Raw genomic sequence first — 72089 nt, 5'->3', positions numbered from 1 at the left:
CCCCATTTGGTGAATGGTACTGGGCTATGGATAGCCGTCAGGTCAGTGGCCGGACGATGGATGAGCTTGCCAAACCTTTGACACTTGTCACATTTTTTAACCATCTCCATGGCGTCTGCATCTAGGGTATGCCAGAAGTAGCCTTGCCGCCTGGCTCTCTTTGCTAGTGTTCTGCCGCCTATATGGGAGGCACAGAACCCTGAATGCAAATCTTCGAGGACCTCTTGGCCCTTCACTGGGGTAACACACTTCAACAGAGGTTGTAGATAACCTTTCTTGAAAAGTTCCCTTTTGTGAATCTCAAAGTTAGACGCACGCTTTTTCATTACAATCATCTCTGGGTAAGTATCCGGTAGGGTACCGTCTGTTAAGTATGCCCGGATGCCATCCATCCAGGTTGAGCTTCGATCAAGGACTCCAATCGGTTCCTCCTTAATGCTCCTTTTTTCCATCACTTCCCTGAAAACAGATCTTGGTGTGTCACAACAGGCGGATGATGCAAATTTGGAGAGGGCATCCGCTTGGTTATTCTCGGACCTGGGCACTTGACTTAGGTGGAATTCCTCAAGTGTCCTGGCCTCTTCTTTAACCGCCTGTAGATACTTGATCATAGCCGGATGTGTGGCCTCATAGTCACCATGATATTGGCTAACAATCAGTTGTGAATCAGAACAGGCGTCCACTTTCTTTGCCCCGACCGCCTTGCACATACGGATGCCGGCTAGTAGGGCTTCATATTCTGCCTCATTGTTTGAGGCTTCGAACTTGAAACGTAGTGCATACTCATATTTTTCTCCTTCAGGAGACTGGCATATGACGCCTGCACCACATCCATTCATTGTGGCGCTCCCGTCCACATATACCTTCCAGACTTGGTCAGGATTTTCTGGATCAGCCGGCCTAGTCATTTCAACAATGAAGTCGGCAAGTGCCTGCCCTTTCACTGCCTTCCTTGGCTCAAAAGTAATTTCTAGGCTTTGCATTTCGATTGCTCACTTAATCATTCGACCGGATGATTCCATGGTTGTCAGTGGCCGCTTGATTGGTTGGTCAGTGTAGACCACAACCGAATATGCCAAGAAGTAAGGCTTCAGCTTCTTCACTGCCATGAAGAGGGCCAAGCTAGATTTTTCAACCACGGGGTACCGTAACTCAGCATTCTTCAAGACATGGCTAATGAAATAAACGGGGAGCTGGCAACCGTCTCTTTCAGCAAGGAGAACGACACTGAGAGCATGATCAGAGACGACCAAGTACATGTACACCACTTTCTTTGACAGAGGGCTGACAAGCCTTGGCAAAGAGTGCAAGTGTTCCTTCAATTTCTGGAAGGCCGCCTCTGCATCTGTCCCCCATTCAAACATAGTCTTCTTCTTAATTTCTTGGAAGAAATAGACGCACTTGTCGCCTGACCGACTAAGGAATCTCCCCAATGCCGCCAGGCAACCTGATAGTTTTTTAACTTCCTTTACAGTGCGGGGAGACTTCATGTCTATGACCGCCTGAATTTTTTCCAGATTAGCCTCTATCCCCCTTTGATCAATCAGTAATCCGAGGAACTTCCCAAACTCAACACCAAAAACACATTTCTTGGGATTTAGCATGACCTGGTGCCGGTTGAGTATGGCGAATGTTTCTCGGAGATCTGTAAGATGGTCCGTCTGGTGTTTGGATTTAACAATCATATCATCAATATATGCCTCTACATTCCTCCTATTTGATTAACGAAGACTGTATTAATCATTCTTTGGAAGGTGGAAGGCGCATTCTTCAAACCAAACGGCATCACTGTATAGCAGAACAGCCCCTGATCAGTGACGAATGCCGTCTTTTCTTGATCTTTCTTCCATAGGGGTATCTGGTGAAAGCTTGAATAGGCGTCCATGAAGCTCATCAAGGCATGGCCGGCTGTAGAGTCAACCAGACTGTCGATCTTTGGGAGGGGATAACTATCCTTCGGACATGCCTTGTTCAAGTCTGTGTAATCTACACACATGCGCCAGGTTCCGTTTGGCTTTTTTACAAGCACAACATTGGCAACCCAATCAGGGAAGTAGCATTGCCGAATGAAACCAGCATCTAACAATTTTTTCACCTCGGCGACTGCAGCCTGGCTTCTTTCTTCACCGTGGTTCCTCTTCTTTTGCCTTACCGGCTTCTTTTTAGGATCCACAGCAAGTTTGTGGGCGGCTAGATCCGGGCTGATGCTTGGCATCTCGTCCACTTCAAAGGCAAAGATGTCTTTGAATTCTTTTAACAAGTGGTGCAAGTCTGCAACGAGTTCAGCAAAAGCAAGCGTCCCAACCTTAAAGGCCCGGTCGGGACGAGAGTCATCTAGGAGGATGTCCATGTGTTCACCAGCCGGCTGGGGACGGAGTTCATCCGGCCTTTGACCGGTCAGTGATTGCTCATGCCTGTCTTTTTTCTCAGCCATCATTTGGTTGGCCTTTGTCTTCTTGCCGGCTGCTGTTGCAGCAGGCGCGACTTCCTTTACTTGGTCAAGGTCAGTAGTTTCTCCACTGGGGGCGGTTGCGACCACAGTGGGCTTGACATCAGAGAGGTAGCACTCCCTGGCCATCTTTTGGTCTCCCCGTAGGGAGCCGACTGTTCTATCATCCCTCTCAAACTTGATAAGCATGAGAGAAGGGTTGATAACAGCTTTGGATTCATTCAGGGTAGGGCGCCCCAAAATCATATTGTAGGCCGTCAGTTCTTCAACAACTAAGAACCGGACCACCATGTGGCGTTTCTCCCCTTTCTCGCCCAGACGAATGGGTAGGTCTATTCGGCCTACCGGGTGTACCACACCACCCCCGAATCCTACTAAGGGATGAGAGACCTGGTGCATCCTCTCGGGCTTGTACCTGAGCTTAGCCAGGCACTTGTGACTGATGAGATCAGACGAGCTCCCAGTGTCAATGAGGATCCGACCAACTCTTTGGTTGGCCACTTTGCATTCGATGATAATAGGATCATCATGCGGCCTCTTGATTTAACCCTTGTCCTCCTCAGTGATAACGACTTCGGGGAAGTATTCCTTGGACGCCTGTCCCTCATCGAATAAGTTAACATCGAGGCGCCTGACATAGTCTTTATTGCCTCGGATGGTAGGGACGCCTCCAACGAAGCCGCCTGTTATTGTATAGATCGGAGTTTCATCTGTATCTGAGCTATTAGCAGAGTGGGGCTTCTTCTTGGATGACTGTCCAGGGTTAGTTTGCTAGGTAACCTTGGACCTCAAGATATAATACTTGAGGACTCCTTTATTAGCCAGACGGTCCAACAGCCGCTTGAGGCTATAGCATTCGTTGGTGTCACGGCCAATATCCTCATGGTAGTGGCAGTATTTGTTTTTGTTCCGATTTTTAGCGGAACCCTTCATAGGAGCTAGCTTGTCAATAGAGACCCGGTCCTTAATCTCCATGAGGATAGAGTAATAGTCTTTATTGAACTCGTACTTTGGGGAGTACGTCTTTGCTTCTCTCTTTTGCTTCTGAGACGGCTGTTTAGAGGATTCAGCCACCCAGACTTGTTTTCTTTTCTTTTCTTCTTTCTTAGCCGGCCTTGATGGCCGACTCTCTTATTTGTCAGACCTCTTTGATTCCGACTGCTTACTAATGTTGCAGAGCTCGGTCGCCTGTATATAGGCGTCCGCCTCCATCAGCGCCTCTTGGAGGGTAGCCACCCTCTTTCTGACGAGGTCGAACTTGAAGTCCAACCCGTCCTTCAGACCTTTAAAAAAGTCTGTGTAAGCTACCTCATTAGACAGCCCTTGAATTTGAATTTTCATCAGATTGAAGCGCCTGTATATGAGCGCAACCCCTCCTTCTCTCCCTGCTGTATGGCTCCCAAGTCAAGACTTGTCTTCTTTGTAGGGATATTCATTTAGAAGTTTGACGCGAACAAGTATGCCAGCGTCTTAAAGTTATTGATGCATCCGACCGGCAGGTTGCCAAACCATTGCTGGGCGACGCCCTTCAATGTGGCCGGGAAGCATCTACACCAAGTAGCATCATCCAACCCTTGTAGATACATAAGGTTGGTGTATGCCATCAGGTGGTCTTCTGGGTTAGAGGTACCATCATAAGTGTCTACCAACACATTCTTCACCTTGGCCGGCTGTGCGACCTCAGCTATTTCTTTGGAGAAAGCTGAAGGCTGTTCCCCAAGTTTTAGCAGTCGGAGCTGCCAATCCAAAGGCTAGATATTGGGTGCCGCCTGCCCCCTGAAGAGGGTAGGCTGCATATACGGTGGTCCATACGGCATGTATGGCTGTTAAGGCACATACGGGGCCGCCTGGAACATCTGAGGACTAGAATGGGCAGACAGGCTGCCTATCTGGTCTTCTTGGTTTGATTGAGAATACCTCAGCGAGGCATTCTGAAAACTGTCATTGAAGTTCGACGTGGAGGCCGACTCTCACAGTTGCATATTCTTCTTTTGCTGGATTATCATCCGAGCATCGGAATATGTTTTCTTGGAACCATCCGGCTATATATGCCGGATGGCCTTGCTCTGCCCTGGCTAAGGGAACCGCAGTCCAGCCAGGTTTATCAAAGGCTTCTGTCCCTCCCTTGGTTTAGGGTAAGGAGTGGCCTCTCGGTCTTTGACTGGTTTTTTCCTTCCAGAATAGGAGGGCTTCTTGGCCGACTATTCCTTGGTAGGGACAGCCGTCCGTTTATCAATAAGATCCTTTATCTCCCCTTTGAAACTTGTCATAAGGGTCATGAGCTCGTTTCTAGTTATGGGGGTGGACCCTTCGGCCGCCTGGGGCTGACCTGTCAGCTGGCCGACTGTTTCACTGGGGCATGCCTGGTCAGTGTTCCGTTCCCTCCTTTTGGTGGGATGGATGCGGCGTGTTATGAGGGATCCGGTAGGGGCCTATGGGTGGCGACTTCATAGTCTTCATCCGTATCTTGGTCTGAGAAGACCTGGAGGTCGACCGTAGGCCGTTTCTCATTAAGAGTTGGTACAGGTTCTTGTAAAGTCATCTTTGAAGTACTCTCCCCACAGACGGCGCCAAATGTTTCGGGGTTTTTTGATGTCCTTCGGGAGAGTTACAATTCCAAGATTGACCTCTGGACGCCTGTACCTGCAAAACAACGGAGACTCCGGTAGGTGGGAGCTCCGCCTCCGACGATCAAGTTAGAACGTGTATGAGGAGTAAAGTGCGGAAAGTAAAGGGTCTCTCTTGGATTCCAAGAGAAAATCTGCAATGTGTAATTGCTTAGTTTGAGGTATCAAGAGTCTGACTTTCTTTGATGGAGAGTTGGTGTGTATTGAATATTTCTGAATAATTGTTCCTCAAAGGGAAACATCTCCCTTTTATAGGGTGTTGGAAAACGTGCCCAATACTAGGTTTCAGTAAAACTAGGGCTTATTGTGCTTTGCCTGGAACTTTGGGCCGTAGGAGGCCACTTGCCCTGTTGGCAATCCTGCCTGCCACGTGTCGTGACCTGATTGGTCCACCTTGGACCTCTCACGAGGTGACACGTGGCGGACTCTAATTTGTCCACGTGGAGGACACGTGGCAGGATATCATTGGTCCACGTGGCGGGAAAAAAATCCCCTAATCAAGTATTATGTGTTTATCAGGTATTTATTTGATATTTGAGTTGTTTTCCTTGAGTTTTTGAGTGAATTTCAGAAATTGATTTTGTTAAACTTGGGGGATTTTGCATCACAGGCTTGCAAAGATTTCTTGTTTATGAATTTTTTGTAAGGGTTTTATTTACTTTTTATATTATTCTATTTACTTTTAATTAAAATACCTTTATTGATTCTGGAGCTTTGCTGGTTTTCTGCTTATGTTAGAGATAGTATATGTGCATTTTCCTAAATAAAGGTCATAATCAAAGAATGTTATTCAGCAGTAAGTTTGAACGACATTGCTATGGTAGGATATTATATGTGCGTTTTTATTTACTTTTGAGTAATTTTTCTTTACTTTAAAAATTTTCTTATTTTTGGGATTACTATATGTAAATAGTTTGAGCTATAAAACTAATGTTTGAAACCTTTGAACGACATAGCTATTTGAGCAACTACTAGAAAACAGTCGATTTCCGACGGGCACTTATTTCGTCGGAAAAACCGAAATTTCCGACGGAATTATAATCCGTTGGAAATTTTCGACGAATTCAAATATTTCCGACAAAATAAAAATTCGTCGAAATTTAAGTACTTTCCAACGGAATATTCCGCTGGAAATTAACATTTCTGACGGAATAAATTTCCGTCGGAATTTCCGTCGAAATATTAATTTAAAAAATTATTTTAAAATAATTTCGGACCCTTAAACTCCTCTTCTCTTTCCCCTTTCTTTACCCCTTTCTTTTTCTTTTCTCTTTCTCTCTCATCCTTCCGCCTCCTCTCTTTCCCCTTTCTCATCCTTCTGCCTCTTCTCTTTCCCCTTTCTCTTTCTCTCTCCTCTTCTCTTTGATAAATCGCAATCGAGATCAACAACACCACCACAATCGCAACAACCACCACCGAGATCAACAACGCATCAACGGTAGAGCTTCATTGGAAATTTTTGATAAATCGAGATCAAGAATCGAGCAACCGCAACAACCACCACCGACATCAACAAATTTGAAGAACATTTTTTTTTTTAATTTTTTCGGTTTTTTTTTTCTGATTATGATTTTAGGTTTGTAGATCTAGTTTTTGTTTTTTCGGTTTTTTTTTTCGGATTCTGAATTTTCTTCTTTTGTATTATTCAATTGTATAATAGATCTGTTTTTGTTCAATTTGTGGGTTAGATCCCTTTTTTTTAATTTGTATATTCAATTTTTCTATATTTTGTGGGTTAGATTTGTTCAATTTGTATATTAAATTTCCCTTTCATCCTTTCATTTTTTTTTTCTGAATTTTTTCAGTTTTTTGTTTATTCTAGGTGGGGGTTGTCTGGGTGGGTGTGGTGGTGGGTGGGTTAGGGTTAAGGGGGAGGGTGAAGTACGGTGGTCTGGGTGGGTGGGGGTTGTTTGGGTGGGGGGGTGGTTTGGGTGGGTGTGGTGGTGGGTTTTTTCTGGGCAGGTGGGGTGGGTTCGGTTTGGTTAGGGTTAGGTGGGGTGGGTGAAGTACGGTGGTCTGGGTGGGTGTGGCGGTGGGTTTTTCTGGGCAGGTAGGGTGGGTTCCGTTTGGTTAGGGTTAGGTGGGGTGGGTTTGGTTAGTGTTGTTACGGTTGTTGGGGTAGTTTGGGTACGTTAGGGTTAGGTGGGGTGAGGGTGGGGTTGACAATGGGTTTTTGGGTGGCTGAAGGTGGTGATAGACCGTGTCGGTGGTGATGCGACCTGTTTTTTTTTTAGTTTTATTTCACCAGTTTCCGACGGATTTGTATTCCGTCGGAAATTTTCAACGGACTTTCCGGTGCCAGAATTCCTCTTCCGACGGAACAATTCCGTTGGAATCTCTTTTCCGACCGAAATTCCGTCAGAAAATGTCGTTTTTCCTACAAAAGGGCTTTCGACAACCGGTTTCGACGGAAATTCCGTCGGAAACGGATTTTCCGACGAAATTAAGGGTGATTCGAAGGAATTTTTTCGTCGGAAATGGCCTGTTTTATAGTAGTACAATTGAGCTATAAATCTAATGTTTGAGACCTTTGAACAGCTTAACTATTTGAGCAACTAAGAACTATCTAAAACCCCCAGTGTGATAAGATAAATGATATCATCAATGGTACAGGTTTAGTTATATACTTATGTTGTCTTTTGCTGTGATCACACTCCTGCCTACTTCAACAATGCCCAAATTCAGGCAACAGAAGATGCAGGAATATAGCTTAACATAGTGTCTTGTGCATTCTTAGTGAACCACCGGCTGCTGCTAATGCCTATGATCTAAAGAAGAAGCTTCATTTCAGTTAAGTGGTACTAAAGTGATGTTGAGCTTTCGGTTATCTGTCATTCTTTTCAAGTTGGATTTTCTGTTAACTTGTGATAGCATGGAGAATTTCCTAGATGGAGTGAAATTATATTAACTTTTGAGTTTATCTTATTTACTTTTGAGTTTGTCTTATTTACTTTTAAGTTGATGGTAGTGTCTGAGTTTGATATATAATTTTGTGCATGGTTTTGATGGTAGTGAATTTGCTCCACTGGAGGATAGCAAAATCCAGCTCAGCTTCCTGGATAAAACACTCAGTGGTTGTGATACTATGTGTATGCCAGGTACAACATTTTTAAAATTGCTTCCCTCTTGAACCCTATTCATGCTGCTGGTGTGTAAAATAATTTCTTTGTAGGTTTTCAGGATCCTTTCTCACTAAAACCTGGATCACTCACTTGTCTTTCTAGAATCTCCAAGGCTTCCAAACCAAAAATTTCATCTGGTCTTAGCAACTGTTTTTGAAGTTGCTAATGTTGTCTTTGCTCATTTTATTATTGTCAACTTTATGTATACTAACCTACTAGCTCAAGAGGTAGAGCATTGTGAAAATGCACAAAAGATGTGGGTTTGAATCCCACGTAGGTTCATTTGTATTTACTTTAAGAAATATTTTATTTACTTCATATTATTTTGTATCTACTTTTATTGCTTAGAAACTCAAGCTCACTTATCCAAGGATTAAAGGTATGAAAGAAGGTTTTATAATCTTATACTACGTATTTAAGCATTCATAGCAATTGGAGACTGCCAATAAGCATTTCTTCATAGCAATTTCTTAATTTTAGAAGTACAGAAGGTGAATTTCATTTCTATTTACTCTAACTTATTTTTTATCTACTTTTATTACTAGAAACTCAAGCTCACTTATCTAAGGATTAAAGATATGTTCGCCCTAGACTGAGTGGATGTTATTGACCCATGCTCTAATTTGACCCATCTTTTTAAGTTTATTAATTTGCTTTCGAGTAGATATAATTTACTTTTGAGGAAATACTATTTACTTTTGAGTTAATATTATTTATTTACTTCTTTTTTACAGGATATTATTTATTTACTTGATGCTATTTTAATTTACTTTTTATCACTTTTTATTTACTTTTAAGATATTATGATTTACTTTTGAGATATAATTATTTACTTTTGATTTCTTTTCGAGCTATTTCAAATTACTTTAGAGATTTTTTTGAATTACTTTTTAATTTCTCTATTTACTTTAAAGATAGTTTGATTTACATTATGGGGTTTTTTTTATTATTTACTTTTGAATGTTATGTAGACAATATTTATAAGTAGCCAATACCTTTTTTCTTTGTGATATTAGAGAAAGGTGAGATTGTTGGAAGTTGAAATAGAGCTTACTTTTTGACATGTAGCTTATTTACTAATACATATACATTTATTATTTTTACATATACTTTTTATTTATTTTGATTTACTTTTGAGGCATTTTAATTAGCTTTAAAGTGTTTTATATTTACTTTTAGAGATAACCTATGTAGGAATTGAACCTACACCTCTATACATCCGCATAGTGCTCTACCACTTGAGCTAATAGGTTTACTTTAAAGTCTTTTTTATTTGCTTTAGATTAGATTTAATTTACTTTAGATTATTTTTACTAGTATTTATTTTCATCAAGCTGATACCTTCCTATAAATCTGATGCAACACAAAAAATGAAAACCAAGTCTTTCTAGAGCGTAGCCATGCCTTTGCCATTTCAGAACAACTACAATACACCCCATAATGCCTCCCTTCAAGCTAATAATATTAGCAATTTATCATTCTTTATTAAGCTAACAATAAGGTAATTAAAACTTGATTAATAAAGACAAATAAATAAAGCAGCACATATATACATACTTTGTCCAGGGACAAATGCAGACATAAGAGCATTTTAGTAGTTGATGGGATCACTCTTTAGGAAGGATATTTTCCCAAACACCACACCATGACAAAACAGCATAGGCAACAATCATAGCACTAAGTAAAAAAAAAAATTCACTAGATTGAGCAGAACTGCACTAGATAAGGCAAAACTATAGCAACATATTATAGATAATAGCAAAATAAGACTTCCAACTAGATAATAGCAATTTCATAGATACGACCACAATAATGAGCACAACTAGTTGATGCAAAAATTGTGAAGATGATCTATAGTTACGAAGCACTACTAGTTGGAGCAAAACTATACAAGTAGATGAAATATACTTATATTTTTTTTTTTTGAAAGAACCCACAAAAGGGACTAAATAGTTAAATAAGAGCAAGCTACATCAATAATACGGGGTGGGATTACATTATTCCACACTCTTTGACCGATCTCCCAAGGGTGAAAGTGAGCCAATTTGTGTGCTACTCTATTCCCACCGCGCTTAACAAAAGACCATTTAACGCAAACAAACATTGAAGACATCTCTAAAATATCCTCTAAAACTAAATGCAATGAGCTTGATCCTACTAACTTGTTTCTCAAAGCCTGAATGACAGCAAGGCAATCTCCTTCCACAATAATACTTCTCCGGCCCAAGTCATACGTAAATTTCATACCCCATATGATGATAGCCATAGCTTCAGCTACATTTGTCTCCTATCACTCGATGCCCTGCACCACAGAACAACCCTGAATCGAGCCATTACAGTCACGCAACACTGCCCCCAGACCAGTCCCTAACTCCCCTACAACTCCAGCATTAACATTCAGCTTTCCCCACCCCTCATCAGGTGGTGACCAGGCTATAAGAAGGGGCATACCAACACCCCCATTTTGATTTACTCTTATCATATTTCTATCTGCTTATTACAGGGGGTAAAAATCCTCAACCATAAACTCATTGGTTATCTACTTTTTGAGCAATTTAATCTACTATTAAAAATATTTAGTTTACTTTTAGTGGAATTATATTCAAGTCCACTTATAATTTTACAGATTCTAAAATAAAAATTCAACCTACACAAAAATCCACACTCTCCTCTCATCAATCTTGATGCCAGCTTATCCACACCACAACAACAACATAAAGTAGTCCACAAGCAGCTATCTTCCTACTTCCTAGCCTCCTCAAACCTAACACAACAGCAACAACGTCTACCATAATGTTATTATAAATCGATTAAAAGTTAATTTATAACTTCTACCATTATCTTAGCAAAAAAATTCTAGCACATTCAACAATCAATCCATCTCACTTTGATTTGCTACAGAAGAATTCCAAAATCTACATTCCCTTTGATTTTGATACCTCATATATTTTTTTATCACAAGATCAATTTTTCAATTTACTATAAAATATAATTGATTTGCTTTTACTTTGTTTCTATCTACATTTGCAATTGGTTAAATAATAGGATTCATTGAGGCATTTTGTCAAACACTCAGTGTGCATTAAGAAATCAACAACAATAATTGAATAATCAAAATTAATTCAATGTAAAGTAAAAAAAATAGACAAATTCAGGCATGGAAATCTCACTAGTGTTTAGAATCGAGCTCCAAATCATAAGCTAAAAACTTCAATTGTTAAAAACTTATAGTACGAATTCACTCAGTTCACATAGATTTGTTTGCAAACTCACCAAAATTCATATAAATTTGAATGACAATACTTTCAGATCTAGGTGTTTAGAAATTCTAGCAACAAAATTAATCGAATAATCATTCATAACCTCAAAAGCTCGAATTTCACTATAAAGAGTCCTAAATTGACAAAATAATTAACGATAAACCATAGATAGTGAAATTGAAATTCGTGATTCAAAAAAGAGGAAAACAAACATCTTACCTCAGAAGCTGCTTCAATGGAGTAGAGAAAGCTCGAAATCCGCTTCAATGGAGGTATCTAGGAAGTAGGGTAATCGCTACGCTTGAGGAGAGAGAAATGACAGAAAGTGCGCTTGATTGTGAATTAATCTGGGCCGCTCATCAAGCACGCATCTAAGTTAGATCTAACGACCCTAATTAATTCCTAGTTCCTATTATACAAGAGGTTCTTATTATAACTCGGTCCTCTATATATATATATAATAGGAATTAGGAACTCATGAGGACCGTCAGATCTAACAAGAAACACGCCTTAATGAACGACCAAGATAAATACTGAAGCGCGATCGTGAATTTTCTCTCTCCTTCACCACTTTCTCTCTCCTCAAGCACTATTTCTCTGCTCCACGAACTGGAAAACCTCCATTAATTGCAGAATCGATGTCTAAACAGGTATGTCGTTTGAATTTTTCTTATTATTTTTAATGAATTTAGAGTTTGAATTTTGCGAACTCCATTGATTTTGTAGAACGATTTTAGGTAAAATTAAGAAGTTATTCAACAACTCAATGCGAATTAAATTTTGTGAGTATTTATTTTAGTTAACCTGATTGTTATTATATTTTGGATCTCAAATTTGTGCTATTGGCGTGAACAAATTGTTGAGCGATTTTTTGGCTTCAAATATATGTGTGTTTCTTTTAATTATAACTTTAGTTATTTTTTTTACAGAATTTTAGAGTATATGATAATGTGCGATAAGAATTTTCTATAGTATAGGTTTTGTGTGTGTTGATGATTATTCAAAATTGCTTGCTTTAATTTATTGTAATGTTTATAAAAGTATATAGAATACTAGTAAAAGTAAATTAATTTGGCTTAGAGAATTAAATTTTCATACAATATGAACATGCTGAAATTGTTAAATTCTTCACAATGTTTTTTAATATTGAATCTGGAATATTGACTTATTGTTGGTATTACGATGAAAAAAGCAAGTAAATCCTACATAGCTAGGTTGGAGGAAGTCCCAAGGTTATAATTTATATCAATTACTGTTAGTTTAAGTCTTATAATATAGAAGAATTTGCAAACGTAGATACAAAATACTTAAAAGTAAATCAAAATATTCCAAAAGTAATTTGCTTAGGCTACCTGGTCTTACCGCAACTCTATTGTTCATCTGGCTCTATGGCAGAATGCGATGGTGGGTGTCATGGGTTTTTTACAGCTCGTGGAAGACTTCAAACTCTATGCATATGCTGTCTCAAGGGGAGCTGGATCTGTTCAAGTGAGTTCAGGGGAGAGATTGGTTTTATCTCGTGAGAAATGGGTGCACCCGGCTGATGGGCGGGTAAGAGTGAACACAGATGCTGCAGTTATGGAGGGGATTGGCGTGGGGCTGGGGGTCTGCATTCGGGATTTGGAGGGGAAGGTGCTTGCTGTGGCAGATCTGCTGTTGAATCTGTGAAGCTCGCTGAGGCTCTGGTAGCAAGGATGGGACTGAGGCTTGCTAAGAGGCTTGGATTTAAACACATTGAGTTAAAATGTGATGCTCTTGAAATTGTCAAGCTATATGGCTGGAGACCCTTGGCAGAACCCTAACAGAGAGAGTAATTGAAGATATTAGATATATGTGATTTGAAGAACCCTGGCAGATGCTACAAATTCTCTCGTGAGACTCTTCCTTCTTGCTTCATCATTTTCATTATTCTTATTAATATCGATCATTATGCTTATGCTATACTTTATGATATTTATATGCATGATTCAAGAAGTATATGAATTAAATTGGACTGAGTTATATGATTTGATTTGATTTAATGACAACAGAAATACGAGACCAAGTGTTCAATCAAAAGAATAACACGGTGACAATCATCGTGGTTTGCTGTAATCCTGAGAAGATCAAAAACAAGCTTTGCTGCAAAGCTGGCAAATCCATTAAGAGCATCGAGATCAAGCCTCCATTCAAGCCTGCTCCTCCCTCAACTGCCCAACTTGACAAACCTAAGCCTGCTCTTGCTCCAGCACGCGAGCCTCAAAAACCCAAGTTCGCTCTTGCTCTACCACCTAAGCCTGAAAAGCCTAAGCCATCTATTTCAAACATGGTAATAACATAACAACTCTATATCCTGCTCTAAAAGATGATCCTACATAAAAATACAGAAGATGAATAAGGTTGAATAAGGTAATTCCTACATCAATTATCTCTAAAGTAAAAGTAAATTAAATCTAATCTAAAGTAAATAAAAAAGATTTTAAAGTAAACCTAATAACTCAAGTGGTAGAGCACTATGCGGATGCATAGAGGTGTAGGTTCGATTCCTACATAGGTTATCTTAAAAAGTAATTATAAAACACTCTAAATTTATTAAAATTACATCAAAAGTAAATCAAAATATCCCAAAAGTAGAGAAACTAAAAACGTAAATTAATATATCGCTAAAGTAAATCAAAATAACTATTAAAAGAAATCAAAAGTAGAGCAAAATATGTCAGAAGTAAATCATAATTATTCTAAAGTAAATAAATAATGTTAAAAAGTAAAACAAAATATTAATCAAATTAGCTCTAAAGTATATGAATAATAAATTATCTTGAAATGATAAATGACTAAGGAAACTTTGTTATAGCACATAAACTCCAAGTCATTTGACTTTCATATCCTTACAAAATGAGTCAAATTTTAAGAAACAAGTATATTGAGTTCGATAATTAAAAGTAAATAAAACTATATCTAAAGCAAACAAAAAAAAAAAGAATATGATCAAAAGTAAATAACTAAACTTTATTACGAATTCTAATCTTTAGATTACACAAACCTACGTGGGATTTGAATCCACAGTTTTTGTGTAATTGCACAATGCTCTACCAATTGAGCTAGTAGGATAATATTTATTTAGTTTTTTTAAAAAAAATCAAAAGTAAATAAAAAAATATCAAAATTAAATCAAAACGTCTATACAGTATACGTAGTAAACTCATGAGGGGTTAGAAACCCTATATCATTTCAAGCAGCTCAAATAAATAGATTAATAGACCTATAAGTAACAATTCCCCTGAAATTTTGAAGCCGATTCTATCACCAATGATGCAGTAAGGCAGGGCAAACAATAAATAAAGGTAACAGACAACAAACCAAACATCAAGTAACAGGACCACACAGATCCATATTAATTGTACAAGGTAATAGCCAACCCTCTATTGCTTTACTTCATCAAACTCTCGATACTTACGGAATCAACCTTACCATTAATATGCTTATGGGTGAAGTTTGGAAGTTACAAAGGATGCTTTGATCTCATAATGGTCATAGGTTGAGAATTGAGCTATGACAGATGGATTAAGTTTACCACATTACTAAGAACATCATGCATTGGTTGTACATCTGAATCATGCTTCGGGAGAAACTTTCTCCACCAGCAAAGAATAGGTGATGTCCTTGTTGAAATGCTAATTGCCTCTTTACTCTCACTAATTAAATCCTTACTTAATTTACTTATATTATAGGCCATTATATAATATGAATATTAACAAGATTCATGTATGAAAGTGACCATCAGTTTATCATTTTTCAGATCTGGTTGGAACCATTCAATGCAAGTCTTTTTTCACTTTCTATTTGGGGGGTGAGATAAACAAATAAAAAGCTCATGTCAGTAGATAATATTTAGATGTTGCACCTTGAGGATAGAGACTCATTTATCAACATTTAAAACCAATCAGACAGGCAGACTAGAGTTGACAAATGAATGCAATAAGGCTAGACGTATTCACCATAGATTGACTTATTTGTGTGTAAGAACAAGTTTAGAGACCAATTAAAAACGAATGATTGGTCAAAGACTAGGAAAAAAAACAAAAAAAAAATCATAGGAGTTCTAAAACAGGAAAGTCTAAGTTCCTCTTAATAATACATTCCAAATTCCTACAACGGTTAAGGACTATGCTTTCCACTATCAATTAAAAATAGCAAGCGAATTGTTACAAGAATTACCAAAAATTAATCATTATCAACTCAAAAAGTAAGTAATATCAGCAAAAAAGTAAATAATATAAGCACAAAAGTAAATAATATAATCGAATTGGGCTCATAAATAAAATTGAGTTAAATGTGCACTGTAATCCTCACATTGATCGCCTTTACAAGAACCACAACAGTGAGGGCAGTGACCTTCAACAAAACCATTATTTGGCAAATGAAATCAAAACCATTACTTCAAACAAGGGCCTCTACGCTAAACCTTCACTATTCCCACATTATCTCTAAAACAAAGCCTCAAACCTTTTAGGACATATTCAAGTTCCAAAGAACAAGTTCAAGCCAAATATAAACATTTTCAGTATTCAAACAATTTAAAAATTATATGCCAAAGGCAAATCAAAGAGATTTAAAAAATGGAATAGCTATAATTCTGGATTATTGAAGCATAACATAATTATCTGATATACTATTATTATTGAAATTCGATTAGAAAGAGTAAATAATTGAAAAATAAGATTGTACAGAACTTACCACATACTTCTCAATTGCAGTTTCGCATATCTTATTAACTTAATAAGCCTCAGACAAATCCTTTAATTCCAATAAATAGAAATGAAACAAGCAAATTGAAATCACAAAACCATTATTTAGCAAATGAAATCTTAAATAAACAAACATATAATTGTAAAAACGTAAATCACACCAAAAAAAACCCTGATTCAAGCAAATAAGTGGAAAACATCAATCGAACAAACAATGAAAACAAAAAGAATCAGGAAAAAAACCTTCAGTAATGCTGATTCTTCAAATTCCTAATTCGAAGTTCTTCAGTTCAACCATGGAAATTCTTGGCTCAGATTTAAGACGCAAGGGGATCGGAGAATCCCTGTTGTTTTCTTGGTAGAACGAAAGAGAGAGCGATGAATTGGAAGAATACAAAAACCAATCATTTTTCTTTTAAAAGTAAATACTTTAAATTTACCAAAATGCCATTACAAAAGCAAAAACGCGGATGGCATCTCAACCGTCAGATCAAATGCAATCAAAGGCTGAGATTGGTTCCTAGTTCCTATTATTCACCTAGGTTCTCACATGATCTCAACACTCTCTCTCACTCTCTCTCTCTCTCTATATATATATATATAGGAGAGGGATCCGGTAAGAACCCCTCCTTATATAAGGACTCAATCTTATATAAGAATCTCTCTATGTTCTAAACTTTTTTCAAACTTATGTCTAAAGTTTTCCTATGTTCTAATTTTTTTTCTGCTTATGTTCTAAATTATTTCATATATTCTAAATTATTTTTTCAGCTTATGTTCAATTATTTTTATCCTATATTCTATATTATTTTTTTAGCTTATGTTCTAAATTTTTTCCTATGTTCTAAATTAATTTTACAACTTATGCTCTAAATTTTTTCCTATGTTCTAAATTATTTTTCATATGTTCTAAATGTTTGTTTGTTTATGTTATAAATTTTTCCTATGTTCTAAATTTTTTTTCCTATATTCTATATTTTTTTTCAGCTTATGTTCTAAATTTTTTCCTATGTTCTAAATTATTTTTTCAGCTTATGTTCTAAATTTTTTCCTATGTTCTAAATTATTTTTTCAATTTATGTTCTAAATTTTTTCCTATGTTCTAAATTATTTTTTCAATTTATGTTCTAAATTTTTTCCTATATTCTAAATTATTTTTCATATGTTCTAAATGTTTGTTTGTTTATGTTCTAAACTTTTCCTATGTTCTAAATTTTTTCCCTATATTATATATTATTTTTTCAGCTTATGTTCAAATTTTTTCCTATGTTCTAAATTATTTTTACAGCTTATGTTCTAAATGCTTGTTTGCTTATGTTCTAAATTTTCTTATGTTCTAAATTTTTTCTTAAATTCTAAATTATTTTTTCAGTTTATGTTTTAAATTTTTCCTATGTTCAAAATTATTTTTTCAGTTTATGTTCTAAATTTTCCTATGTTCTAAATTATTTTTCATATGTTCTAAATGTTTGTTTGTTTATGTTCTAAATTTTTTTTCCTATATTCTATATTATTTTTTCAGCTTATGTTCTAAATTTTTACCTATGTTCTAAATTATTTTTTCAGCTTATGTTAATATTATTTCCTATGTTCTAAATGTTTGTTTGCTTATGTTCTAAATTTTTCCTATGTTTTAAATTTTTTTCCTATGTTCTAAAATTTTTCTTATGTTCTAATTTTTATTTTCTATGTTCTATATTTCTACCTATATTCTAAATTTTTTTCCTACGTGGGATTCGAACCCACATCTTATGTGCATTTGCACAATGCTCTCCTGTTGAGCTTGTAGGCTAATGTATATAAAAGCTTTAAATTACAAAAATTACTAAAAACTAAATTAAAAAAAATTCTCAAAAGTAAATTATGCATAAGCAGATATGACAAAGATATAGAAATGACTAGCTGAACATATGCAATGATATTTTAGAACACATGCAATAAAAGTTTATTTATAGCTGTTAGTATCATATAATCCTTCCCCACCATCTCCACTAATGGGAAGTATTTGTCCTTATGTTCTAATTGTCTCTTCTAAATCCATTATATTTATTCTTAATTATGTTCTAAATAATTTTTTTCTCTTCATCAAACAAACCCAGCAAGTTAAATTTGAACTATCTAACTATAAATTTAGGTAACAAATTTAAAACTATAGATTTGTAATACGTGATTCATCAAAGTGAAATTCAAATGGAAATTGGCTAAAAAAAATAGAATTCAACCAAAACATACAACATTATAGACTGAATAACTCTATATAATGCAGAATGTTTAGCAAAATATCATCGAAAAATCGATCTAAAACAGCACACGAGTCAAAAAATAAATAAAACTCATAATAAATGAACACAAAAACAAAGCATGTATTGAAATATCATCCGATTAGAACAATTAGACTATAATTCAACAATTAGAACTATTTTACATCAGACATAACATCAGTGAGTCATTATTGTTTGCTGAACTGGTGGCAGACAAGGACATATAGAGTAAACCTTCGAACATATAAGGTAAACTTTAGAACATAGTAAGATAACTTTAGAACATAGATTGAAAAACTTTAGAACATATAAAGAAACTTTAGAATATATAATTATTTTAGAACACAATGAATTACTTTATGTTCTAAATTTCCTTATAACATAGTGAATTATGTTCTAAATTTGTTTTGCTTAAAACGTAGTAAATTACTTTATGTTCTAAATTTGTTTAGAACATAGCTATGTTCTAAATTTGCTTTTGCTTAGAACATAGTGAACTACTTTAGAACATAAAGGGTAAAGTTTATAACATAGTGAACTATTTTATTAGAACCTAAAGGATATAGTTTAGAACATAGTGAGTTATTTTAGAGATAAAGGATATAGTTTAGAATATAGAGAGATTAATTTAAAACATATAGGGTAAAGTTTAGAACATAGAGAGAAAACTTTAGAACATAGAAGGAAAACTTTAGAACATAGTGAATTACGATATGTTCTAAAGTTGCTTTATGTTCTAAACTATAAACTTTATGTTATAGTTTTCAAAAACACAAAATGTGGCAAAATCAACAAATTGTATTGATAATAAATCAACAAATTTTATTAAAAATAAATCAAACAAATACACAAAATTCTAGGGGAAAAAGTGTTGCATATAAATTTAATTATAGTAGACTAATCAAGTAATCATGCACAACTACTCAATTATTACATAAGTAACCAAATTAAGCAACTCATCACAACCTGTAATTATTTTTGTTTTTAAGAAGACTTTCTCAGCGCAATTAAAAGCACTATATATAAGTATTGCAATGGTTGAATTTAGCTAACCTGCAACAATCAGAGTAGCTACAAAAAAAAGGAAGGCTGCCATGAAGCAATCAGGGGAAAATTAGCGTTCATGGCACCCCCACAAAGGCCTAACAGGTCCAACAGGAACCTTTTATACAGAAAATAAAAGACTGAAAGTAAAAGACAGTAATAAAATAAACCAAGCAACAACATTTCTAGACAAAAGGGGGTCTGAAGCAGACTCAGGAAGTACAACCGTAACCTAATCAGTGCCCATTAGTAACATAGAACTTCACCAACTTTAATAGCCAGGACATTTTTTTTTTTTTTTTTTTTCTTTTTAACTATAGAAACCACTAAAGGACATGGTCCATAGAGTAATCCTTGAAAAAATACGGAGTGCATGCTATTGCTTGCGGATAAAAGCATTTAAAAGGATGCTTATTTCGGCTTGGTGCTGTCAAAACCGTTTCCTGGTTGAGCTTGTTTTCAACTCATCCATAGAGTTCGAGCTCCTAGGCTTCTTGGTGCCAAATTTGCCGAGCTTAGAACATATTGTGGCACCACAAAAAGACTACTAAGTAGAAATATATGTGCACATCAAATTGAATAGCACTTTAAAACTTATAAGTCGGTTAATAATAGTTATTTTAAGGTTGTACGGAGAAGTTAGCTTACTGATGAAACCAAGGTAGACATGTGAATTATTCAAGCTATTCCATCCACTTTGAAAGGTTAGAACACAAGCCGTGCATAAGCTTTGTAGAGCATACTTGTGTGTTCTAATTATATCCATTGTTCAGATTCTTTCTGCTTCAAAGAATTTCTTGTAAATCCACTATGCTTATGTTCTAATTAATTTTTCTCTCCTCATCAAACACAAACCAAGCAAGTTCAATTGCCAATGTAACTAGAAATTGACAAATTTTGCAATAATCTATTCAAAGTGAAATTGACAAAAATAACAGAATTCTACAAAATATATAACATCAAACTGAATCAAGATGTGAAAATACAGAATATATATTTAGCATAATATCATCCAGAAAATCAATCACAAACACAAATTTTATAAATTAAACATAACTTCTAATAAACGAGCAGATGAAATCGTAAATAAAAAAACAATAAAAATCGAAAAAGTTAAAGTCGAAATTGATGAAATTAGGAAAAAAAATATAAGGAAAAATCGCAAAAGCTGGAAATAAACAAAAAAAAACGCAAACATCTGGAAAAAAAATCTGAAAGATTAATCGCAAAAATTGATGAATAACATGAAATCAGGAAATAGAATGGATAAAAAAATCGCAAGAATTAATGAATAACACGAAATCAGGAAATAGAATGGATGAAAAAAAATCGCAAAAATCGGAAAAAAAAAATGTGGGAAAATCGATGAATTTAACAAATAAAATCGCATAAATTTGAACAAAAAATCAGAACAAAAAATAAAAATCTAAAACAATTGATAAACTAACAACAATTTATCCAAAAGCTGAGAATTTTTTTGATTAATCTGATGAAGATTTGGCTGCCGAGGAGAGAGAAGCAGGTAGCGTGAGGATAGAGAAGTAGTGTGAGGATAGAGAAGTAGTGTGAGGAGAGAGAAACAAAAGAACGTAGTTATGTTTGAAAGGGGAAAAAAATTGGATTGTACAAGATCCTCAATATTACTTAAATGCCATTATTAAGATGAATTTGAGCGGTTAGATCAAAACTAATATAAGGCTGAGATTGGTTCTTATATAAAATTGAGTTCTTATATAGAGGAGGATTCTTACATGAGCCTTCCTCGGGGAGGGATCCGGTAAAAACCCCTCCTTATATAAGAACCCTAGTTATATAAGAACCAATCTCAGCCGTAAAATCAAAATAGGATGGGCGGTCAGGATAAAACAAAATAAAATGAATTTTAATCTTTCCTACACTTAAAAAAAACAACTCTAACTTTCTCTCTCTTCGTATACGTTCATGACTTTCTCTCTCCTCATCCCAAAAATCTTCATAGAAGTTGAAATTTGAAGGATTTTCAAATCAGGTATGGTTTCTTTTTTCCGATTTTGCTGAAATTTGTATGAAATTCGCATAATGTTAAAGTAGATTTCCAGATTTTTCGGTTTCATTTTTGCGATTTTTGTGGTTTGATTTTTTGCGATTTTTGTGATTTGTTTTTTGCAATTTTTGCGATTTTCTGATTTGATTCTCATGAGTTGAAGTTTATTATCACACTACTCTTGATTATCGATTTCATTTTTGCAATTTTTGTGGTTTGATTTTTTGCGATTTTTGTGATTTGTTTTTTGCGATTTTTGCGATTTACTGATTTGTATATATAGAGGAAGACTCATGTAAGAATCCTCCTCTATATAAGAACCCAATCTTATATAAGAACCAATCTCAACCGTTTATTAGTTTTGATCCAACCATCTAAAATGATCCAACCATCTAATTTTTTTTTTCCTATGTTCTAAATTTAGTCTACTTATGTTCTAAAGTTTTTTTTTCCTGTGTTCTAAATATTCTTTTACCTGTGTTCTAAATTCTTTTGCCTATGTTCTAAATTCAGTTTACTTATGTTCTAAAGTTTTTTTTTTCTTTTTTTTTTTCCCCTTTATGTTCTAAATTTTTACTACCTATGTTCTCAATTTTTTTTTATGTTCTAAATATTCTTTTACCTATGTTCTAAATTTTTTTTTCCTATGTTCTAAATTTAGTCTATTTATGTTCTAAAGTTTTTTTTTTCCTATGTTCTAAATTTTTTCTACCTATGTTCTAAAGTTTTTTTTCCTATGTTCTAAATATTCTTTTACCTATGTTCTAATTCTTCTGCCTATGTTCTTAATTCAGTCTACTTATGTTCTAAAGTTTTTTTTTATATGTTCTAAATATTCTGTTACCTATGTTCTAATTTTTTTTTCTTATGTTCTAAATGTAGTCTACTTATGTTCTAAAGTTTTTTTTCCTATGTTCTAAATTTTTTCAACCTATGTTCTAATTTTTTCCTATGTTCTAAATTTTTTCTACCTATGTTCTAAAGTTTTTTTTTCCTATGTTCTAAATATTCTTTTACCTATGTTCTAAATTCTTTTGCCTATGTTCTAAATTCAGTCTACTTATGTTCTAAAGTTTTTTTTTTCCTATGTTCTAAATTTTTACTACCTATGTTCTAAAGTTTTTTTTATGTTCTAAATATTCTTTTACCTATGTTCTAAATTTTTTTTCCCTATGTTTTAAATTTAGTCTACTTATGTTCTAAAGTTTTTTTTTCCTATGTTCTAAATTTTTCTACCTATGTTCTCTATTCTTTTGCCTATAATCTAAATTCAGTCTACTTATGTTCTAATGTTTTTTTTTCCTATGTTCTAAATTTTTACTACCTATGTTCTAATTATTTTATATAGTTATCTATAAATATAGCCTATGTAGGATTTGAACCTACATCATCTATGCATTTGTTGTAACATAGTTTCCATAGGCTTTTTTTGTTCGAATAACTTAGTCCTATTTAAATTTTTTTATGATTTTTTTTTTTTGTTATTTTTAGAGATAACCTATGTAGGAATCAAACCTACATCTCTATGCATTAGCATAGTGTTCTGTCACTTGAGCTAATAGGTTTTAGTATGCCCAACGATTAAATAATGTATTGTAATTCAACCCTATGTTCTAAGCTTTTATTTCAATTTTCTAAAAACTGTTCAAAATATTTTTTCTACCTATGTTCTAAATAATTTTTCCTATGTTTATATTCCTATTTAAAAAAAAAAAAAATTCCCTTATATTCTATATATATGTTTAAGATTTTTCCTATGTTCTAAACTTTTTCCTTTATTGTAATTTTTTTCCCTATGTTTGTTGTAATTTTATTTTCCTACGTTCTAATTTTTTTTTTCTTATGTTCTAAATTTTTCCGCCAGAGTTCAAAATTCCTATGTTCAAAATTTTTTTTCCCATGTTCTAATTTTTTTTCCCATATTCTAAATTTTTTCCCATGTTCAAATTTTTTTTTGCACATGCTCTAATTTTTTGCTTATGTTCTAGGTTTTTTTTCCTATGTTCTAAACTTTTTCCACCTATGTTCTAAATTTTTTTCTATGCTCTAAACTTATGCACTTATTTTTTTCCCTATAATATAAACTTATGTTCTAAATTTTTCTACCTATGTTCTAAATATTTTTTTATCCTAAATCTATCTTCCTATGTTCTAAACTTATATGTTCTAAATTTTTTAGAACATGACTATGTTCTAAAGTATTTCACTATGTTCTAAATTTTTTTTGAACATGACTATGTTTTAAAGCATATTTAGAACATGACTATGTTCTAAAGTACTTCACTATGTTCTAAGCAAATTTAGAACATAAGTAATTCACTATGTTCTAAAGTAATTCACCATGTTCTAAGCAAAAGCAAATTTAGAACATAACTATGTTCTAAACTAATTCACTATGTTCTAAGCAAAAGCAAATTTAGAACATAAAGTAATTTACTATGTTTTAAAGTTTTCCCTCTATGTTCTAAAGTTTACTCTCTATGTTCTAAAGTTTACCCTCTTTGTTCTAAAATTCTCTCTCCATGTTCTAATGTTTACTCTCTATGTTCTAAAATTTTACTCTTTACGTTCTTAAGTATTTCAATATGTTCTAAAGTATTATTTAACAATCTTAGCATGCTCTAAACTTTTATTTAGCATATATTAAATTACTTTTTATAGTTTTTTTTTTAGTTATTCTTAAAGACAACCCCCACTTATGGGATTAAGGCTTTGATTGATTCTTAGAGACAACCCATGTAGGATTTGAACCTATACATTTGTATAGTGCTCTACCACTTGAGCTAATAAATATCTTATTCATTAATCACTTGAAGAATCAAGATACATAACAGTACTACCACCTATGGGAACTTAATTCATACCATCATCTCACCATACTCTTTCCTAATTTGAGCCTTATAATTTAGATGGGCTGCTTAATTGCCCTTCCTACCCACTTGTGAACAAGAAATAAATACACAAGAATTAACAAAATGTAAAAAATTTCCAATTTACAAATTCTTTCCCTATGTTTTAAACAAATCTACAAATTTTTTTCCTATGTTTTAAATGTTTTTTTTTACCTATGTCTTAAAGTTTCTACTTATGTTCTAAATTTTACCTTGTGTTCTAAACCTATATTCAAATTCTATGTTCTAATTTTTTCCCCTATATTCTAAAGGGCAAGATTAGACAACAATAATTTATATACACTAAAAAAAACCATCAATCCTTTTTCTTCCACACATACCATATAATTTACACTAAAAAACCATCAATCTATCCCTTTTCTTCCACACATCCCACAAGGGCATTAGTTGTATAAAACTATGAACCATACTCGAAAAATCTAATTTTCCCTATCCTTCTATTACGCCACTAATCACCAATACATATCAATCTCAACCTAACATCCAAAGAGAGAAGAAATCTATCATTTCCTAGATTCTTGAATCATATTAAACAGTCATTTGATATAGAGCATAAACACACATAACAAACCTCTCCATTACATAATTGAAAACCGCAAGCACACAATATTCCAAAATACATACACCTAATCTAATTAAATCAAAAATCAAAATTATTAATCACCAATCCACTAGAGGTATTAAAATTGCCATGCTGCTACTTGATTTTTTCAATAATATGCAAACAAAAATAAAACTAGTTTCATCTCTGTTCGTGCACCTAATTTACTACTTTTGCAATCAAATATATAGACATACTAATAACATAATAAACCTTCTTTAGAACATGATTTCACATTCCAACATTAGTACATGAAGGCAATACGGACTGCCTAATTGGGCTCAAACAATGATTTATTGAGTTATCACAATATTCAGAAATGAAGATAAGAAGCTAATGCCCTCCCTTTCATTTCCTTACTTCTTCTCTCACTTCCACAAACATAGAAATACAGAGAGACTGACACCATGAGCTTCTCTATTTTCTGGGTTTATCCTACTTTTTCCTCTAACTTTCTATATTCTTTGATTATTATGTCTTTATGTTGTGTTCTTGATTCTAAATTCTACCCCTGCTGCTCATCACACCCCTTACTCACAACCACTGAACTCTTCCTACCCCTGCTGCTTGAAAGGAATGGTGTCCTTCCAACAAGTGTATTCTTCCGATAGAGGGTTTAGAATTATTACGGAGCTAATTCTTCAGTAAGGTCAAGTGATCGGAATGCCTAGGTGGAGGCCGCTTCCGATCAGTAATATCAATGTGCAATTGATGTTACAGCTTAATCTTAACTGAACCCTTCGGGTCGAACCTAATCGAATCACCGATCCGAGACGACGAATTAATCCGAAAGGATTTAATGAGTCGACAGAGTTTTAAGAATACAAACGTCGGAAATCGAGCCTAGGGCGTCGAGACCGAACGTCGCAAAATCACAAGCAAGAAGTGTGAGCGTAGCCGTAGCTAGGCTAGGCTAGCTCATCGCAAGCCTAGGCGCACCATGTGTGTGCTAGGCACACCATGGTGTGCTAGGCACTATCGCAACCTAGGCGAGGCCTGGCAGCCTATCGCAAGCAATAGGCGCACCAGGTGCACCTAGCAAGCCATCGCAGGCACCAGGCGCACCTGGAAACCTATCGCAGGCACCAGGCGCACCTGGCAACCTATCAGAGGCACCAGGCACACCAAGCAACCCATCGCAAGCACTAGGTGCTGCGTGCGTGCGTGCCTGGCATGGCAGCACCATCGCAGGCACCAAGTGCTAGCATGGGTGCCTGCCTAGCATTGGCGCACCATGTGTATGCTGGCTTGTGTGCTAGCCTTCGCATGGCAGCACCAAGCATCGCACCATATGCGAGGGCCTGGGCGCCAGCATAGTGCTAGGCCACGCACAGAAGCCCAGCATCACCACGCACTAAGACTGCTGTGTGATGCGTGGGCGTGCGTGTGGTGCGAGGCCAATGCACGCTGCGCATGGTGCGTGGCTAGTGCGAGAGGTGCTGCGAAGGTGTGTGCGTGGTGTGCGAGGCAAAGGGGGCCAGCATGCGTGGCTCGCTAGCAGCACACATGCTTGGAGTGCGAGGCATGTGCGTGTGTTGGGGAGTGCTAGGCAGCCAGCAGCGCCCAACAGCTAGCACTGGCCAGCACCAGCGCCTAGCACAGCCTAGCACCAAGCATGCGAGGCTGCTGGGCAGGCACATGCTAGCTGGCTGGGCTGGCTGGCACATGCTAGCTGGCGTGCTAGCTTGCAGCAGCCCAGCACCCCCTTGTGAGTGGCGGTTTAAGGAGAGATGGGGACCAAAGCCACCAAGCTTCCCTTGGGGAGCAAGGCAATGGTCCCCCCCCATGGGATATGGTCCTCACCTAACCCATTCTCTCCTTTTTCCACTTGTTGGGTTGTGATTGCTTTTGCCTAATTATTTATTTTAGAATTAATAAATTATTGCAATTGCACATGATCCCACATTGATCATGAAAAGGGGTTTCAAGTCCCCATTCTCTATAAATACCCACTTGGTTGGGATTTTGAGAATACAACCTTGAGTGGAATTAAAAAGGCAACTCTAAGAAAGAGTAAACCTTTGATTCGTAAAACTCATAGTTATTTTGTCCGGGTCTTGACTAACCTTCAAGACTTAGGACGCTCGGGTCGGGTCGAGGGTACGATCCGTCGGAGATCTCGTCTTTTCGGGATTTTGAAGTAAGAGCTCTTTGGGAGCGAAGCACGCGTCAAAGGTATAATTCTTGTTCTTAATCTTGTTTGATTAAGTTCATTATGCTTGTTAATTGCTTTAATTAAGGGGCGGGTCTTGGTGGGTTTCCTTCCGCGTAGTGTCGGGTCACTACGAAACCCTACAGCGGTATCGGAGCCACGCTCCTTTTAATTTTTGCAATTATTTTTAATTAAGGTGTTTTAAAAGAATTTAATTTTCTAGTTCATGTTCATCTAATTAGATTAGATGCTCGTTTTAATTAATTTTTAAAACTCGATTTTTTTTTTTCGATTTGGCTGTCGAACCCAGATTTTGGCTCAAAAATAGTGATTTTTGGGTGGAATCGACATTCTGGAACTGTTTCATCTCTTTCAGGATTGTCCAGAAGCCAAATTCGAACCAGAAACCCAATTTTTCTGGGGTTTTTCGTTTTCAACGAAAATTTTAATTCTTTTTAAGCCTTGATTAATGCAAGCATTACAAGGTTAGATTAAATGCACATTTGCATCACTAATCTACTGGCTTTAAAATATCTTTGAGCATAATAATGGAGTGTTTATTAGTGCTTAAGTTGATATACCAATCTTTCACATAAACTTGTTTTTCACAAATTTTGCAAATAAATTGCAATAAAGTGTGAAAACTTGTTGTGATTTTGTATTTTAAGTTCCCAAATAATGTTAAAGTTCTAATCTTTAAAGGTTTAAATGATTGGAACCCTAACCCTAAATTCCATGTTGAACAAAGTTTGGATTTTTCATGTTTGGTTGATTAAAATCCATTAAGTTCAATTACTTGTGAGTAAAATTTGATTAATCTTCATAGTGGAAGATGTAATCTTGGTATTTTACACAAGTATGCAAGTTGGAAAATTTTATCATTGGATGGTTAATTAATTTTTCCAGCTCCCATTTGTCAAATCCATTATTAATTTGCATATTGGCAAGATTAATTTTGGACATAGCTCATTTTATTTTAAGCATAAAGTTTGACCTAATTTTTGTTCAAAATTGAAATTTTGGATAAATTTAGGCTTGTGCACCAATAAAATAAATTTGTTTAAGTAGGACTTAATTTATTTTATTTTATTTTATTTTTCCCTCAAATTAATTCTAAAATGTAATTTAGAATTGATTATTGTCACACACAATCGGAATTAAAATCTCGAGTAAAATGCACGCAAATTGATGCAAAACCGCAAGTGTCACCAAGGCTAGCTGGGCTGCCTAGCAGCCCACATGTAGGCTGCCTGTGGTGTGCATATGGCTATGCATCGTTTGGTGCGTGGCTGTGTGGGGAGGGATGCTATGGCTGGGCTTGGGCAGTGGCCTTGGCTGCTGGATGCTTGGAGGCGCTGCTAGGCAGCGTGGAAGCAAGCACCAGCCAACCCCCACTTGCTGCCAGGCGCCAGCATGCGTGTAAGCATGCGTGGTGCTGGCCAGCGTAGTGTGCTGTGCTGGGCGCAGCATGCTAGCACCAAGCGCCAGCCCAAGCCATTCAATGTTGTTGTTGCGTGTGAAACATGTGCTGTTGTTGCGTGTGAAACATGAGCTGCTGACGGGCTTGTGCTGCTGCTGGGCAGCGAGGCAGCAAGCCCCAGCCAGCCAGCACACACTACCTAGCAACCATGGTGCGCCATGCATCATAGGATGGTGCTTAGTTGCTTAAGCTTGAGCTATGATTTTGCGAATTTTTGCCGTTTTAATAATTTTAATTAATTATTTTAACAAGGCTAAAAACCTCGATTTTCGATTTTGCAAAATTTTGACAAATTATGGGTTATGCCGACTTAATTAATCGGATTAATTAAGTACGGATGCGGAATTTAGTGGGAGCTTAATTAAGTACGTAAGCATTTTGCGTTTAGAAATAATGGATTAAACCACTTTGACAAGTTTTAATTAGGCGCGTTAATTGGATTAACCACCTAAGTTAGTTACTAGTTTTGCGTGTTTGATTATGTATTTCGTAAAATTGCATGGGCCATTCACAAATAGTGAATGGGTGAATGGAAGATTGTTTTCAAAATAGGTTCTTTGAAAATGGCAACTAGTGGGGCCCGACTAGGATAGAAAATACGGACTGCATTCCGTCATGTATTTTTGTAAATCTAAATACGGTCTGCGAACCGTTAAGTATTTTTGTACTATTAGATTAATCTTAGTCGTTCTAGTTAGCTTCTTTTATTTCATTTTTGGCCAAGATGTCTCAAGACGGCGTTTCGACGAAGACAATCCAAGATGAAGACCCATAGAAATTGAAGATTTCAAGGGGTCATGCTAGTTTCCAAATGCATCTATTATATATTTTTATTATATATGATTGCTAGATGCATGTCTAGGATTTCTATTATGTTGCGACGATTAGTTAAGTTCACTTAAATCAACCAACATAGAAACCCTAGGTCCCTTTAATAATATTGAGCTAAAATTTGTCGTTCCAAGAACAACACTTACCGTACTAATGCGCGTACGTGATGGATTACGCTAAAGCGAGGCATCACTACTTCCCTAGGAACGTAAGTTATACTAGGTATACAAGTTGTCTTGGTTAAGCTCAACGATATCAGTAAGGAGTCCTTAGATGTCGTGGCAAAAGAGATAAAATGTCAAGAATGCATTAGATGCGACATTTTATCAAACCGAGAGTAGCTTGGAGCTATTAGCAATTGGATTGCTTACCTTAAGATAATTAATGATTAAGACAAGCCAAAGCATGCTTAACCATTTCTTGATCTTTGGGATCTCGGAATCATTTTATTCTCGCCCATAAGGGACAATTTTAAATGCGTGGATAAAATGCTCAATAAGATTGAATATATGCATGAACGTTTTAAATTTCAACTTATTGATGAATGAATGGTTTTTCACTTCAAATTCTTTCAATTGTAGAATCATGTCTGCAAGTAACTCAAACAACAACCAATTCTCTTTGCGCTCAATTCTCGACAAGGAGAAGTTGAGCGGGACAAACTTTCTTGATTGGCAAAGAAATCTCCGCATTGTACTAATGCAGGAGCAAAAGGAATATGTCCTTGATGAGGAAATGCCCAACGCTCCCAATGAGGAGGTCACTCAGGCTGCCCTTAACCGATGGCAAAGTGACAATCGGGATGTCAAATGCATCATGTTGGCCACAATGTCTCCGGATCTTCAAAAGACTTTCTTTGAAAAGGAGACAGCTTTTGAGATCATTTCTGAGCTTCAGAATATGTTCCAAGAGCAGGCCCGAAATGAAAGGTTCGAAACCCACAGGCAGATCCTTGAGAGCAAGCTCAAGAAAGGAGAGCCAGTCAGCCCGCATGTTCTCAAAATGATTGGATTCTTTGAAAACATGGAAAGGCTTGATGCTGGGTATTCAACCGAAATGGCAATTGACATCATTCTCCACTCCCTTCACAAAGGCTATGATCAGTTCAAGATGAACTATAATATGCATAGTATAGAGAAAACCCTCACCGAGCTTCATGGTATGTTAAAGCAAGCCGAGCAAACCCTCAAGGATGAGGGCAAGCATGAGATGCTCATGGTGAGGAAGGGCAAACCATTCAAACGTGCGGGCAAAAAGAAGAGCTTTAAAGGGAAAAAGAAGAAATTCCCGCCTAAGTCAAAATCTGCCAAGGGCAGCAAGGACAAGAAGGCAGCTTCTTCTAAATCTGATTCCGAATGTTTCTACTGCAAGAAGAAAGGACATTGGAAACGGGACTGCCTCAAATTCAAGGAAGATAAGAAGAACGGCAACGTTGCTTCTTCATCAGGTATTTTCGTTATAGACTTAAACTTCTCTAGCAAAACATCATGGGTATTAGATACTGGATGTGGCTCACACCTTTGTTCCAATGCTCAGGGATTAAGGATAAGTAGGAGGCTAGAGAAGGGAGAGGTCGAGCTTTGGGTTGGCAATGGAGCAAGGATGTCTGCCGTCTCCATTGGAACTCTCAGTTTGTCTTTGCCCACAAGGCTTATTCTAGAACTTGAAAACTGTTATCATGTTCCTAGAGTGACCAAAAACATTATTTCAATATCGGCGTTGGACGCCAAAGGATTTGAATTTCGAATCAAAAACAATAGTTGTTTTATTTATTTTGATAATGTTTTATATGGTAAGGCACATTCAGAAAATGGTCTTTATGTGCTTTCACTAGGAAAACAGGTCTATAACATCGAGAATACTGCCAAAAGGGCTAAGACCATCGAGTCGAATAAAACCTACTTGTGGCATTGTCGTCTTGGCCATATTAACATCAAACGCATCAAGAAACTTCTTCAAGAAGGTGTTCTTGACTCATTCGACTTAGAGTCGTTTGAAAATTGCGAAGGATGCTTATTAGGCAAGATGATAAAACAACCATTCTCCAAGTTGGGAGAAAGGGCAAGTGACTTATTAGGTCTAATACACACGGATGTTTGTGGACCAATGAGTACACCCGCAAGACAAGGTTACCAATATTTCATCACTTTCACCGACGATTATAGTAGATATGGCTATGTCTACTTAATGTCGAATAAATCTGAATCCTTTGAGAAGTTCAAAGAATTTCAGAAAGAAGTTGAAAATCAACTTGGCAAGAAAATCAAAGCACTTCGATCGGATCGAGGTGGCGAATATTTGAGCCATGAATTCGACGATCACTTGAAAGAAAATGGCATTCTTTCAGAGTTGACACTTCCCGGAACTCCTCAATGGAACGGAGTGTCCGAACGGAGGAATCGAACCTTGTTAGACATGGTTCGATCAATGATGGGTCTTAGTGAACTCCCTATCTCTTTCTGGGGACATACGCTACAAACAGCAGCACTAACACTGAATAGAGCTTCGTCAAAAGCTATTGAAAAGACTCCATATGAATTATGGACTAAGAAACCTCCTAGGTTGTCTTTTCTCAAGATTTGGGGATGCGAAGCATATGTCAAGCGATTAATTTCGGACAAACTTCACCCCAAATCGGATAAGTGTTTCTTTGTGGGATATCCAAAAGAAACCAAAGGGTATTACTTCTACAATAAATCCGAGAACAAAGTGTTTGTTGCTCGTGATGGTGTCTTTTTGGAGAAGGACCACCTTTCCAAATGACAAGTGGGAGGAAAATCGGACTAGACGAAGTTCGAGAGGACGAGCAATAATGTCAACCTGACAAAACTGACAATCTAGATACTTTGGAAGCATCTAAGAAGATTGGTCAGAATCAAACAGACAATGTAAATGCTCAACCGATTACCCTACGTAGGTCGCAACGGCAAAGATCTCAACCAGACAGATACCTCGGTATCGTCTTAACCGATGATCAGGACATCCTAGTCATGGATGGTGATGAGCCAGCGACATACAAGCAAGTTATGACGAGCCCCGACTCTGCAAAATGGCAAGAGGCCATGAAATCCGAGATGGACTCCATGTCTGAAATCAAGTCTGGGACTTGGTGAATTTGCCCGAGGGTTATACACCCATTGGTTGCAAATGGATCTTCAAAGTGAAGACAGACAAGGATGGAAATGTATCAATATACAAAGCTAGACTGGTGGCAAAAGGTCATAGACAAGTCCACGGGATTGATTATGATGAAACTTTTTCACCAGTTGCAATGCTAAAATCCGTCCGGATCATCCTAGCGATTGCTGCATATTACGATTACGAAATATGGAAAATGGATGTCAAAACCGCCTTCCTTAATGGAATTTTAGAAGAAACTGTGTATATGACACAGCCAGAAGGTTTTGTCGATCTAGGCAACGCTAGAAAGGTTTGCAAGTTGAAGAAGTCCATTTATGGACTAAAGCAAGCCAGCAGAAGTTGGAATCTGCGATTTGATGAAGCCATTAGCAAGTTTGGTTTTATCAAGAATCCAGATGAGTCTTATGTATACAAGAAAGTCAGTGGGAGTGATATTGCATTCCTAGTCCTGTATGTCGATGACATAATGCTCATTGGAAACAGCACAAAATTGTTGGAGTCCGTAAAGGGCTGGTTGGGAAAGTGCTTTTCAATGAAGGACTTAGGAGAGGCACAGTACATATTGGGCATCAAGATCTACAGGGATAGATCTAAGAGGATGATTGGATTAAGCTAGAGTTCTTACATTGATAAGGTACTGGCTCGATTCAACATGGAAAATGCCAAAAGAGGGCATTTACCCATGTCCCATGGCGTAACTCTCAGCAAGAAACAGTGTCCACAGACACCTGTTGAGCGAGAAAGAATGAATCAGATCCCATATGCTTCGCTAATTGGATCGATCATGTATGCCATGATATGTACAAGGCCAGATGTATCGTATGCCCTGAGTGCAACGAGTCGATACCAATCGAACCCAGGAGAGGCGCATTGGACTGCAGCCAAGAACATCCTTAAGTACCTGAAATGGAACAAGGATAAATTCCTGGTGTATGGAGGCCACAAAGAACTGGTTGTTGAAGGTTACACCGACGCTAGCTTCCAGACTGATAGAGACGACTTCAAGTCACAGTCGGGGTACATATTCTGTCCGAATGGAGGAGCGTTTAGCTGGAAGAGTGCCAAGCAGAGCACCACTGCAGACTCTACAACTGAAGCCGAGTACTTGGCCGCTTCAGAAGCTGCCAAGGAAGCTGTTTGGATTCGCAAGTTCATTAGCGAACTTGGTGTTGTACCCTCAATCAAGGGGCCGATAGATCTCTATTGTGATAACAATGGAGCTATCGCTCAGGCCAGGGAGCCAAGAGAGCACCAGAAGGTCAAAACACGTGCAAAGGCAATTTCACATGATAAGGGAATGGAAATCCGAAGGTGAAATCAGAATTTGTAAGATTGGCACGGATGATAATGTAGCCGATCCTTTGACTAAACCGCTGCCTCAAGTGAAACACAACAAGCACATTGAGGCAATGGGAATCAAGCATGTTGGAGACTGGCTTTGAAATTCCCTATACATGTGTTTTAATTAAATAGGATATTTAATGTAAGACAATGTATTAAAACCATTCATTAATGAAGCAATTAATTTTTGTGCAAAATTATCATTCACTCCATTACTATTTAATTGTGGTTTAGAATTAAATAATTAGTCCATTCGATTTACGGAAAAAATCAAAACAGGGTATTAAGACCATGTCTTGGATAAAGAAACACCTGTTAAGTGAACATTGAATATTAAATCGAAAATTGTCCCTAATCGAGGTTATCTAGCAGATGGACGATTGATGACCGCCATAGATTAGCGTTTAGTATGATTTACAGCACTGTTTCTTGTGCTGCGAGGACGTGACAGTCATAAATCATTTGCACAGGTACAGTTTGGAACTGTACTGGATAAGACCTATGAGAGTACTTTAAGAAAAATTAAATTTTGTCATAAGTACATTTCTCATTATGACTATCGGAACTTGTTCCTCCGACCATGAGTACTGTGAAGTTTTCTTGTTTGAGCATTAGGCTCTTTGATTTTTCCAAACGTCTGTCGTAACTGGGGATTATAACGGGAACACTCAGGAGACTATGTCCTCTTAGTAAGAAGAACTTACAATACAAGACTGGGATTGTCCCCCTACTAACAATAGGGAAAATGTTTTGTTGTTTACAAGGCCGCTCGAAGAGCGAGACTGTGAAAATGCATGGTCGTGCTCAGATGGATTTTAGAAATCATCTGCTTATTGAGAGTCGAACTTGGAGATTGAGAAACACTTCTAAACGTAATAAGGATGACAAAGAATCTTACCTTATAGTTCACGAAGAAACATTAAGTGACATAGGAAATGAGCTATACACTGTATGCACACTTGTCAGGAAGGACAAGTGGGAGATTGAAAGGAATGGTGTCCTTCCAACAAGTGTATTCTTCCGATAGAGGGTTCAGAATTATTACGGAGCTAATTCTTCAGTAAGGTCAAGTGATCAGAATGCCTAGGTGGAGGCCGCTTCCGATTAGTAATATCAATGTGCAATTGATGTTATAGCTTAATCTTAACTGAACCCTTCCGGTCGAACCCAATCGAATCACCGATCCGAGACGACGAATTAATCCGAAAGGATTTAATGAGTCGACAGAGTTTTACGAATACAGACGTCGGAAATCGAGCCTAGGGCGTCGAGACCGAACGTCGCAAAATCACAAGCAAGAAGTGTGAGCGTAGCCGTAGCTAGGCTAGGCTAGCTCATCGCAAGCTTAGGCGCACCATGTGTGTGCTAGGCGCACCATGGTGTGCTAGGCACTATCGCAGCCTAGGCGCGGCCTGACAGCCTATCGCAAGCAATAGGCGCACCAGGTGCACCTAGCAAGCCATCGCAGGCACCAGGCGCACCTGGAAACCTATCGCAGGCACTAGGCGCACCTGGCAACCTATCGCAGGCACCAGGCACACCTAGCAACCCATCGCAAGCACTGGGTGTTGCGTGCGTGCGTGCCTGGCATGGCAGCACCATCGCAGGCACCAAGTGCTAGCATGGGTGCCTGCCTAGCATTGGCGCACCATGTGTGTGCTGGCTTGTGTGCTAGCCTTCGCATGGCAGCACCAAGCATCGCACCATATGCGAGGGCCTAGGCGCTAGCATAGTGCTAGGCCACGCACAGAAGCCCAGCATCACCACGCACCAAGACTGTTGTGTGATGCGTGGGCGTGCGTGTGGTGCGAGGCTAATGCACGCTGCACATGGTGTGTGGCTAGTGCGAGAGGTGTTGGGAAGGTGTGTGCGTGGTGTGCGAGGCAAAGGGGGCCAGCATGCGTGGCTCGCTAGCAGCACACATGTTGGGAGTGCAAGGCATGTGCGTGCGTTGGGGAGTGCTAGGCAGCCAGCAGCTAGCACTGGCCAGCATCAGCGCCTAGCACAACCTAGCACCAAGCATGCGAGGCTGCTGGGCAGGCACATGCTAGCTGGTTGGGCTGGCTGGCACATGCTAGCTGGCGTGCTAGCTGGCAGCAGCCCAGCACCCCCTTGTGAGTGGCGGTTTAAGGAGAGGTGGGGACCAAAGCCACCAAGCTTCCCTTGGGGAGCAAGGCAATGGTCCCCCCCATGGGATATGGTCCTCACCTAACCTATTCTCTCCTTTTGCCACTTGTTGGCTTGTGATTGCTTTTACCTAATTATTTATTTTGGATCTAATAAATTATTGCAATTGCACATGATCCCACATTGATCATGAAAAGGGGTTTCAAGTCCCCATTCTCTATAAATACCCACTTGGTTGGGATTTTGAGAATACAACCTTGAGTGGAATAAAAAAGGCAACTCTAAGAAAGAGTAAACCTTTGATTCGTAAAACTCATAGTTATTTTGTTCGGGTCTTGACTAACCTTCAAGACTTAGGACGCTCAGGTCGGGTCGAGGGTACGATCCGTCGAAGATCTCGTCTTTTCAGGATTTTGAAGTAAGAGCTCTTTGGGAGCGAAGCACGCGTCAAAGGTATAATTCTTGTTCTTAATCTTGTTTGATTAAGTTTATTATGCTTGTTAATTGCTTTAATTAAGGGGCGGGTCTTGGTGGGTTTCCTTCCGCGTAGTGTCGGGTCACTACGAAACCCTACACTGCTCCCTCACACAAAACCCTCCACAACTGCCAACATCACCAACTTTCTCATTTCTCTGCCACCAATCACACCCAACAACAACCACAAACAACCAAAAAATGGCACAAAAATAGCACAACAACAACGACACCAACAATAAAAAAAATGGCTCAAAAATGGCTCAACAAAACCTCACATTAAATGGTAAAATGACGAAAAAAAATCAAACTATAATAATCAAGAGTAGCGTGATAATAAACTTCAACTCATGCGAAATTCATGAGAATCAAATCAGAAAATCGCAAAAATCGCAAAAAACAAATCACAAAAATCGCAAAAAATCAAACCACAAAAATTGCAAAAATGAAATCGATAATCAAGAGTAGTGTGATAATAAACTTCAACTCATGCAAAATTCATGAGAATTAAATCAGAAAATCGCAAAAATTGCAAAAAACAAATCACAAAAATCGCAAAAAATCAAACCACAAAAATCGCAAAAATGAAACCGAAAAATTTGGAAATCTACTTGAACATTATGCGAATTTCATACAAATTTGAGAAAAATCGGAAAAAAGAAACCATACCTAATTTGAAAATCCTTCAAATTTCAACTTCTATGTTGATTTTTGGGATGAGGAGAGAGAAAGTCATGAACGTATACGAAGAGAGAGAAAGTTAGAGTTGCTTTTTTTTAAGTGTAGGAAAGATTAAAATTCATTTTATTTTGTTTTATCCTGACCGCCCATCCTATTTTGATCCTACGGTTGAGATTGGTTCTTATATAACTAGGGTTCTTATATAAGGAGGGGTTCTTACTGGATCCCTCCCCTATATATATATATATAAATATATATATACTCCCTCCGTTCTATTGATATTGCAACAATGCACTATTCATCACTCTTGTTTGACCATATAATATGATTTATACGTTAAACAAAGTGTAGTCATATGGGATCTTGTTGGATTCGTCTTATAAAATTAATTTCACAATATATATCAACTTTTTATAATTTTTACTCTTACACAATTATAGATATTTAGCTTACAAAATGTGCTTTGGGATGCATAATTTCATCCTTGTTGCAATATTAATAGAACGGAGGAAGTATATGATACACTCATAAATTTTAGCTGCTATCAAATAATAATCAAAATAGCAATCACTGAATCAGATTGAATATAACATACTGATCGGTTATCTTATTATTATTAGTTTATGATAGAGCTCACATACATAATCAACTAGGGAAATTCAAACAAATTAAAACAAACAAGCTAATTTAAAAAAAGAAAAAAAAAACAGGGAAATTAAAAATGTTGATCCCATCAATTTGTATCAAGTATATACTACATTACTACCTTTGTTTCATATTATTTGCAACTTTGGAATACTTTAAATCTAACAAATAGTACCCAAAAGTTGTAAATAATATAAAACGGAAGTAGTAGTAGATTTCTCGCTTTAGCTCCTTAAGCTCGTTTCTCCAAGCTCAACAGTCTTCTTCCAAGCAGGTCTAGCCAAGATATCCGAAAACCAAGCACTCACACGAGGTCCCTCATCGAATAGTTTATTGACTCGGGTGCTCATTAACCTATATATTTGAGGCAAGTGATGAAGATCAGCTAAGGTGAATGTTTCGCCACCTAAGTACCTTGTTTGACTTAAACGAGCCTCGTATACATCAAGGACTTTAGCCAACTTAGCCTCGTTCTCCTCGACTATAGCCATGACGGAGGGAGTATAATGAATGCATTTTGATAAAATTTATTTTTCACATGCATTTATTTGAATTAGTGCAAATATTAGCCGTTTTGTCAAAGATTGTAGACACTAGACTTCAAGCGGATTGATGTACAAGTTTGTTATTCGATCACCATAATTATTTAATTAATTATGCTAATTTTGATTCAATAAACAAACGAAGCTGGAAATAACATAACCTTAATTCACTAGCAAAGCAAGTAAACTCACCAAAAAGTTGGAGATCTCCATCTTCAAAAGCAGGTACTTGACCAAATGGCTAAAGTTATATGATGGGGAAGAAAAAAATAGTTATAACACTTCTCATTTTACGATTGATAATGCATTGTTGCAAGCACCAATAGTTTATTTGTTATAAAATAAAAGTTATTCATGTAATTGAGGCGAACCTAATAATATCTTACATATGTGACTATATTTTTCTTTCACTATGAATCATCAAAGATAGTTTCCCTTTTGTTATTGATTATCAAGACCATTACATACAACCCAACCCATCAACTAAATTATCACATAAAACCCATAAAATAAATTATGTAATTTGGGTCTTTTGAAATCCCTTTTTCACTTCCTACATGATTACTCCCTCCATCTCATTATATGATGTCTGTATTTCTATTTTCAGTGTCTCTATTCATGTTTCCAATTTTTCTATGATTATTTAAAAAAAAAATGATTTTTTTAACATAAACAGACAAGCCTTTGGCCGATTCTCCCATATTGGACTAACCTTTAAATCTGCCCATATTAGACACAAGTTTAACATTTTCCTCCCAAAATGAACCCAAATAACCGGTGACCTGTACAACTGGTCATTTTTCTTTAATTATCTTTTTTTTTAATTAAAAATCTTTAATTTTCTTTTTTAAATTAACAAAATAATTAAAAAAAAGAAAAAAAAATCCCCTCACCCCATTGCCAGCCACCCCCTTCTCCACCTCTCCTCCCTTTCCGACCGTCCCCTCACTCATTCCTCCATCACCTTCCTCCCTCTCATCTGCCATGGATGAACCAACTCAAGCTTCATCTCTCCTCTCCAATTTTTTTAAATTTCTTTGATTTCCACCATTGCTTTACGATTATTAAACCAACAACGACTGCAGTCTCCGATGGCCAGCGAAACCACTGGGCAATGTAGAATTTCCCAACAAATTGAGTTCAAATTCTCATACCACCAATTCCCAATTTTGTTTAATCTTTTGCCAATTGATGCATTTGGCCTTTTCTGATCGGCTTCTTAAACAGGAGATTGCAGGTTTGTCCGTTATTTGAAATTATAATTCCAATTTCTCTTTTCTAATAACCCAATTGTTGTATTTAGTATGTTTAGTCGCTCATTTGAAGCTGTTTAATTCATTTGGGTTGTTTGTGATGATTTTCGTAACAAATGCAAAGTTGAAATTGTATTAATTCGGAAATTGTATGCAAATGTCAATATTGATGTACCAATGGTGTTGGGGATGGTGATGAATTTGAATCATGCTGCAATTGAATTTTGGCTCTGAATGGCATTGATTATGAATTTGTGATAGTTTACTTATTGCTGGTCAACTAGAAAATAGGATAATTTTTTCTGTCAAAATAAACTCAGATGTTAGACAGAAATGTAGAGAGGATGGTGAAGAGGAAGAGTGTGGAGAAGATCGTCGGATCGGGGCCGGGTTGGCGTCGTAGCTAACTCAGTGTCTACTGGGTTGCAGACTTCAGGCCACTCTGCTGGTGGGCACTCGGCGTGTTAAAGATGGATATACTAATACATGGCTTGAGGGAAAGGGAAAAGGGATCAAAGGTGGAAAGGGAAATTTTTTTTTAAAAAAAAAAAAAAAAAAAAAAAAAAAAAAAAAAAAAAGTTGACCAATGATAAAATGACAAGTGGCGTTTTACCTGATATAATAGGTTGGGTGACCTGTTTGGTCCATTTTGGGAGAAAAAAATGCAAACTTCTGTCCAAAATGGGAAGATTTAAAGGTCAGTCCATTCTTGGAGAACTGGACAAAGGTTTGTCCACTCATGTTAAAAAAATCCATTATAAAATCATTAGAGTATTGAATTCGATAATTTCAACAAAAATTCAAAAGGAAATTCGAAAATTATCAGAACATGATTCGAAAATTACCAGAACAATAAATTTGAAAGTTCTCCTAGAATATAATAATAAATCTTAAATACAAAGATTAACATGCAATTCAATAAGATTAGACGACTGACATCATTGAATTTTAATGAAAATAATCAGAACATAACAATTGAAATTTTAACGAAAATAATTCAAAACTTAGAGAATGAACAAACCTCAATAATCGATGGAAATTGTGTACTTGTGAACAAGCTAAGAAGAGGAGAGAGAAATTATCGAGGTTGAGTTTTTAATTAGACGCCATTGATGAAGCTTCGTGGTGGAGAGAGAAGACAGTTAAGCGTGGTGGAGAAAGATAGTTAAGCGTGGTTTTTAGGAGGTTTATATCATTAATCTCAACTATTGGATTTACTATTGGATTTAATACAATCTAACGGTTGAGATTTGTTCTCACATAAGGGGTGAGTTCTCACATAGAGGGTGGTTCTCACCGAATCCCGACCCTATATATATATGTATATATATATATATATATATATATATATATATATATATATATATATATATATATATATATATGTATATATGTATATATATATGTATGTGTACGTATATATATATATATATATATATAGGGGAGGGATCATGTGAGAACCAAAGCTTATATGAGAACCCCCTTAAAATAAGAACCAATCTTGCACCATCAATTATAAGATTATGGATGGCTGAGATTAATTATCACTTTCCCATGCATTTTCTTGGGAACACGCATTTCAGTCATTGGTACATGCTTTTTAATTTTTTTTTCCTTATTTTCTGCATTGAAACAACGATTTATGTACTATAAAACCAAGAGATTCAGCCATTGAAGAGAGAGAAAATGGAAAATCTGGTTTCATTTTAATTTAGCCATTGAAGAGAAAGAAATGAAGGCATATTTCAAATGAAGATTTCTCTCTCATAAAGAAAGCTTTTGAAGCGTTTTTTTTAATTTGATTATGTTTTTGTGTAGAATAAGCATACAAAATTTCATAATTTTTGGAGTTCGTTTGATATTTTTTTGGGTAGAATTTTCGAAGTAGTGCAAAAAAGGAGCAAATCTGGAAAGACAGATTTCAAATGAAGATTTATCTCTCATAAAAAACCCTTTTGAAGCGATTCTTTTTTTGAATCTGCTTATTTTTTTGTGTAGAATAAGCATACAAAATTTCAGAATTTTTGGAGTTCGTTTGATTTTTTTTGGTAGAATTTTCGAAGCAGTGCAAAAAAAGAGCAAATCTGTATGTGGAATATCATTCAATTCTGGAACAAAATAAATAATATTTATGGGACAATAGTTCATATTTCTGGAACAAAATAAATAATATTCGAATGAAATATTATATGAAACATCAATGATTTTTATGTATTAAACAATATCATTAGTATATGAAACAATACATATATTTTATGGAACATTAGTAGTATAAAATGAAACATAAGGTATGTTTTTTGAAACATCAATAAGGTATAAGAAATCACAGTAAACCTAGTTCATATAGAGCCCAACTATATGAAACAAGCAATAATATATATGAAACATTAATATTATAAATTGAAACACTTGATATATTTTACAAAACATCATTAACGTACACCAACTATACATAATGGATGGTTGAGATTAATTATCACTTTCCCATGCATTTTCTTGGGAACACGCATTTCAGTCATTGGTACATGCTTTTTAATTTTCTTGGGAACACGCATTTCAGTCATTGGTATATTTCACACATATGGTATGAAACAATGTATAATATTTATGGGACAATAGTTCTTATTTCTGGAACAATATAAATAATATTCGAATGAAATATTATATGAAACATCAATGATTTTTACGTATAAAACAATATCATTAGTATATGAAACAATACATATATTTTATGGAACATAAATAGTATAAAATGAAACATAATGTATGTTTTTTGAAACATCAATAAGGTATAAGAAATCACAGTAAACCTAGTTCATATAGAGCCCAACTATATGAAACAAGCAATAATATATATGAAACAATAATATTATAAATTGAAAGACTTGATATATTTTACGAAACATTATTAACGTACACCAACTACACATAATGGATGACTGAGATTAATTATCACTTTCCCATGCATTTTCTTGGGAACACGCATTTCAGTCATTGGTACATGCTTTTTAATTTTCTTAGGAACACGCATTTCAGTCATTGGTATATTTCACACATATGGTATGGAACAATGTATAATATTTATGGGACAATAGTTCTTATTTCTGGAACAATATAAATAATATTCGAATGAAATATTATATGAAACATCAATGATTTTTATGTATAAAACAATATCATTAGTATATGAAACAATACATATATTTTATGGAACATAAATAGTATAAAATGAAACATAAGGTATGTTTTTTGAAACATCAATAAGGTATAAGAAATCACAGTAAATTTAGTTTATATAGAGCCCAACTATATGAAACAAGCAATAATATATATGAAACATTAATATTATAAATTGAAACACTTGATATATTTTACGAAACATCATTAACGTACACCAACTACACATAATGGATGGCTGAGATTAATTATCACTTTCCCATGCATTTTCTTGGGAACACGCATTTCAGTCATTGGTACATGCTTTTTAATTTTCTTGGGAACACGCATTTCAGTCATTGGTATATTTCACACATATGGTATGAAACAATGTATAATATTTATGGGACAATAGTTCTTATTTCTGGAACAATATAAATAATATTCGAATGAAATATTATATGAAACATCAATGATTTTTATGTATAAAACAATATCATTAGTATATGAAACAACACATATATTTTATGGAACATAAACACTATAAAATGAAACATAAGGTATATTTTTTGAAACATCAGATAAGGTATAAGAAATCACAATACACCTAGTTCATATAGAGCCCAACTGTAGGAAACAAGCAATAATATATATGAAACATTAACATTATAAATTGAAAGACTTGATATATTTTACGAAACATCATTAACGGCGTATACTTCAACTACATTTTAACGTAACGTTCGAATTTACGTGAACCTTGCATTTTACTGAACAATCTCTTGGTTTTCCAATGCAAGTTAACATGTTTCAATGCAATAAATAATAAAAAGCATGTAATAATGACAGCTTTTGACAGATTTTGTGTCCCAATGCACAAAAAAAAAAAAAAAAAATACAAACAATCATTACAATTAATGAAGGTGGCCCACGTGAATTCCCACTAATGAAACAATAAATCTGAACCATTCATCTAATAAAAATGAATGGTGTTAGATGAGTTCTCATTTTAAAATGGTTCTCACCTAAGCCATGGGTTCTCACATGATCCCATTTCTATATATACACACACACACACACACACACACACACACACACACACACACACACACACACACACACACACACACACACACACACACACACACATTAAATATGGTATTATGCTATTGATATACAGAGTAGTATTTATAAGATATAAAGTAATACGTATGGAATTATGTACAAGGTAGTTTGCTTAATGCTTCCTCTCTCCCCTCTCCTCTTTCCTCTCTTCTAAACCCTAGCCTCCATTGTTTATTTTGGAGGGGCTTCCATCAGTTTTAACCGGTGGAAAGCCCCAATTCTTATTTTGCTTCTTTTTTGTTCTTTTAGTTTTATAATAATGCTTCCTCTTTTGAAGAGGAACTTTTCTCCCTCGAAAGTAAGGGTTTCCTATCTCCTTTGAAAGACAAGGGTTTTTCGACCTCCTACGAAAGGCAATGTTTATCTCCTCTTTTCGAGGGAGAAATTTCTTAGTTTTGAATCCATGATAATAGATCTAAAGATTGTCGTGAAATTATTTCATTGGTGAAAATTTTTGCGAGATCGCAAAGGTTATCAAGTTTTCGAACACAATTGGATGAGTCAGAAGGAAAACATCCTCACGGCTATAAAAGGTCGTTAGATTGTCTCTCTAACAAGGTTGTATTTTCCAGCGATATAAGCGAGAGATGCTCCACAGTGTAATATCTACTTGGCGATCGTAATTTTTATGAAAGAAACTTTTATTTGATTCAATATCTTATGTATTTTTCAAAATCAATTCTCTTTTGTAAATGTGGTATGACAATTTATTAATGGATTAACTTTAGTATTCAAAAAAAGAAAGTAATACGTATAGAAATTATTTTATTACATATATAAAAAGTATGTGAATCAAAACTATCACAATATATGATTTGATGAATACTTTTTATATATATTATAGTAGGTAATTAATGAAATTGGCTAAAAAAGGGGAAAAGGGGGGATTTGGAAGGATAAAACAACACAAAAAAATCAGCCCCGTCGCTGGCCCAGGGCAACTGGGGCGACCGCCCTGGGCCCCCAAAAAAAAAGACCACGTTGCTGAAATGAAGGACTGAAGTTTGAAGGCCCTAAATAAAAAAAAAACAAAAAAAATTTGATATTCATAAATTAAGATATTCAAAGAAACGATTTCTTTCCTAATATTCAGACAATCTCCTCAACTTCTTTCCCCTAATTTTCGGCCATAATATTCTCTTTCCAAAGTAATTTTATTTCTCCAAAAAAAATGTTCAATCTTCAATCTAATCCCCAAGATGTATTTGTACACAATTTTCAATTTCAGTCAGACGAATTGGGGTTGTTTCGAGAATGGAGATTCAATTGAAGAGGAAATCGATCAAAAACGGTAATTTTGCTCATCAATTTTCAACGGGATTTTGCCTAATTATATATAATACTTGCATATACTCCTTAATTCATCAAAGTATCTCGTCTAATTTTATTTTTTTAAATTTTTATAGCTGTTTTCGAGTTGAAGAACAATCAGAAGTTGGGGAAAAAAATTGGAAAAAAAAATTCAATTAATTGGTTGAGTTTGGTTCCTTGGTGAAACAATGGCTTCCAACTTCCGAGTTTCAGATTAATTGGTTGATTTTCAACATTAATTATATTCTTATTTGTTTGATAAATTGATTTTCCTAAAAATACTAGTGTATGACATGTATTGTATTTTCAGAATTTCAGATTCGAGATATTATTTGGAGTGCAATTGTTCAAATTGAGGCATTGGGCAGAATTTGGTGTTAAATCTTCAATTATCAGGTGTTTTTGCTCTTTTTTATACTTTTATTAATTTTCATTATTTCATATAATGTTGCCTAGAAGATATTTATCTGGTAATGATAAGAGGAAAAAAAGAAAAAGAGCTGAAAAGTTAATAGAATCTCAAAAGGGTTCCATTGACAAATTTTTTACTAAAGTAGTACAAGTAGACGAGTCATCTCATGAATTGGGGGAAAATGAAAATCATGACAAGCTAATGAGGACTTAAACAATGTTAATAATGCCAATGACCCGAATGAGAATGCGACTCATATGAATGAACCAATGGATGCACCAAATGCATCCAATGTTAATGAGTACAAGTCCCTCCTTTCGATTTTTATGATCCTAATAATTGGGGTAATCTTGACAATAAAGGGAGGGATATTTTAATTGAAAAAGGACCCATAAGAGACTTGAACCTTGTGTTTCCAATTGATGACAAATTAAGGCATTTTTCATATGCCTATTATACTAAGAGGCTTAGCAATGGTGAGACTTTTGATAGAAAATGGTTGGTTTACTCAAAAGCAGCAGATAAAGTATATTGTTTATGTTGTAAATTGTTCGCATCTCAAAATAACAAATCTTTTTTAGCAAATGATGGTGTGAATGATTGGAAACATCTTAGTGAGAAACTTAAATTACATGAAAATAGTGTTGAGCATATGACTAATATGAACACGTGGAATGAAACAAGAGTGAGATTAGAAAAGAACAAAGGCATTGATTAAGACTTGCAAGAGGCAATTTCAAAGGAAAAAGAACGTTGGAGGCAAGTCTTAATTAGAATTGTATCTGTTGTGAAATGTCTAGCTAAAAATAATCTAGCTTTTCGTGGATCTAGTGCAAAGCTTTATGATGATAGCAATGGTAATTATTTAGGTATAATTGAAATGATAGCTGAATTTGATTTTATAATGCAAGATCATGTAAGACGTATTCAAAGCCAAGAAATTCACTGTCATTACCTTGGTCCTCAAATTCAAAATGAGCTTATTTCTCTTTTAGCCCATGGTGTTCGGACTTCAATAATAAAAATAGTAAAAGAGTCAAAATATTTTTCTGTAATCCTTGATTGTACCCCTGATGTGAGTCGTCAAGAACAAATGACTTTTATAGTAAGATGCATGAATGTATCAGATGATAAAATCAAAATAGAAGAATTTTTTTTAGAATTCTTAGAAGTAGATGATACTTCTGGATTGGGACTTTTAAATGTATTGTTAAATGTTTGTAAGTCTCTTGATTTGGATATTGATGATATAAGGGGACAAGGTTATGATAATGGCTCTAATATGAAAGGAAAACACCAAGGGGTCCAAAAGAGATTGCTTGATATTAATCCAAGGGCTTTATACATGCCATGTGCTTGTCATAGTTTAAATCTCACTCTTTCAGATATGGCACATTCTTGCATTAAAGCTATATCTTTTTTTAGAATTGTACAACGCATATACACATTATTTGCACATTCCACTAAAAGGTGGAAGATTTTAGTTGACAATGTGCCAAGTTTAATAGTTAAATCTTTGTGTAATACAAGATGGGAGAGTCGAATTAAGAGTGTTAAAGCTATAAGATTTCAATATCCTCAAATTAGATTAGCTTTGTTGGAATTGTACAATTCTTGTCATGATGATGTTAATATTGCTAAAACAAAAAGTGAAGCTGAAAGTTTGGCTAATTCGCTTGCAAATTTTGAATTTTTACTTGGCATGGTAATTTGGTATGACATTTTATTTGCTATTAATATTGTGAGTAAAAAGTTGCAATCTTAATCCATGAGTGTTGGAGTTGTAATGAATGAAGTGCAGGGTATAATCACATATTTTGAGAAATATAGAATTGAAGGGTTTGAAGCTAGTTTGGAAATTGCCAAAAACCTTGCACTTGATATGGATATAGAGCCAACATTTCCAACAAAGCGTCGTATCATTAGAAAGAGGCAATTTGATGAAATTGAGAGTGAAAATGATGATGAGGAACAATCACCCGAGGAATCTTTTAGAGTCAATTATTTTTTGGTGGTTGTTGATATTGAAATATCTTCTTTGAAAAATAGATTTGAGCAATTGGAGGTATTTAATAACATATTTGGTTTTTTGTTTGATGCAAAAAGTTTGAAATCGTTGGATAATGATGATTTGAGAAAATCCTGCACAAATTTTAAAACTACCTTTACTCATAATAATTTTTCTGATGTTGATGCAGATGATCTTTTTTCTGAATTGAAAGTGTTACAAATGACTTTGCCAAATGATTTGATGTCAACATTTGAAATCCTTGAATTTGTCAAAGCTGCAGATTGCTATCCAAATGTTTTCATTGCATATCGAATCCTATTAACTATGCCGGTAACAGTTGCATTTGCCGAAAGAAGTTTTTCAAAGTTGAAGTTACTAAAGAACTATTTGAGATCGTCAATGTCACAAGAAAGGTTGAATGGTCTATCTACTTTATGTATTGAGAAAAAATGTTAGAACATATTGATGTAGAAACGATTATTAGTGACTTTGCGTCCAGAAATGCTCGTAGAAATATTTTCATGTGAATGTTTAGACTTTGATTTCAATCGTAATAAAATGTCCTTTTTTTATCTTTTTTTTTGCATACCCAAAAATTTCAAATTTTTTTAGTATTTCATGTGAAATAGGGCCCCAATTTATATCTTTGCCCCGAGCCACTAAACGGGGCTGAAAAAAATAACATATGTCAATCTTAGTATCCGTTTAATATTATACAAGATAATATCAAGGGAGTAGTCGAGACAATCAAGGCATGCTCAACACTAATATCTAGCAACGACGGACGTATACGATGGACATCAGATACTTGACTTACGATGATTGTTGTTTCATCTGACGACTTATTGCAGTGACCTCTGAAGCTAACATCCAAAATTCGACGCTAGAAGATGAAACATGACGCAATACCGCCAGATGAAGCCAGAAAGCTGCGGAATGGGTTAAAGCAATTATTAGTGCTTCCTAAAAAATATGGAGAGCATATCTCACGGCCGAAAACAAGTCAAGCAAGCTGTTGGAGTGAATATATGACCTATATTAGTCCACATTCGTCAAGTGACCAAGTCAAGATGCTAACAACCACTTCCTAACAATTATGAGAAATACGCTCATTTACCGATGGTATTTAACAATAGATGGCTAGAAAAATCCATCGGTAAATATTTAATTTACCGATGGTTTTGGTAAGCCATCGGTATTGTGAGAAATATCGATGGTTAAGCTATCGGTATATTTTTTCCGATGGCTTTTCGGTAAATGTTATATTTTGAAAGAAAAATTAATTTTTTTCCTGATGCGTTAAAGCCATCGGTATAAAATAAATACCGATGGCTTTTGGCTATCGGAATTTACCAATGGCTTAAAGCCATGTATTTATAAATAAATAAATAAATAAATAAATAAATAAAAAACGAAATCTTGGTTTAAAGTTAACCCTAGCTCATGCCTTACTCTTTCTCACTCTTCCACTCATGCCTCTCTTCCCATTTTCTCTCTCCTCCATCTCTCTCCAATCACGCCTTTTCTCTCTCCTCCGTTTCTCTCCTCTAACGCCATCTCTCTTACTCCCTCTCTGGTATTCTCCTTCCTCTCCATCCATTTTTTCTCTCTCCCCTCGATTTCTTTATCTCTCCTTTTGATTGTTGCGGTATTGTGGCGTTGTCCATTGCGGTGTTGCGGCGGTGTTGTAGTGGTGTTCGGTTTTTTTGGTCAAATTCGACCATAAATTTGGAGTTTTATGGTCGAATTTGACCATTTAAACCTTAAGTATGTGACAAATTGAAGGTATGTTAGCTTTTGGTTGATTTCGTGGGTTTTTAGTTGATTTTATTTGTTGATTTTGCTTTTTTAGTTGATTTCGTTGTTGGTTGTTGATTTTTCGTGGTTATCTTTGTTTTATAGTTAATTTCGGCGATGTTGTGTTGATTTTGGTTTATTTTATGGGATGATTTCGTGTTTTTCATATTGTTGGGGTTGAATTTCGTTTTTTGGTTGATTTTCAATTTTTATCTTTGTTGTTTTTCGATTTTTTGGTTGATTTTGAGGGTCATTTCGTTTGGTTTTTGTTAATTTCGGGTTGATTTTTGTGGGTTGATTTTTCGTTGATTTTGTACTATTTCGGGTGGTGGTTAGTGGTGTTAAGTGGTTCACGGCGGTGGTAGGTGGATTAGGGTTGCGGTGGTGGAGGTAGGTGGATTAGGGTTACGGTGGTGGCGTGGTGGATGGTTGTGGGTAGTTGGCAGTAGGAGGTATGAGTAAGGCAGGGGGTAGTGGGTGGGTAGCGGTTTTAATTAATTTATTTATTTTTAAGAAAATTACCGATGGCTTTTCAGAAAACACCGATGGGTTTTGACCATCGGAAAAAAAAAGCCGATGGTATTTATAAAGGTAAAAATAGTTTGTAGCCATCGGTAAAACTATCGGTATTAAGTTTACCGATGGTTTTTCAATCGGTATTTTCGATTTTGCCGACGTATTATTATACTTTTATACTTTTACCGATGGATTTTGTCCATCGGTATTTGGCTCATTTCTAGTAGAGTCACCCGGTCCTTATCTTCCTCTAACCAACTTCTATTGTTTAAAGGCTTGTAAAAGGAGCACAAGACTAGCCATAAAAGCGGACGTTTTCTCAAACTAAGCTTTGTTTGCAAAGTATTTTGCAAACTAGACTCGTGGGAAAACTATTTCCCAAACTACGCTTCCAGGGTAAAACGCTGTCTCGGATAGCATTTTATACCCTGGTTTTTTTAAAGAAAAAATTAAATGTGTAAAACGCTGTATGGGACAGCGTTTTACCTGTTGACTTTTTTTTTTTAACTTTTTTTTTTGTATTTTATAGTTAAAAAAAAATTAAAAAAAAAAAACAAAGACCCTAAAACGCTGCCTGAGATAGTGTTTAATGTTCTTAATGAAATGCTGCCTCAGGCAACGTTTAATGTTCAACATGAAACGTTGCCTGAGACAGCGTTTAATGTTGTTAATAAACGCTGCCTCAGGCAGCATTTCTTGCGGTTATAACAGTGAGCTTCTTCCTTCTGCATTCCACACTTCCATTCCCTCACTTAATCTCTCTCTCTCTCCAAGACCCTTCTGCTTCTCCTTTCAGGCCACCACCTCCATCGCCGTCTCACTCCGACGACCGGCCGTCGAAAGCCCCGAAAACCTAGACTCACTTCAACCCGAATTTGGTATTTACTCAATCTCTCTTTGGTTTTTAAAATTCTAGGGTTTATGTTTTTTGTTTATAATTTTTTGGAATTGTGGTTAAAATCTTGATAATGTTGAATTGTTAGTGTTGATAATGTTGAATTGTTAGTGTTTGTAATGTTGAATTGTTAGTGTTGGTAATTGTTGAATTGTTAGTGTTGATAATAGTTTGGATAATGTTGAATTGGTAGTGTTGGTAATTGTTGATAATGGTTTAATGGTTGATAATTGTTAGTTTTTGAGTGATTGTGATAACCTACATTATTCTTTATTAATGGTGATTTAGTGATACTAAGTTGTTGTAAATTGAAAAGTATGTCTACATTATTGTTTAATTATGGCGATTTAGGGATGATTTAGTGCCTTTAAGTGTAATGTATTTTGGTTGTTATGTAGAATATGGCTGCACAAATGTAGTTTTGTTATGCCGGTGAGGAGGTGAAATTATGTTCGATGGACCCCGTGTTGAGTATAGTGGAGGAAATATGGAACCACTAGCACTTGAACCGAACATGACTTTCAATGATTTGATGAACGATGTTCATAGTAGTATAGGTTCAAACCCAAGGATTGTTGAACTAAACATTAAAATGAGGTTTGAGACTGGCAATGGGGTTCAAGTGTTACCTGTTTCTACGAATAAACATTTGAAAGCTTTGAGGAGCGTTGTTGCAATGAAGGGTGTTCCCACTGAGATATATGTAGAAATGGTGCCTATATGTACCAAAAAAGTACTCGGCCAGAACAAAAATCTACATATATTTCCGGTTAAAACACAAAGCCCTTCCAAGTGCCCTCACACGACATTCCATCAACTGAATATGGGATGGGATCTTTTAGAAGAATGTTGCACGACGATCAATTTCACATGTCGTTTAGTTCTCATATAGCTTCACCTGTACATGGGGGGGCATATGTGGCAATGACCGGCCAACTTGGGCCTTCGACATCAAACACCGTCACACCTTCACCGATGCAATTGCATAGTTATTCGCCTCTGCAAGATGACGTTCAAGCATCGCCGTCTCAACTTGTGTCAAATCATCTTGAAACTATTGTGAATAACGAATTGTCTGTGTATGATGTGTATACAAATGATGAGGCCGAGAGCGGAGAGGAGAAGATGTACTTCAGAACATGGATGTTGAACCTGCACACATGGAAGTTAGCGAGCCCCTGGTTAGAACTCCCGTACCTTGGTTCAGTCAGGTAAACGAGAACTATGAGTTAATCAGTATTGGGGGGCCGAATCGGGTAGCCATACATCGTTTGTTCCCGGAGAAGAATTTGAGAAAGGCATGTATTTTGAAAGTAAGAAACTGCTTTAAGAAATGGTGAAGATGTATTCTATACAGAGTAACCAATTCTACACCACAGTGACATCGAATGAGAGTGTCCTTCATTTGCGGTGCAAGAAGAAATGTGGTTGGATGCTACGGGGTACCAAATCAAGTGAGCACTCGCGTGGCTTTACCCTAGTCACGTACAAAGGCCCGCACCGGGAGAACTGTGTCACTGATGTACTATCTACTGATCACCCACACTTGGATTCGTCCATAATATCAGAGTATGTGAAGTCCTTGTGCGGAAAGATCCGTCCTTAAAAGTTGAATTCATGCAGGAAATCACCTCAAGCAATTTCATTTCGATGTTCCATATCGAAGAGCATGGTATGCCAAGGAGAAAGCTATAGCTGAAATATTTGGGGATTGGGAGAGTTCTTACGGCAAACTTCCGCACTTCATGCAAGCACTGAAACAGTCAAACCCGGGAACCGTTGTCATATGGAAACACAAAGGTCTGGTGGATGGTGTATACTACAACAACATGGAAGTGTTTGAACGAGTGTTTTGGGCCTTCGGTCCTTGTATCGACGGTTTTAAACATTGTATGCCTGTTCTTTGTATCGATGGGACGCACTTGTACAGGAATTATAAAGGAACACTGTTGGTTGCTACAAGTGTGGATGCAAGCTTCCAAGTATTTCCGCTAGCATTTGTCGTGGTTGAAGGGGAAAACACTTCCAGCTGGTCTTGGTTCCTGGGCTGCATTCGGGATCATGTCACGCAACGAGATGGCCTCTGTGTTATATCTGATCGACATCCTAGGATCATTGCAGCAATGAATGATCCTAACGTTGGATTCACCGAGCCGCGAGCCTATCACAGGTTTTGTGCTCGCCACATAGCTTCTAACTTGAAGACTCACGTGAAAAGCAACGACATGAGAGATATGTTTAAGGCTATAGCGTACCAAAGGCAGGAAAAAAAACTTCAAGCTGATCTGTGTTTCATTGGTGAGGCATGTACCAAGGCCATGGAGTATACAGTTCAAGTCCCGTTCACGATGTGGTCTCTCTTTCACGACACTGGTCGCAGATATGGGATATGTACTACAAACTTCTCTGAAACATTTAACAATGTGTTGAAAGGAGTTCGGTTTCTACCGATCATATCCCTTGTCGAGTTAACTTAACGCAGAGTTTACAGGTATTTCACTTTGAGAAGGGAGTCTTCTGAGGCTAGGTGTGAACAGGGACTTGCATAACCCCCCAAGGTCACTGCCATTCTAGAGAAGAACACCGCAAAAGCCAGATATCATAGAGTGGATGCGTATAACCGCCGATTGCATATTTACCAAGTTACAACAGAAAGGAGGGAGCGACTTGGTAGTAAAGGAGGCCATAAACATACTTTTAACTTTCAGTTGAGATCGTGTACATGCAACAAACCAAAGATATTCCACCTCCCATGTTCTCATGTTCTAGCAGTCTGTGCGACGTATTCACTATCAAAGCGGCCGTGGGTGGACCCTGTGCTGCAATCGAAGGCCTATAGAACACCTATGCACCACAATTTTGTCCTATCCCCTGTGAGACAACCTGGACGCAGACGTCGGCCCTAAACTCATTCCGAACGACAGCATGGTACGTGGAAAAGGGAGGCCAAGGTCAAAGCGCATACGCTATGAAATGGATGAGACTAACCGGCCCCCAAGGAAATACAGCCGCTGTCACCAGCAGGGTCACAACCGGACAACGTGTCCATCTAGACCGACATAGGACCTAAGTTTGTATTTGTTATTTGTTGTAGTAGTAGAAAGTAGAATTATTTTGTATCAGATTATCTAAAGTTTGTAACATTCGTAACATTTGGATCATTTATATTTTCTATTTTGGATGTCGTTTGAAATTTTCTATCTTTGCCTTTAACTCGTGCAGCTTATGTTTAATTGCTAATCCAGTAATTGTGTTGATATTTGGTATATAACGATTTCAATGAACAGATATCATGGACGGAGCAGATAGGACACCCGAACCTGTTGACCCTTTTGTCTTGACACTACAGGACAAACATTGGAGCGTTGACATATGGGACCAGACGGTAATATTTCATCCGTTATTTCATGTACTTCTTTTTATACATTGATGTACTATCTAATATTAACTACGGTCGTACAATGATTTTTCAGGTTGATGAAGCGAAGATGCTGGTTTGCAGGCACTACACTACTAGGGTTATGGGTGACTGGGTTGTCGATGCACGCATTCTTGCGTACGTCGAGTACGCTGGCTTTGGTGGTATTCATCGTATAGCGTTCAGAGAGATCGATCGAGCGCTTGTCACTGCGCTAGTGGAGAGATGGAGACAGGAGACGCACTCCTTCCACCTACTTGTTGAGGAGGCAACCGTTACGTTGCGGGACGTCGCAATACTCACCCGCCTTCCTATACATGGGACTGCGGTGACAGGACATGCGTTAGTCGATCCCGTTGGTTTGGTAGCCCGGGTTCTCGGGATTCAACCGGGTCCCGATGAGATTAGGGGCTCCAGGTTGAGGACCGGCTGGATACGCGATACTTTCCATGCGCTGCCTACGGACGCTGATGATGCCACGGTTTAGAGACACGCTCGAGCATACTTGTTATTGCTCATATCGGGCGTGTTGTTCGGCAACAAGAGCGGGAGCCATATCCAGCTTATTTACCTACAACTGTTAGACCACGACTGGGATCATATCTGTGGATACAACTGGAGTAGTGCCTGTTTGGCGACGTTGTATCGCCACCTGTGTAGAGCCTCCCACCGTGGTTCAATCGAGATCGGAGGACCTCTGATTGTGCTTCAGGTAACCCACCTAATTATCCACAAGCTAGTTTGGAAACGACTTACGTTATACTTAACATAGTTTTGTATTTTGGTATTACAGTTATGGGCTTGGGAGCACATCCATGTAGGCAGACCAGGTAGGCCTGTTGTACATCGTCGGGGACAGTAGGACCGGGACGAGCAGTACCAGGCGTACATCACTCCACCGCTCCCTACATCTGATGAGGCGTACGGTTGTAGGTTTGTAACATTTGTCATTCTTTTTTGCCCCCATACAGTTTCATTTTGCTGGATGACAAACTAAAACAATTTGTTGCCATAGGTGGGTGGTCCACAGACTCACACATGCACATGCGGCGAGGGGTCTTCCGTACTACCGAGTCGCCCTTGACCGACTCACCGAGGATCAGGTGGTAACTTAAAAGATACTTGTAAACATTTATGTATAGTATATACTGTTTGTGGACTAACCAATTCATGGTTTACTGTTGCTGTGTTATTGCAGATGACATGGGATCCATATGTACCTGACTTGGTAGATGTCATGCCTGCACATCTGCTGGATCATCAGGCAGAATGGCGTGCCAAGGTCCCCATAATCTGTTTCGAGGTTATGGAGAGTCACCTACCCGACCGAGTCATCTTACAGTTTGGACTGCGCCAGTCTATCCCCCAGCAGTCTGACACTAGTGTACGCCTTCACGGCATTGACCATTGGGGAAAGAGGGAGAAAAACTGGGCACTGGAGCATTGGCGTTTCCTTGAGCTATGGCAGCGACGGTGGAGTTCGTCGTTGGAGATGATCCGATGCAGGGCGTTATGGATCCTCATGATCTGTACATGGTGTGGTACAGGTGTATTACACGACGCTTCATCAACCTTAGCTACACACCACCATCCACACATTACCATCCAGCATATGACATCATCAGTGGATATGTGAGTTTATTTTATTCTACTTATTGTCCTCAATTTTTAAATTTCTATATTATACAATTGACTGATCGATGATTACTGCAGGCGGCGGATATGGTGGCGATGGTTGATGTAGTATCAGTTGCCGTTGCAGACCGACCCACCAGAGCCCAGGTGGAGCGGGTGCGAGATATGGGCGTGGCTACCTTACAAAGATATGGTCACGGCTATCTCGTCCACCAGCGGGACGGTCATGATGGCCACTCCGTCCATTCACAGTTTGATCTCGGCCAGAGTAGCAGCGGAGGTGATCCTACGTCACCCAGAGACGCAGAGGATTACATCATCCACAATACTACGCCCACCGGTACCCAGGAGGACCCATTGTCTAGCCAGCAGACTCCCCCACCGCCCTGAGACCCATTCACCACCATTACTCATTACAAGCGGCGTAATGTCAGATGAAGGGCCGATAGACAGGATATAGAACCGTTACCCCGAATAAATGAGTCGGGATAGTATTATCTGATTTATTTGTTGTAGCTGGATTTTCTAGAATGTTGTATATAACACTTACATTATTAATATAATAAATGTTTTTTGAATGAATATGTGTGTGGTTTGAAGTTTAATTTTCTTATTTGTCCAAATCGGACTTATGTCAGTCAAAATAGATCCATCTAGGCCGATATATATCAAACAACAGACATTTGGGTTCCATAATGAGAAACGGGGTAGAAGCAATGGCCCGTGGTGGTTAATGTGGTGGTTCATGGTGGTTGTGGTGCTATTGGTGGTGGTCGACGGTGGTGTAGTGGTAAGGTTGGGGCTGGTGGTGGAGGTGGTTGTAGTGTTGTTGGGGGTGGTTTGAGTGTTTTGAAGTGCATAAGGGTGGTCGAAAGTGGCGGGAGGTGGTGGTTGGTGGTGGTCGACGGTAGGGGTTGGTGGTGGTTGAGGGTGGTGGCTTATTGAAGGCTGGGGGTGGTGTGTTGGGGGCAGCAATGGGGCAGAAATTAGAGAAGAAAGCCTGCTGGCTGCTGGTATTGCAGTCAAGCAGAAAAACGCTCTCTGAGACAACGTTTTATGTACAAAAAAAGTTGTATATAAACTGCTGTCTTAGACATCGTTTTATGTACAACAAATTTTTTTTGCATAAAACGCTGTTCCATACAGTGTTTTATGTGCAACAAAAATTTTGTACATAAAAGGCTGTCCCAGACAGCGTCTTATGTGTATTTGATTTTTTTTTTTAAAAACAAAAATCTGAAAATAAGAAAAAAAAGGACAATAGGTAAAACGCTGTCTGGGACAGCGTTTTACAAATTGAACATTTTTTTAAAAAAAAACCAGGGCATAAAACGCTGTCCGAGACAGCGTTTTACCCTGGAAGCTTAGTTTGGTAAATAGTTTTGCCACGCAACCAATTTGCAAAATAGTTTTAGAAAGAAGCTCAATTTAGAGAAAAATCCCATAAAAGCAGATGATACACATCCTATTCCAAGTATACAACACCCATGAATAATACATTACAAAATACATCATCAAAAGATACATCACAAGGCAAAGATACATCACAAGGCTCCGTTTGACAATCTAAACGAGTACATTTCTCTTTCGATTGTTCCATGTGTTGCAATGATCAACTAAACGTTCATACATCTTCTCAATAGCTATAATGTATACTTAATATCTTGTTCTTGTGCATTTCTTAATATTTATGGCTTTAGACGCCCTAATAATTATTGTACTTGTACCAATAATGGCTATAAGGCCCGAATCATAATGAATTAGTGGACAAAAATAACCATCCGCGGTTTTCACCTACCTTCATTGGGGTTTTCCGCGTCACCATATTGTGTCTGTATTCTTTTTGTTTCCATCGTTTATATTTCATATCTCTTTTAGTCTATTTATCGATATCTTAACCAAAGGTTACCTCTTTAGACGATTTTTTGCGTAAAAACCAATAACTATGGGAAGGAAGAAATAATGGGATAAAAGCAAACAAATTATCTCTTTATTGATGTCGACTTAGCAAAGGCATCTTAGAAAAAATTAATGAATAAAACAATATTTTATTGAAAATAACCCATAAAGCTATATAAATCACTCGTTTAACCTTTCACTGGATGGATGATAGGCCGTCGTCGAGCCTACCAAAGATAATAAATTCCTATCTTGGTCTCACTAACTAATAGTAAGGGTAAGAAAGGGTTGAACCCAAGAGAGGCGTTGAATCAACCACCAAGTAATATCGTTTAAATAAGCTAAATGAAGTCTAAATTGGGTTGGTTTTGAGTAACTTCTACTAATTCAATTCAATTAAAGCTAAGAGGAGATTAACAATATTTAGAGGAATCTAGGGCTCGGGTTGTACCACTCAACTTCATCACAAATCACGATTAACATGCAACAATCAAGGTAAATTAAAGGGATAAATTAGGGGAAGTCATCTAAGGCACCCAACTACTCTCTCAAGCTAGAGGGATTACTTGAATCATGAATACAACCTACTGTCGTGGTCACAAAGCATAAAACAAGTGTTAAAGTAAAATCACGATGTCATAAACATTCCCTTGACCGGAAATTCCTATTCTCATGGCATTTCAAGTCAATTAAGCGTAAGGGAGCTAACTCAAGTTCATCTCTCGATCCTTCGTTGAGAAAGCTTGGATAAATAGTTCTAGCAATGGCCATATACAAGAACTAAGCAATGAAACCACTTAAGCTCAACTAATTAACACCCAATAATTACCCAATTGTTGCATGCAACAAGTAATTAGTGACTATATTGAGGGTTTTACCCAACCCCTAGAAAATAGACTACTCATAATTCATGGTGAAGAACAACCTAACAACAATATCTAAGTTCAACATAAATCCAACAAGTTGAGAAAAGTAGTAAGAACAAGGTAGATTGAACATGCAACAACAATTAAACAAGATTAAGAAGGAAATTAACAATTCAAAGCAATTAAAAACTGAAAATAAGGAGCAAGAGATAGAGGAAGAAATTTACTAATGAAGCTTCAAAGTTGAGAAAGTGTTGAAATTGAGAGTACAAATTTCAATTAACTACTTCAATGATTGAAATTGAGAGAAACTAAGAAAATTAATGAGAGTTTTTGAGAACTAACTAAGTACCTTAGAAGACTAAAAGGAAGAAGAAGCTCCCCAAAAAAAAAAAACCCCGGGTCGCTTTTATACACCCCAGAGTTATATAGAAAAATCCGTAAAGAAAATCGGGTTTGCATGCAGGAGCGCCAGCTCCTAGGCCTGGAGCGCCCGCACCAACTACTCTTGTGTGCCCGCTCCTAGCTGCAGCAAAGGAAGGCAGATTGTTGGAACTTAGGGAGGAGCACCCGCTCCTCCTTAGGTGCGCGCCCGCTCCTCACTGCATCAGAGAGGGCAGAATGTTGGAGCTCGATTAGGAGAGCCCGCTCCTTGACTGGTGCACGCCCTCTCCTCTAGTGCTTTGCTTCCAATATTAATCTTCAAAGCTTTAGTAAGTTTGTCAAGCCTTCTCTTACACCTACAAGCATGAACACACAAAAAGAGGTACGGGAACACCAAGAACTACAATTGTATGCAAAAAGGGGTTAGAGAAGCGGTGAAAGAGGGAAAATGACTACAAAATCGAGTTAAAAATACCATGATTAGTGGACAAATAAAACACTTATCAATGGACTAATTTGACAAGTACTACGTACTACTTGTCAAAATCTCAAATGAAACTTCACCAATTGACATTTGCTTGTTTGATGTCTAAATTTAATAAAATTAATAGAGTAAGTCATTATTGGACAACATTACATCTCTTTACAAATAATGCTTAACAAATCGTATTGATAAATTTAGCTGCCACCCAAAAAGACTAGGTGATAAGATCCAATATTAAAAACAACACTAACAATATAACATAATGAAGGAATCCATCAAAATAATGTAAAATTGATATAATACTAAAAAGACCGTGCATGGCACAAGACATAACCTTGTATTTATAATTTTAGGACTTGTTTGAGATCGTTTTTTGTTTTGAGGTTTTTTTTTTGGCTTTTTTTTTGAAACAAAAACCAAAAACAAAAAACCAGAAAAAGTTGTTTCCACTTTATTGTTGCCGGTTTTCAAAATTATTACTCGTATATGATTTTAATAAGTTTCACCAATTACAATTTTGGAAAGGTTAATTTTAGATAAGTTAAATATTTATATTAACCGTTCCATTAACCTTTATTACAATTGCATATGACAAAAAAAAAAAAAAAAAATTCTTTATCACAATTAACCTTTTCATTATTAAAATACTTGAAAACTTATAAAAAGTAATGCTATTTAGGGAATCTACCAAATATTTTGTTACCATTGATAATGAGCGGACTATCATTGAAAATTTCCCTAAATTTTAACGGGCTTGAAATTTTTACTTTTTCATCGATGAAGCATATTTTCTAGACAATATAATCCCTTGAGTGAAATAATGAATATATACTGTACTATACCCGGCCCCTTCAAGTATTCGATAAGTTATAAATTAAATATTCCTGTTAGATAATAAAGAATATATTTATCTATATTTGTAATATGTAACTCCAATATTAACTTTATGGAAAACACTGGACTCTTTGTATATAATGGGAGATATAAATCGTTAGAATTGTGCGTTGGCAAACGTTATAAAAGAAACGTGTCATATAATTAGGAACGGAGGAAGTATATGTATAGGAATAGGATCATTTAAAAAAAAGTGTTAAACTGAAAACTGAAAACTTTTAATCTGAGCCGTTCATCAAATCGTATGGCTGAGATTTCTTTGCTCTTATTTTTAGACATTTCTGAATTTCTCTCTCCTCTTTAATTTTCACAGGTTATTTTCTCTCTCCTCTCTCTTCTCTCTTCTCTTTCGTACTTTCTCTCTCTTCAACAAGCTTCTCTGTTTTCTCTCTTTACTGTGTGTTTCTCTTTCTTCGTTCTCTCTCTAAACGCGGCGGAAGGAGGAAGGCAGCAAGTTTTGATGGATCCGAGTTTTAGGAGAAGTGGCTAAGGTATTTTTGGAGGTTCGATCTAAGACTTTTAATATTTTTGGTTTTTTGATATCTGGAAAATTAGGTTTTCAGTGCATGTCTAATGTTAGGGCTTCTTTAATGTTTAATTTCTGATCCGTGTTGTTTTAATTCATGTGTTGTTATGTTATTGTATTTTGTGGAATTTGCTGGAACTTTGATTTGATTTTCTCAGTGAATGAGAGGTAGAATCGGAAAAATGAAATTACATTGAATTTTAGGCGAATTTTGAGTAATTTGAAGTGTTTTTCGTGGATTTGTGAGTGAATTAGTGAGAGTTTGGAGCAGTTAATTTTATCATTGAAGAAGAATTTTGTTGTACAAATGAGCGAATTTTTCGAGTGTTGCGTTTGAGTTTACTGGGGAGGAATTAACTCTGTACGAAGAAGACGATAGCGCGATATTAGTTATAGTGAGAGTAATATGTGGTTGTGGTGTGAAGGAATTTCAAGTAGGATAGAAGTTGTTACTTGAGAATAAAACTTTGGATGATTATTATGAGTCCTATTGTCAAGTTTGTGCTTGTTCTAGACAATGATATTGTTAAGAAAGATCTCATAAGTTACTACTAAAGTCTTTCAACTATTTTGGCATGATGGTTGTATGTTTTATTAGGTGTGTGATTGACAATGGGTGTTGTAATGAGGATGGAAATAGGTGTTTTGGTAGTAGAAGATGATCAGATTTATGGAGAAACTTGATTTTGTCATGTTGTGAAAGGTTTTCATCAATAGTAAAAGTGCATATACTTGCCGAGAGCCCCTATTGATTAGGGGATTTTTCCCTAACCAATCATCGTCTGACAAATGGACCAATCAGGCCCTGCCATGTGTCCGCCACATGGGCCATTAGGAGCCTTCCACGTGTCAGGCTTTGATCGGTCCACCATGGACCATTTGTGTCACGCCACGTGGCCTTCCCAATGCCAAGTGGGAAAACTGGCCACCTAGGCCCAAAGGCTTGTGGAAGCCCAATCAGTCCAAGGTTGACCTAAACCTAAGATTGGCACACATCCCAAGACTATAAATACATTTGCTAATCCTCATTAAAGGGGGGGACGCCAATTAATTACTCTCACCTAGAGAAAACACTTTACCTTTTTCCGCATTAATTACTCCTTAAACAAGTACTAACTTGACCGTCGGAGGCGGAGCTCCTACCACCCGGAGTCTCCGTTGTTTTGCAGGTACAGGCGCCCGGTTCCAGTCTCGGAATTGTAACTCTCCCGAAGGACATCAGAAAACCCCGAAACATTTTGGCGCCGTCTGTAGGGAGATTACTTTCGAGATGGCAACTAAGTCTGTACCGAATCCAGAAGAGAGGGGTCCAGAGGACGACCCTCAAGTCTACTCAGACTACGATACTGAGAATGAGGTTGAGGTTGAAACACACACGACCTCAGACGGGACCCTAAGGGCCCGACGCACCCATCACACCGAAAGGAAAGAACGGGTAGATTACCAAGCTGGAACCAGCAATCCAGCCGGATCACCGCCTGATCAGTTACAGGCGGCCGAAGGATCTGTCCCTATTACACGGAACGAACGCATGACCTTCATGATGGGGTTCAAGGGGGAGATCCAAGAATTAATTAGTAAGAAGACGTCTGCTCCCTCTAAGGAGCAGTCGGCCAGAAAACCCCCCACCCTAACTCTAGGAAGTAAGAGCCGCCTGTGATCGACTTAACAAAATATCGTTTTCCCTCACCAGGGAAGAGGAAGCCCATTCGTCATATACAAGTGGATGGGTCAAAGAGAACATACTCAGATGCTCGACTACTGCTAGAGCAGAAAAAGAATGACCGACTGTCAGAGTCGGCCTCCACTTCATACTTCCAAGACAGTCTGCACAATACCTCTATGAGGTATACTCAATCAAACTATGAGAGTCAGACAGACAGTACCTCCCGTCGGTCTGGATTTCATAAAGATCAAGTGGTACCAAACATGCCATACGTACCGCAACATTAATACTTCTTGCAGCCACCTCTATTTGGAGGATAGGCGGCAAAAAATGTCAATCCTTTGGACTGGAAATTACGGTTGCTAAGACTTGGAGAACAACCATCTGCCTTCTCTAAGGAAATTACAGAGGCCGCCCAGCCGACCAAAGTTAAGAATGTGCTAGTAGGCACCTATGATGGTACTACTAACCCTGAAGACCATTTGATGACGTTCACCAACCTAATGTACCTCCAAGGGTTGGATGATCCCACCTGGTGCAAGTGTTTCCTAGCGACTCTCAAAGGAATCGCACAACAATGGTTCGGTAACCTGTCGACTGGTTGTGTGAATAATTTCAGGACGCTTGCCTACTTATTCACCTCCAACTTTGCTATGAACATCCCTGCAAAGAAGATGACCCTTGATTTAGGGACCATTCAGTAGGGTGAGAAGGAGGGACTCCGTTCCTATATCAGGCGGTTCAACCTGATGAGGATTCAGATTCAAGGGCTGCCGGATGAGGTAGCCTATACTGATTTATTCAGAGGTGTTAAGGATGGGTCGACCTTCAAGTTCGACCTGGTCCGGAAAAGAGTTGCGACTCTTCAAGAAGCTTTGATTGAAGTTGAAGCCTATATACAGGCGACTGATCTCTATAATACTGGAAAGAAGTCGGATGGACGGAGGTCCGACAAAAAAGAAAGCCGACCAAAGCAGTCGGCCAATAAAGATGAGAAGAAAAGGAAAAAAGTCTGGGCGGCCGACTCCTCTAAACAGCCGGCCTAGAAAAAAAAGAGAGAGTTCAAACCATACTCTCTGAAGTATGCGTTCAACAAAGGATAGCCAAGCTATCCTCAAAGAAATCAAGAGCCGGATCTCAATTGAGAAGCCGGCCCCCATGAAGGGTTCTGCAAGCAATCGGAACCAGGACAAATTCTGCCATTATCATGAAGACGTTGGTCAGGAAACCGACGAATGTATCAGCCTCATGCGCTACCTGGACCGCCTGGCTGAACAAGGCGACCTTGACTCCTATGTCAAGAAGACCAAGGGGAACACTTCTTCAAAGAACAAGCAGTCGGCCAAAAAGAATCATCAGTCGGTCGACAGTTCTGACACTGATGACGCAGTCGTCTACACCATAGCAGGCGGCTTCTCAGGAGGCGGCCCCACTATTAGGGGCAATAAAGACAATATCAGGCGGCTAGATGTTAATTTCGTTCACCAAGAACGGACCGCCAAAAGTTCGTTCCCAGAGATTGTCATCACAGAAGAATATCTGGGAGGAGTTAAGGGGCCGCATGATGACCCCATTGTTATTGAGTGTAAGGTGGCCAACCAAAGAGTTGGCCGGATCCTCATAGATACTGGTAGCTCCTCTGATCTCATCAGTAGCAAGTGCTTGGCAAAGCTCAAGTACAAGACTGATTGCATACATCCGGTATCCCACCCTTTAGTAAGGTTTGGAGGAGGAGTCGTACACCCAGTAGGGCGAGTGGATCTACCCATCCGCCTGGGTGAGAAAGGGGAGGGCCGTCACATGGTGGTTCGGTTCTTAGTGGTTGAAGAACTCTCGGCCTATAACATGATCCTGGGACGACCCACCCTGAACAACTCTAAAGTTGTCATTATCCCATCTCTTATGCTGCTCAAATTCGAGAAGGATGATGGAACAGTCGGCTCCCTAAGGGGAGATCAGAAGATGGCTCGAGAGTGCTACCTCTCGGATATCAAACCCACCGTGGTGGCTGCTGGCCCAAGTGGTGAAAAAACAGACCTTGAACTTTTCAAGGAGGATCCGCCGGCTCAAAAAGCAGGCGGCAAGAAAAGAAAGGCTGCCCAATTGGGGGCCGAGAGAAAAGATAAAAGATAGCAATCACTGGCAGAGGAGCGGTCGGATGAATTCCGCCCTCAGCCGACTGGTGAGCATACGGATGTCATGTCCTGACCGAACAGTCAAGGTTGGGACGACTGCTCTTGAAATTTCGGGTGAAGATTTTCACCAACTTTTGAAGGAGTTCAAAGACATCTTTGCATTCGAAGTTCATGAAATGCCAGGCATCAGCCCTGACCTGGCGGTACATAAATTGGCTGTGGATCCGAAAAAGAAGCTGGTCAGGCAAAAGAAGCGGAACCATGGTGAAGAAAGGAGTCAGGCGGCAACCGCCGAGGTTAAAAGTTGCTTGACGCAGGGTTCATTCGACAATGTTACTTCCCGGACTAGGTTGCAAACGTTGTACTGGTAAAGAAGCCGAATGGTACCTGGCGAATGTGTGTGGATTATACTGACTTGAATAAGGCGTGCCCCAAAGATAGTTACCCTCTGCCCAAAATTGACAGTCTGGTCGACTCAACAGCCGGCCATGCTTTAATGAGCTTTATGGACTCCTACTCTGGCTTCCATCAGATTCCTTTGTGGAAGAAAGATCAGGAGAAGACGGCCTTCGTCACTGATCAAGGGCTATATTGTTACACGGTCATGCTGTTTGGTTTGAAGAACCCCCTGGTCACCTTCCAAAGAATGATAAATACGGTCTTCTTTGACCAAATTGGAAGAAACGTCGAGGCATACATTGATGACATGATTGTCAAGTCCAAGCTTCAGACAGACCATCTGGCGGACCTCCGAGAAACATTCACCACACTCAGGCGGCACCATGTCATGCTCAATCCCAAGAAGTGTGTTTTTGGAGTTGAGTCTGGAAATTTTTTCGGATTCCTCATCAATCAGAGAGGTATAGAGGCGAACCCTGAGAAGGTGCAGGCAGTCATTGACATGCAGTCGCCTCGCACCATCCGAGAGGTTCAGAAGTTAACAGGTTGTCTAGCGGCCTTGGGAAGATTTCTCAGCCGGTCAAGCGACAAGTGCCTTTACTTTTTTCAGGCAATCAAGAAGAAGGCAAGGTTTGAATGGGGGCCGGATGCTGAGGCGGCCTTCCAGAAACTGAAAGTTCATTTGCATTCCTTGCCAAGGCTGGTCAGTCCCTTGCCCAAAGAAGTGCTTTACATGTATCTGGCAGTGTCTGACCATGCTCTAAGTGCTGGTTCTCCTTGCTGAAAGAGATGGTTGCCAACTCCCGGTTTACTTTGTCAGCCATGTGCTGAAAAATGCCGAGTTGAGGTATCCCTTAGTGGAGAAATTCGGTCTTGCTCTCTTCATGGCCGTTAGAAAACTGAAGCCTTACTTCGTGGCGCATTTAGTCATCGTGTATACTGATCAACCGATCAAGCGGCCACTAACAACCATGGAGTCGTCAGGCCGAATGATCAAATGGGCCATAGAGATTCAGAGCCTGGAAATCACATTCGAGCCTAGGAAAGCAGTAAAGGGCCAAGCCTTTGCTGATTTTATTGTAGAAATGACTCGGCCCTCTGATTCTCAAATTCCAGACCAAGTCTGGAAGGTTTATGTGGACAAGAGCTCCACCTCAAATGGTTGTGGAGCAGGCGTCATATGTCAGTCGCCAGAGGGCGACAGGTATGAGTATGCTTTACGATTCAACTTTCAAGCCTCAAATAATGAGGCAGAATATGAAGCTTTACTAGCCGGTATCCGCATGTGCAAGGCGGCTGGGGCAAGAAAGATAGACGCCTGTTCTGATTCACAATTGATCGTGAGTCAATACAATGGCGAATACGAAGCAACTCATCCGGCCATGATCAAGTATTTACAGGCGGTACGACAAGCAGTCCGATCCCTTGAAGATATTCATCTGACTCAAGTACCAAGATCTGAAAACAACCAGGCGGATGCTCTTTCAAAGTTGGCATCCTCGGCCTCCTGTGATACCCCAAGAACTGTTTTCTGGGAGGTTATGGAGAGAAGAAGTATTGAAGAAGACCCTATTGGAATTCTGGATCGAAGTTCAACCTGGATGGACCCAATCAGGGCATACTTAACAGACGGCACTTTGCCGAATGATCATCACCAGGCGGCCTCATTGAAAAAGCGAGCGTCCAGTTTTGAGATGATAAAAGGGGAACTCCACAAGAGAGGGTACCTTCAACCCTTCTTGAAATGTGTTACCCCAGAAAAAGGACGAGAGGTCTTGGAAGATCTGCACTCTGGATACTGCGCCTCCCATAAAGGCGGCAGGTCGCTTGCTCAACGAGCAAGGCAGCAGGGTTACTTCTGGCCTACCTTAGAAGCAGACGCCATGGAATTGGTTAAAAAATGTGACAAGTGTCAAAGGTTTGGCAAATTAATTCACCGTCCGGCTACTGATCTCACTGCCATCCATAGCCCACTACCGTTTGCTAAGTGGGGCATGGATATCCTGGGTCCCTATACGCCGGCTACAGGCGGCAGGAAGTACATAATTGTTGCAGTCGACTACTTTACTAAATGGGTAGAGGCAGAGGCTGTTAAAGGAATCAAGACGAAAGATGTGATTTCCTTCATCTGGAAGAATTTCATCACTCAGTTTGGGGTGCCCATGTCTATGGTTTTTGATAATGGTCCCCAATTTGAGATGCCTATTCTGAAAAATTGGTTGGGAGACCAAGGCATCTCACACTGCTTTGCATCAGTCGGCCGTCCTCAAGAAAACGGCCAAGTAGAAGCTTTCAATAAAATCATCTCAGACGGTCTTAAGAAGAAGATTGAACGAGAAGGTGGCCTATGGGAAGACGAGCTACCACATGTTCTCTGGGCCATAAGGACGACTGAAAAAGGGTCGACTTGAGAAACTCCATTCCCCCTAACCTATGGTGCAGAAGTTGTTCTTCCAATTTAACACTACGAACCGACTCTTCGAGTAATGGTGTATGACGAAGAGGCGAACTGGGAGTCCATGCGCCTGGCATTGGACTCACTTCCAGAAAGAAGGGGCAATGCAGCCTTGCGCCATGAAATTTACCGCCTGAGAATGACCAGATCATATAACAAAATAGTACATAGGTGTCCACTCAAAGTGGGTGACTTTGTGCTAAGAAAAATGGAAGCCGTCGGTAGGGCTAATGAGTCGGGCAAGCTATCTCCCAATTGGGAGGGACCCTACCGAATTTATGAAGAAGTTCGAGACGGTACCTACCGCCTGGAAACACCAGACGGCCAATCCTTGCCTCGAACCTGGAATGTAGATAATCTCAAAAAGTATTATTTTTGAATGATGTAAATAGCCGAGAGCTATTAATAAAAGTTTGTTATTTCGCTTCATCTATTTTGTACTAAGAGGGGCATGCCTACTGGTAAAACAGTCGGTTACTCTCCATACTTTTTAAATTCGCATTCAATAAAGAGGGGCATGCCGCCTGTAGCTATACAACCGGCTACTCTGATCAGACCAATCGTCGAAATGATCAGACCAGGCGCTCAGCCAACTGATCTAACTTTTAAAAACTAATCCGACCTGTCCCAACAACATAGCAGGTGTCCAACGGCATCCATCCGGATGAAATTCGTCGCAGAGAGCAGCTCCCTTTTGGGTGGAACATTGTTCTATAAACTAATTACACGGCACCTATACGACTGTCCACAAAGACAACCACGTAGCCGTTTTTGAGACAAGGATAACTCTATCACTGATCCAATGAGTGTTAGCAGTTAACATCCGCATCGGATAACCGACTGTATTACTTGGGATAAGTACATCCGGTACCTCTTGAGTTAATAGCCAACAAACATTGGCGAATCAAGGGGTCCAGCCGGCCTCCGCCGCTTGGTACCTCTACTACTCAAACAGAAGTGACGGCGACTAAGTAACATCAATGTTAACTTATAGTCACTCCCTAAAACATGGTTCGAAATCTAAAAGGTTTTTGAATAGACCGCCTGTTTCTTAAACAGGAGTATTCAAACCCCTATTCTTACTAGGTTATCGCATCTTGAGTAAATAACCAACAAAATTGGTGAATCAAGGGGACTAGCCGGCCTACGCCGCTTGGTACCTCTACTACTCAAGTTTAAACATGACGAGTGAGTAACCTTCAAGATTACCCATAATCACTCCCATACTTAGCCAGGATTCAAAAGGTATGACGAGTCCACCTGCTTAGAGGTGGACCAGAGCTCTCGTACCCCAACCCTGCTGAGATGATTTCTCTTCAAACCAGACATGTTTGAAAAATTGGTTTACAGGTCGACTGCTTTTTGGATAAGCAAGGACTCAAGAACTTTATCTACTTTCCTTTCTCAAGTAAAATAAACCTAATGTATTCTCCAAAATGTGTTGGGGTCCGACTGAATAAATGGCCGACTGATCGCTTAACCTGGAACTAAGACAACCAGTCGTCCAAGGGCATAAGCAGCCCTCACATTGTACCTGTTCGCAACTATCGTCCATACAAAACAGTCGGTATGACACAAAAGATCCTCGACACTTAGCAAAAATTCGAAAAAATAAAGCAAAATGAAATTCGAAACCTGGATAAGCAAAGACGACCAAAAAGATGGTCGCTGAAATCATATAAATAGCCGACCATAAAGACCGGCAAAATATTCAAGACCCCGGCCCCCCGGCCGGGTAAAGAGATACAAAAACAAATGGCACGCAGGCCGAAGAAAAGTTGAACACAAAAAGCTTTAAGGATGTGGTAGGGTTTCGGTATTGTCCGCCGCCTGATCAACAAGAGGCGCCTGGTTCTGAGAGGCTTCCTTCTTGCTTGTTTCGGCATCAGGGGTCGCTTCTGTAGATGCACCTACCCCAATCGCCTGCAGGGCCACCACCTCTTCCTCCTCTTCTGAGCTGGACTCGGCCGCCTGGTCCTCCTCTGCCGCCTGCTTCATGATTTGCTGGTTGTACCTTTTAGTACAAGCAGCGAAATTCTTCTCCCAGGTGGCATAATGAGCTTTTGGAAAGAGAGCCATCCAGGTCATCCTCATGATTTGAGTAGAGTCCTCCATCAGGGCCTAGGCCAGCTCCATCTTCACTTTTTCGGCCTTGGCCGAAAGCTGATCAGTAAGGCTCTTCTCTTGCTGGACCAGGAGCTCTTTGACAGAAGCCAAGGATTTCTCCAAGGTCTCGAACTGAGTCATCTTCTGCTTAAGCGGCCTCAGCTCATCTTTGAGGCTCTTAACCGTCACCTCCAGCTCATTGTTCTTCTTTTTGGCCGCCTCCAACTCAGTACGAATATTGGCAGTGGCCTACGCCTGATAATAAAGAATATCAGTTGTCAAAAATTCATTTTGGGCAATTTGAAACATTGCCTTATCAACGTCAGAGGCGGCCATAGCTTTAGCAGCCTTTACCTCTTTGTTTTTGGCGTTGATCGGCCTACGAAGGCCGTGTACTCTCAACATGGTCTGAAAACAGGAAAAACAGGCGTCAGATTTGAGAAAAGCAGGCGGCAGGCAGAGAAATAAAGTTAAAAAATATTCTAAGTCTACCTCAGAAAGGAGACTCATGATGCCATCCAGGTCAAGGGTGCCGACTCCCTTGACCGCGTCCCTCTCCTCTTGAGGGACGGCCTTAATCATAGACTTGGCCATTTGGACCAAGTCTGGCTCTGAAGGGCCGCCTGCATAAAAAAAAGAGAAACATCAGAGACATGAAGAGAGTGATAAAGAAATAAGAAAGTCTAGCGGAGCAGGCTATACTTCTCGGCGACCGTGTCAGAACAGGTGGTGGGTTCCCGACACTTTGTGGGGTGGCCGGCTGCTTGTCAGCCGATTGATTCCTGATAGATCCAGGCGTACTCCCACCAGTTGGCTTTCGAACTTTCCAGTCCGGTTGGTGGGAGGATGAGGGTTTGGAAGTGCCCGTCTGCAAAAGAGACGAGTGGTCAATATTTATTAAGCAATCTTTCAAAGACGAATTTTAAGGATCGAAACTCACTTTGGGAGTCTCCTTGGCGGGATAATTAGAAACGGTCCGCAGCTGTTGCATTATGGAGGCTCGCAGCATAGCAGCCGCCTTCTTGGAAGCAGTAATTTGGTTCATAACTTCAACTACAAATGAGAACCACAAAAGTTAGAATATTTTGAAAACAAATCAAAATGAGGGGTATATACTTTTTCAAATGGTCGGCTACCTCTGGAGGACCGACCGCTAAGGCCACAAGCGGCCAGGAAAAACTCGTCATAGAGCCATTGAAACTCTGGGACGCAGTTTAGGGGCACCTGTTCTCGTAACCCAGTAGTAGAGTTTGCCCTAATCTCTACTTTAAAAAGCCCTCGGTCCAGGATCTCTTCCCTGGCCTTGAGGGGAATAAGCGGCATGCTGCGACTGCCTGCTAGAAGAGGCGGATCCTTGTTCCACCTATTGTAGCGTTTGTTCAGCAGGCGCTCGGGGCTGTAAATGATGAGGAAGGTGTTTCTCCAATCCTTCCATTTATTCTCTTTGCCCTTGGTCATAAGATAGCCCTTATGACTTGTTATTTGGTACTAGCCGGTACCGCTTGCTTAGGGGGTTCGGCTGAGGTAGTTCATATGGGCGAACGCCTCGAAATTCGACTCCACCCCATGCATCTCGCATCCGGCGACGTAGCCAAGAATGTTGAACCAAGAGTTCGGGGCTAATTGCCAAAGCCTCACCTCGTACCCATTGAGGATTTTCTAGACGGCCGGATGTAATGGGAAGCGCAATCCAGCCTTGATGGCCGCCTTATAACAGCTAAAACAGGCGTCCCCATAGCTGGTGCCCTCTGGCCAGACGACTGTGTCCTCGCCATCCGGCACGAATACTCGATAATTCGGACCCATCGTATGGTCCGAAAGAATGGTGTCTATGCGCTCTTTCATGGCCTTGATTCGGCCCTTGGGTACATGGCAGTAATAAGGAGTGTTCAACTCCCTATGAGAGGCGGATGGTTCCGACCAACCTTCCCCCTTTTCAGCAGCATGAGAATCTCTCACCTCATGCAAGCGATTGTGTCTCTCTTCCGAGCTTATGGACAGGCGGCTTAATGAGCTACAGCCAGACTCGCTATCAGTAGAGTCCGACTCTTCCCCATTTCCTGAAAGGGCCGACCCCTCTTCTTCTTCGGGGGTCGTCTGCTGACTAGCTAGGTCAACAGTAAAGTGAGAAGGAGTTATCTTAGCTCCCTCCTCAGAGCTCTCGGCTAAAGGGCCGCCTTGGGTCCCTGCGGTATCAGTCGGCTGGTCCGATGTTTCACTAATTGGAACCCGGAAAGAGGAGCCATCAGAGTTTTCTATTCTCTTGGTCTTTTTTGTTCTTGCCATACTGTCCTGCATAGATACAA

The 72089-nt window shown here is 38.2% G+C and overlaps 1 protein-coding gene and 3 long non-coding RNA genes across 4 annotated transcripts; all 4 read left to right on the top strand.

Moving 5' to 3' along the window:
• Positions 1-11952: 11952 nt before the first annotated feature.
• LOC110739263 lies at positions 11953-16355 on the top strand. Its single transcript, XR_002514764.1, has 3 exons — positions 11953-12108; positions 12854-13330; positions 13489-16355. It is a non-coding gene; the product is annotated as an uncharacterized LOC110739263 (long non-coding RNA).
• Positions 16356-44719: 28364 nt separating this feature from the next.
• Positions 44720-45414, top strand: LOC110739195. The gene is made up of 2 exons (XR_002514752.1): positions 44720-45265; positions 45381-45414. It is a non-coding gene; the product is annotated as an uncharacterized LOC110739195 (long non-coding RNA).
• Positions 45415-46577: 1163 nt separating this feature from the next.
• LOC110739333 (zinc finger MYM-type protein 1-like) lies at positions 46578-48164 on the top strand. Its single transcript, XM_021919800.1, has 2 exons — positions 46578-47402; positions 47499-48164. The coding sequence occupies exons 1-2, from the start codon at positions 46578-46580 to the stop codon at positions 48162-48164; spliced, it is 1491 nt and encodes a 496-aa protein (XP_021775492.1).
• Positions 48165-48898: 734 nt separating this feature from the next.
• On the top strand, positions 48899-56567 carry LOC110739262. The gene is made up of 7 exons (XR_002514763.1): positions 48899-49493; positions 54204-54301; positions 54390-55046; positions 55128-55267; positions 55350-55437; positions 55533-55966; positions 56048-56567. It is a non-coding gene; the product is annotated as an uncharacterized LOC110739262 (long non-coding RNA).
• The last annotated feature ends 15522 nt before the right edge of the window (positions 56568-72089 follow it).

The sequence above is a fragment of the Chenopodium quinoa genome, unplaced genomic scaffold (genome assembly GCF_001683475.1).
Source record: "Chenopodium quinoa cultivar QQ74 unplaced genomic scaffold, ASM168347v1, whole genome shotgun sequence".
Classification (NCBI taxonomy): domain Eukaryota; kingdom Viridiplantae; phylum Streptophyta; class Magnoliopsida; order Caryophyllales; family Amaranthaceae; genus Chenopodium; species Chenopodium quinoa.
The sequence above is the reverse complement of the archived record's forward strand: the minus strand, read 5'-3'. Positions and strand labels throughout refer to the sequence as shown.

What these genes read in the sequence shown, in the direction of transcription:
- LOC110739333 (XM_021919800.1), top strand. Translation starts at nt 46,578, where the DNA reads ATGATAGCTGAATTTGATTTTATAATGCAAGATCATGTAAGACGTATT. An exon ending in TTGAATTTTTACTTGGCATG is followed by an intron (nt 47,403 to 47,498) that starts GTAATTTGGTAT and finishes AATGAAGTGCAG; the next exon opens with GGTATAATCACATATTTTGA.